Genomic DNA, 72,089 nt, shown 5'->3' with positions numbered 1-72,089 from the left:
GATAGAATCTAGACTCATCACCCCAAAGGTAGGGTAAGCTTCCAAAAATATCATTGAACATACCTTGGTCTAAAGGACCACCTTGGCCGAATCTTGCTTCCTCTTCTTCCTCTAGTTAGAACAATTGCAAAAGAAAGAAAATATGAACACTCCTTCTTCCCTCCTTATTAAGCATTCAAACTCCCTCATTTTTTATGCCACAACATCAAACACTCTCCCTAGGCACAAGCAATGGCCGAATTCCTTCCAAGTTCTTTTCTCCCCTTCTTTTTCTTGGTTTTTCGGCTAGGAGATGGCAAGTATGACACCCATTTTTTTTTGTTCCCTTTTCTATTATTATCCCCATCATTTGTTCACCAAAGAAACATATTAAATTAGAATGAGTGGAGCATTATCACTCCTTGGCCGGCCACCATGAATTTTTATGGGCAAATTGACATGCAAAGCCATGCTTCCTCAACCTATTATTAATTAATCCTTATAATTCATCTATCATCTTTCCTAACTTCGTCAACTAGGTCCTTTTTGAATGAATTCACAATCCTAATGCTAATATTAAGCATTTAATTTCTCATACATTCACTGTCACACAACAATTTATGCAATTAAAACACGAAAATAAATTTTTGGCTCGGTAATGTGGTCTCGAAACCACATTCCGACCAGGGTCTAATTTGGGTTGTCACACATACAGTCTGGAGTGGGTCACATGGGCTGACTATATGGTTGTATGACCTCTGTTTGGAGAATTTGTCATTTTTCACAAGGGTGTGTGCTTCAGTCATATGATCGTGTTTCTCAACCACATGAATGTGTGCCTTAGTCACACGATCGTGTCTTCCCTACTTTCTTAATAGGAATTTTTAGACACTCAAGCGTGTGTTTCGACCATACTGTTGTGTATCTCAGCCACACGAGCATGTGATTTAGCCACACGGTTGTGTTTACTCTGCTTCCTAAAGGTATTAATTTTTTTTATCACATAACACAGTGAGTTACACAGTCTGGTCACATGACCATGTAATTCAATCACACAGGCGTCTGTCTTAGTCACACGACCTTCTTCCTTTGTCACACGAGCATGTCACTCTTTCACATGGCTGTGTAGACCCCTCACATGGTATGGATCCTTCCACACAACATGGGCACAAGGTTGTGTGGCTCTATTTTTGTAGTTTTGATTTTTTGTTTGTTTTCTGACTCATTTTGATTCCTGTGGAATCCAATTCTCATTTAAGCCTCTATAAGCGTGTTTGGAATACTATTACTGATCGAGGGAGGTTTAATAAGAGAGTATTACTGTATGATTTTAGTTTTGTATGCAAGTTCGTTTGATTTAACTATGTCATATGCTTAAATGCTTAAATGTGTTGCTTGATATTTGGGTATGTACATTGTTGTGTTGTTATTATAAAACTATTTTCAAGCTGCTTGTCAATATGGATAATGACTAAGGAAATTAGAAAATGAGCTTATGTGTTTCTATAGTCTATTTGTGTCTATATTTAGGATTGGGTTATGTTTGAAGAGAAGGAAGTTCGAATTGACAGTTTAACTATAATATTTTGTTCCAACAGTTTTATCGCATTATTATATATGTCAGCTCAATTGCATATTTTTATTCGAGTGGCTTATTTCCACAATTCTTGTGTGTAAGGTGGATGGACCAACCATGGTCCTTTGTGGTATGTAAGGTGGATGGGCCTACCGTAGCCTTAATGTGGTGTGTAAGGTGAATGAAGTGGTGTTTGGTTGGGTGGGTGGGTTTATGTATGTTGCATTTCTCTATACGCCTAAGTACATATTATTTGTATGAACTTATGAAAAATGTATACGAATTTTAGATTACTTGTGAAATGAGTTGTATAAACTGAGGTGTTTGAGTAACGTGTGTGACTAGAATTTTGTTTCTATGTAAATTTTTCCATATGTTGACTGTATTTATTTATTTATTTAATTTTTATTTAGTTTATTTATCTTTTGTCTTTTGTTTTTGTTTCAGATTTACACTGAGCTCATGTAGCTCATTCCCATTAGTTTTCTTCCTCTCAGGCAATTTTTGAGTTTTGAAGTTGGACTCGACAGCCAGAGGTATCGAATTGATAAGTTTTGAATTGATTTAATAAAGTTTTTTCTCTATTTTTAATAAGTCAACTATTATTGGGCTGTGAATAATTTATATGAAATTTGGTATAATTTTTATTTTAGACTATCGTAAAGTTTTATTTGAATTGGAGTTTAGAAACTACAGATTTTATACTGAACCTAAATTTTGGAAGTTTACATGTGGTTTTTATGAAAATGGAAATAATATGAATTTTTGAGACCGTGATGTTTTAAACGTTCCAATTTTGAAATGTCAAATTTTTGAATTTTAAATCACAATCAAATGACAGATCTCTAGCTACAACGATGTTTTTTTGTATTAAAAATTGTGTTTCGTTTTGAGCCATTTTAGTGGTCAATGTGACCTCTGGGATTCGGTCGAAACTTCTAGGTTAGGTTTCGGGGTATTACATTATGGGAGTTTGTGATTAAGCATGTAGTGGTTATATATATAGTGATAAGGGTTGTTCTGCAATGGGGGATTTTCTCATTGCTTCGTTTTGTTCCATTTCATTTTCTTCTTTTCTTCGAATTTTTCGATTACACTAAAGAAGAGAAAGCTAAAGAAAGTCCTGCATGGAGTGATAGACATGGGATTTGAGTCAAGAAAATAGAGAATTCAGTGAACTGATAAGCCTCTTAATCTTCATGTGCTTGTGGATTTGACAAAAAGGAGAATATATAAATTTCTACAACTTCTGAAAGAATGTTGATAGTCTTGGTTTCTGGGTTTTTAAAGCATAAATGCTTCAATTTAATCTGTGTTTTTGGTTGTCATACATAGCTACTAGGATAAATGGGGTTTTGGCATTTGGAAAAGCCAACCTAGCAATGTAGAGAGAAGCATCAAGTGAGTTTCCATAATCCATCATTTGGTTTTGGTATGGATATAGTGTGATTGATGTGAATCTATGTTGAGTTCAGTAATTATATAGGATTCTTGTTTATTGGATATGTTATGCATGCGTTGGTAGTTTAATTACATGAAGGAGGAAACTATGTTTTCTAAGAAAATGTTATGTTTGTATCTGTGAAATGGGTATGACATACTGCATTTATATTTTGAACGTATTGTTGTGTGTTATGCGTGTGAAACTATGTTTTCTAAGAAAATGTTATGTTTGTATCTGTGAAATGGAAATGACATACTCCATCTTATATTTTGAACGTATAGTTGTGTGTTATGCGTGTTCATGAATTGTGGAGTACAGAGGAAAAGTATTAGAGAATTAGTTGGAGTAGGAATTAACGTCGTGGAGGAAAGGGATGAATGGATAGGGAAATAGAATTTTCGTTAGCTTTTTCATAAACTAAATTGGCATGTTTTGCAACCGAGATAGACGATAACTCGGTCTTGCAGGTGAACAATTTGGTGTTCGAATTAATAAAGAGGATTTAAAAAGGAATAGATGGGTGGCAACGGAAACGAGGTATAAGACCATAACATGGCCATAGCACTGATCAAAGGCTTTAAGCCTATAATGGAGTAGGACCATAGCTGGGCTATGATATCATAATAATGTAAGATCATTGTTGGGTTATGTCATCATATAGTGAAAGACCATATCTAGGCTATGGCAACAGGTCAAGTTTATCAGGACAGTAAACATTTCATAAATAGGAGAATCACAATATAATTCACGTGATTATGAAGTCCTCCAGGACACCATCAAGAAAATTTGACAGAGTAATTATGGTGAATATGGAAGCATTGGTGAATTTGTTGCAATTACGCTCCGCCAAGATATGAAGGCAAGAAAGATATATGAAAGTTCGGTGTACGCGGATATGTATGGAGGAGGCTTTTCCCTTACTGGGTATTTTATAACTAGGTATCTACCAGTCAGGATCTGCTAGAAAGGACTATCTTACATAGAAGATCTATTGGGGACTATCTTATTTGGTAAAGTCAGTAAGAGATTAGTCAAAAGACAAGGATCTCCATGAGGATTACCAAATGACTTGAAATTCTGTCAAAATCTATTTTAGGTGGGAATGACCAAAGGGACTATATAGTAGATTGAAATATTTGTAAGATTATCATATTAGGGAAGTTTTCCATTGACTATCTTGTGGGACATTCGTTGGGACTATTTATACTAGAGGTCTGTCAGGTATTATCAAAGTAAAGGGAAGTCTGCCATGGACTATCTCGTGGGACGTCCATAGGGACTATCTGTACTAGAAGTCTATTATGTATTATCAAAGTAATGGGAAGTCTACTAGGGTTATTTGGGAACTAAAATGTTGCGTGGATTATCTCATATGGCTAACTATAGAAGGGGTTTATTATCGATGGTCCACTAGATTTTAGGCTTAAACCGCCTACTGATAAGGTCAAGCATTCGTGGGATTTCTCAACTACATTAGTATTCACTGAAGCAGTGGTAAACAAGTGAAGGGATAACAACATTGTATACCTATGTCAAGATCTTTATGAGGGTGAAGACAATGAAAAAAATATGCCTTCACGATGTAATTATTTAGTGATTCATCAAGTCAGCCAAGTGGGTAAATATATAAACATCCATTTGAAAGATGAAATGCCCAATAGAATATCAAACAAGAAGAATGAAAAATCTGAGATGAAGCCTTGAGCTATGGTATGAGTCACCAGGGAGTATCCATTAAGAAGTTGTTTTGCTATAAAGTGTCTACCAAAATTCGTAGAGGAAAAAACACAAACATCAAACATGACAACAAATACTAAAGCCTAAATGGAAAATTAAAGAGTTTTAATTATATATATAAATTCTTTATACCAATTCTTTTATGTAGTGATGAGTATATGGAATCTCACTAAGTTCACATGAACTTATGAGTGGTTTGCCTTGGTTGTAAGACCAAAGACTATGTGGAAAGTTTGGAAGGGACCAAGTCGGACCTTATAGAGTCCAAGAGGATGTGCGGTTTGTGGTATCATGCATATAGAGGGGGCATCCTTAGAGGCTCTGTTTAGGGGGTTTAAAGTATTAATTGAACTTGAGTTGATATACATCATGTATAGTTTAATTATTATATAGTTAAGTTGAAGTAATTTCCTATAGTGAATAAGTAAGCAACAACTTATGTAGTGACTATTAGATTATTTTTAATAGATATTACATTGAAGTATTTGTAAATTTTACATTATTTGTTGTGTTCAAATAGTAAAAAGATTTATTTCATCTATTTAATAAAAATTGGCTACTTAAATTATTGTACTGCATGTTTGATTGGTTTAATTGGGACACCTAGTACCCAGACTCGATGAACGAGTCAAGTAAGGGGTGTTACAGAGAGTGCTCCTAATGATGTTGTAGCTTTGACTTCAATGTTTGAAGTCTCCTCTAAGAGTAAGGTTGTGGTTGTGGATCTTTCCCCTACTCTTCAACCAAAACATGTTTGGCTTATAGGATCTAGTAATAGATTTGAGGCCTTGAGTGTTGAGCTTGAGAATTCTAATTATATTTTTGATGGTGGTATCGATGCTGAGTAGATAGAAGGACTTAATGATTTTCTTGATGATGATATTGAAACTGAGCAGCTTGAGTTTTCTCCTAAGAAGCCTAAGTTGGCCTCGCTAAGACTAGGTCTTTTTGTGAAATCTTTGAAGGCTACAAAGTAATTGAACATTGAAAAAGGTAAGAAGAAGATGAATAATTCTCCTAGCAAGGGGCGAGGCAAATGAGGTGTTAAGGGAGGTACATGTTTTCCTTGTGTTTCATTGTAACAACCCATTTTTTAGTAGTGTCGAAAACAGTAGTTTTGAGGCCACAAATCCAACAAGTAAGTTCGTAAATATTATTATTTAATTACGAGTCAAATATAGTTTTAAAAAGATTCTTGATATGGTAATTTATGTTATATGAATGATTAATTAAATTCAAGTAGTAAAACCTTAAAGTTAAGTAGTTTTAGAAAATGAGGTATTTGGACCTCGTTTTTATAAACCGAACCATAAATATTTTTATAAATATTTACGGAGTGTTATTAAGATTGTATTAAAGTTTCGTTAATGAATTTTAATGTTTAGATAATTAATTAATTAGGAAGGATTAAATTGTAAAAAATGTAAAAGTTAAATTCTATTAATTAAAGGTGTTAAATAGCTAAGGAAAGGTAATTGCCATAAATTAGTGGGCGGTTGGTGACTAATTTTTGTTAATTTATATGATATATTTTAAGTTTAAAAAAAATAATGAGCAATAAATTAATAAACAGAAAAGCAAAAACTTATTTTGCTTATGTCTTTCTTCTTCAACCGTAAGAACTCCATTCTTGGAGCAAGAAGCATTCAACCAACCTTCAAATGTTGCATGTAGGTGATATTCTTATCCATTTCTAATAATTTTATGTTTTTTAGATTGTTGCAATTGGTCCAGCTAGCCTGTACCTTCATTTTTGAAACTGTTAAAGATTTTGAATGTTGCCATTGATCAATCTTTGTGATTTTAGATGTTAAATGATAAATTTGAAGTATTAGTTGCTATTTATAAGTATATTGTTAAGTGATTTTTGATGAATTTAACGATTAGGGATTAAATTATTGAAATAGTAAAAATGCAAGGACTTGATGTAAAATTTTTATAAATATGGGTTGTATTGGAAGCTATAAACATTCAATTGACATGGTTTTGCAATAAAAATGGCTAATTTGCATGTTCTAGGCTTAGGGACTAAATTGAATAAAAGTAAAATATTGTGGATAATTGTGTAAAAATGTAAAAAAAGACTACATTGCATAAAATAGATTAGTTTTACTATCTAAATTAATGAATTGAATGAAATTATTAATTTAGATCAAGAACATGTGGATAATCGAGGAGAAGAAAGAATTACCAAATAGTCCCTATTCTTAGTCATTTCTGCAATTTAGCCAGGTAAGTTCGTATGAACTACAATCACTTAAATGTTGATTAAATTGAATGTTTAATGTGTTGTTCTAATGTAAATGAATCAATATATATATGTTATATGTTATTATGCAATTTATCATGTAAAGAACGATGGAAATCCAATGACGTTTCAATGACTATCGAGCCTCGTTTGAACCTTAGGAATTCGTAGGATACAAATGACATGTCATTAGGGTTTTCATGTTTCGGGTGTTGGTCTTGAATGTCCTACCAATGGCTGAGGTCTTGCATTTGTTGTGGATACTCAATAGCTCATGTAAGCAGCATCGTGTAACTTACATTCCAACCCATAGCTCGTGTAAGCAGGTTCATTTCGCAGCTCGTGTGAGCAATGATGTAAAGGAAAGGAAATGTTACAGTTATATGTTTAGCACACTTCGTGTAAGCTATCCCGCATATCCGATGATATTCTAAACGGTTCGACGGGCATAAAAAGGAAATAAATAGTAAGAATTCAAATGAGTTATGTCATGAAAACTATGAAAAAGAATGAAAAGGAAATATTCAACGAAAGTATGTCTATGTTCATGAAAGTGATGATTTCAAGTGATGTAGTTCATGTTTAATGACTTGCCTTATGTTAATTCAAGTGAATTATGAATTGATGCACTAACAGGTGTTGTTGATGATGCTTAGGCTTGTGCCAACCTTATGATTAGATTATATCATGCTTAATCTAAATGATATACATTGAAATGGTAAATGCCCAAATGGAAAAATGCTTATTTTCATGAAAAGGTGGTATGAATCAAAAGATATATTTTCTTATGAAATGGCTTATCAAGTGATTGATTCTAAAAGAGTTATGTATAAATGCACTAACTTGTGTATTGATGACGATGTTAGGATTATTCCAAGCTTGTGGTTATGGTTGATGTTTATGTTTGTACTTTGTACTATGCAAATGAAATAGGTAAGAAAAGGGAATGAAACGGTAAGTCCATAGTTGGGACGCAGTATGATAATATGGTAATGTTAATGAATTAAAGGTTATATTCATAGATGGAAATTTTCATATATCATAGATGATCTCATATGTAACATGATGTTGTATGAAAAAAAAGAATTGATAAACTAATTGATGTACTTATATGTAAGAAATCTATTTATGTTATGGATGAATTTAACTATATCATGGTTAAATACATTAACTTGTGAATTGATAAGGTTGTTTAGGTTTATGCTAAACATTTAGAGTGGAATGGTAAATAAGAAAATAGAATGGTTCATAGTCTTATAAAAAAGGTTGATAGTTATGCAATACAACTTATAAAATCCTATTATGCTATGAATGAAAAGTATATGTGATGTTGAGAGACTTAACCATTTGTGAGTTGATGGTTATGTAGTTTTACAAATTTTATGGCATTGGTATAGCTTTATATTAGTCATATAAAGTTCATAATTGAAATGGAATATTATGTTTAAATTGTATACGAGCTTACTAAGCATACATTGCTTACGTAGTTATCTTTTTCTTTCTTACGTAGTTATCTTTTTCTTACTTTACAGACTATCGGAAACTCGATCAGTTTAGAAACTCGTCAGAGACCTATCACACTATCCAGCGATTATATCGGTAGTATTGATATGTTGGTTATGGTTATAATAGAACGTATAGGTGGACTTATAGTTGATGTTTAGTTGAATGTTAGTTGATGAGTTTGGCATATATATGTCATTTTGGATGATGTAACCCTGGTACTTTTGATGCCTTGTTGATGTGTGTTATTTTAACAATGTATTAATGCATGTTTGAATGGCCAAAGCCGTAGGTGATTAATTAACCTCAACATGATCAAGTTATAGTATGCTTGGAAAGGTTTTAAATAGATGTGAATGATTGAAATATTGTATGTATATATGTTGGTTGTTGGTACCATTTGGAAATGGTTGGTTTATATCACTTATGTGATTTTGATGCTTGAGAGAAATGGTTCAAATGGTAAGGTTAATTTGATATGGCATGAATCTAGTATGGTAAGGTTGAAATGTGTCCATTGTGATATGTTTTGGTATAGAAATAAGTTAGTTGTTGAATTGTTAAATAAGCATATGTTTAAGTATGTTTGATGTATGTGTTTGAGGTGCCTATATGACATATTGGTTGTATGGATTATTAGCCTATTGTATAGGTCTTTTTATACAGGTTTTGAGCAGGTTTTAAAGCATTGGTCATATGTGCAAGTGTACTTAGGTATATGCTTGAGATGGGTGAATGAAAGGGCTTGTTTTTGGCCTATTTATTGTCCACATGGCCAAAGACTCGAGCCTGTGTCTCAGCCATGCGTGACACATGGTCATGCAACATAGCCGTGTGTCCCCTGTAGATTTTAAAGGGTTGCAAGTTAGGTAGTTACATGGCCTAGCACATGGGCTGGCACACGGACGTATGGCTTCGTCGTGTGACCCTACTCAGAGAGTTACATGGGCACGGACATGGGCTAGGACACAATAGGGTGTCCTTATTTCAAATTTTACACAGCCTCTTTTGTAATATTAGGGGGTTTAGTAATCCTCTTAAGCAAAAAAATTGTTTTTGATAGGTTATTTAGATTAAGGATTGATGTTTGTTGTTTGTTGGAAACTAGAGTTAAGTGTAATAATGCTTTGGTTATTTTGGGGAAGTATTTTAAAGGGTGGAGATTAGTTTGCAATTATGATCATGCAGTTAATGGTTGAATTTTGCTTATTTGGAAGAGTGCTTGTATTGTGGATTTGTTGTATGTTTTTGGTCAATGTATTACATTTAGTGTAATGCCCTAAACCTGACTCGGTTCAACGAGCCCAAATCTTAAGTGTTACTATACTTATATAGACTTATACTTAATTCAATTATACAATTTCCAACTAGTACAAATTATTTAAAATAGTTTTCTAATCAAGACACAAGTAATTGTACAGTGGGCAATTGCAATTATTGAATAAGGAAATTCGATTATAAGGACTTCTAAACGAAACTCATAACTTGATTACATTATTTCAAAAATGTAATCCTTCAAGTAATGCCGTTGGCTACACAGGTTCTGCCAACTTGTTTTTCATGCATAATAGCCCGATACGCCACTCCTTTGGCATAGTCCTGGTGTTGTCCCTCCCGGCGTAGACCCAAGTCAGCTCACCTGTAACATAACACACCTAGGTAAGTTCATAATAACTTAGTGATGTAGACACCAATTACCTGGATCATATTTGCACAACCCAGCTGGTAAACCTAATGTTGGACTTGTTGTTCCTAACCTTTGTCTATCTCTAGCAAGTATTTTTTCTAATTTTTCCATATCTTCATACACCTTAGACATCATGCCTTACTCTAAGATTATTTCTTACCCATCATCATCTTCGTAGTATCCTTTACCTTCTTAAACTTGAACCCTCATAAATCCTTATCACTTTCCTTTCCATTCAATCGAAACACTATCATTCTAGCATACTTAACCCTAAGTCATCATTTTATCGAGACTCATAATGATTCCATAAAGAGATGGTTGATACCTTTTTCAAGTACATATATCCATGATTGCCCTTTTTTTTTATGCTAACCCATGACTTCTCTCTATCCTTTCAATTCATTATTCACTATTGATTCATAGTCTGATAACATACATTATCGTATCCCATTAAGATTCCGAGTCTTACGAATTTCACTAATTACACATACGAACCATACTAAGCGTACCATAATCATCCGATACAAAGTTTGCTGCAATGGATGTTCTTTACTATACACCATTGAGAGTTTCCTTATTACACGCTAAGAGTGTGTCCTTTCAGAGTTCATCGCAAGAATAACTTTGATAGAGTATGCCACAAGAGACATTCCCTTCAGAGATTTCCATGAATGTTGTTCTGATGGTCACTAAACAAACTATAAATACGACAAAGGCAAGCAACTATCAAACAATAGTATAGCTATGGTGAGTAGGGAATATCGTATCCACGAAGACTAAAATTACTAGTAATTACCATCTTCTTATTATTTAGTAGACAAATTAGAGTGATTTGTTTTAATCTAAAATTAACTAAAAAAATTTACTAAGAATGCAATAGAGAATGAAATAGGAAAATAATTGAAGATAACCAATGAGAGAGACAATACCCAAGAAAGAATCCACCTAGACTTCATCTATTATTATGAATTTGAATTAAACGATTTATTCACTTGTGTTTTGATTCGTAGAAATCCTTAAATTATTTTAATATCTCTTTCGAGAGTAAGAACAACTGACTCTAGGTTGATTAATTGAAATCTCTTTCTAATTAAAACCTCTGTCATCGCATTAACTCGATCTACGGATTCCCTTATTAGATTTGACTCTAACCTGGTAGATTTATGTTGTCCTATTTCAAGGATTAAATGCAACTCCACTCAGTTATGCTTGATTTACTTTTAAATAGGGTCTTTTGCTCCACTGAATTAAGCACATTAAACATGAATTAATATCCTAGAAATATTAAAACAAGAAATAAGCATATATAATTGAGATTAAGAGTCAAGTATTTATCGCATAAATTTGAAATCAAATAATAAGATTCATCATAGGTTTCACCTTCCCTAGGTATCTAGGGAACTTAGTTCACAAAGTTAGAATAACCACAAGATATAAAGAAACTCAATAAAACTTCAAAAGAAATTAAAAGAAGATCTTCGATCTTGATGGAGATTCGCTTCAGAGTTGATTTTGATGGGGTTCTTTAAGTGTTTTCTTCAATCTTCTCTGATGGCTCCCTTAGGTCTTCTTCTAATAGGTATTTATAGACTTTATAATGCTCAGAAAGCCTAAAAATTGGGTTTTTCCACGTATTTGGGAAGTAGAATGTGAAATCGACACGTGCGGAAATGCCTAGGTCGTGTAGATCCTGAAAATAGCTCTTTTTGTCTGATTTTGACTCGTTTTTTGCTCTTTTCACTCCCCTATACTCACCTTAGTATAGAAACATGAATTTAAAGGATTAAGAGCATCAAATTCACTAATTTACATAATTATTCATCCAAAAATGCATCAAGAATAAGATTAAAATATATTACTTTTATAGCTTATCAAATATCCCCACACTTAAGCGTTTGCTTTTCCTCAAGCAAAATCCTTAACTCACAATTAAAATTAATCTTTCTCAACTTATAATTCTCATCAATAATATTTTGAAATAATTCACAAATAATCATATATTAATAATTCAACTAAACGAGCACTAAAGATTCAAATAATCCAAGTTGAAAAATTTTAAAACACGAAAGCATAAGTATTTCCCCTTATCTAAGTAATTATGTTTAATTCAAAATCGACAAGAATTGACATCCTCACTGAAAATTCACTCAAATCACTCAAAGTGTTTAAGGTTCAAGAATAAGCACTCAATAGTTTATCAAATCAAAGGTGTAGTATTGACATGTATAATCGAAGCAGGTTCTAAAATAACAAATCAAATTGACATATTCATAACCAATAATGTAATGAGTAAGAAAAATGTATGCTCTAAAGGCTCAAAATCTCAGAAAAGAATATGGTTTTTGATGTCAAACTTGTAAATTTAAAACTTCAAGATAATATCTCAATTCAAGGAAACAACCTAAAATTTTTAATTTTGAAAATAAACTTACCATGCTTGATTCTCTCATGTCTTAAAGTTTAAATCAAGCAACGCACAAATATCTACAAATTAATCCAAAATACATCAACAAAAATCTCAAATTGATAAAAATTCATTCTAATAGAAGTATGAGAAGATTACTTAACACAAGTCATAATTCATGGATTTTCTAATAATTATATAAATAACCTCCCCACACTTAAGATGTACATTGTGTTCAATGTAAAAACAGTTATAATCATAGTATAAGTAGAATATCATAAGAGGGGAGAAAACTGAAACTACCCTAAATATTGGATAAAATCCCCAGAATAGTGAACAGCAGAATTGTAGTCAAATTTAAATGTAGCGTATGATTCTGAGCAAACTAATAAGAAAATAAACACAAATAATAAAGAAGATTAAGGGGTTATAACTCGATTAGAAACAACCATAAAAATGCAGTTCAAAAGATAATAATTAAAAGAAGTACAAGAAAATAAATATAAAACAAAACAACTAAAAATAGACATAAACATAAAAAATTAAAATTAAAATTAAAAAGAAAACAAATAAAATCAATGATCCTTATCATCAGAGGCATCAGTAGGGTGAGTCGTCGGTGCTGATGAGGAGATATAGAGGTGTCAACAGATCTGTTGTAAATTCGCGTCAATATTGTCGAACCTCTGAAAGCAGTGCTACTCAAAGCGAGTGAACCACTTGGAGAGGTCCTCTAATGTAGTAGCAGAAGAAGCAGGTTGGTGACTCGAAGGTGGATGATGAGGTGGATCCTTGTGATGGAAATGGACATCATCAGTGAAGTCCGCGGGTTCATTTTGAGGGTTAGAATGGAATAGTTGATACTGAGGAGGATCCGCTCCATGAAGTTGCTCGATCATCCACATATGTGTCATGCTCGATAATCCCTGCGGGGACATCTGGCCGATGAGTGTAAGTGAAGAAGACTTGGCATACAAGTCAAGTCACATAAGGGTCTAAACAGATAGGACCCTTCCTACTGCGCTCCGTCTGATGTCGAATGGCGAGGGCAATGAAGTAGGCTAAATCGAAAACATGCCCCGTCCTAATGCTTTATAGAAAGTATGCATCGGTGGTACCGATGACTCCAGTACTCTCCCTTCGACCGATCAATGTGTGGGTTAGGATGGCATGAATATATTGTAAAGCCAGAGGAAGAGAAGTTGCCTTCGAGCGACTTGTGTCATAAGGTCTCATACTTGCCGTAAGGTCGACCAAATAAAGAGATGGCTAGTAGTAAATGTGCCAATGTAATCGAGGGAAGTTGTTGGCACTAAGGAACTTCGCCGTGTGAGGTCCTAACGCTGCTCCAAACTCAGGGACACTCATATGTCGTGCTATAGCGCCAAGTTGAAAAGTGATGGTGCCCGACTCGTTGTGGGACGACATGACCTACTGAAGGGTAAATATGGAACAAAACTCTAAAGCAAACTCTATGTAAGTGGGCTCGATGATAGAAAAGAATCGGTTTCATGGTGCAGTAGAAATGAAGGCGCGGATGTGATCAGCTAATTTGACCAGTGTAACACCCCAAACTCGGCCCGAACGTTATGGCCAGATCCAGCGTGTCACATTGAAATGTTTTATCGAAAACCTTGTTTTCATTGAAAACCCTTCTTTAAAATAAAAACCTTAAGTAAAATCCCAACTTGTATTTGTTGCTTTCAAAGCGTTGTGTATTTAAAAAAACTATCCCTTCTTGTATGATTATAATTACTTTGTAAAATCTCTTTTCAGTTGCGAAAGCTTTATTTAAAACAGATGATTTATGAAAACTTGTCATTTAAAAATTAAGTTGCGGAAACGTAGTATTTTAAAAAAAATTATGGTTTAGGAGAAACCATGTTCTACTTCTAACAAATATAAAGCATAAAAATAGTAATAATCCTAATTTGAAATAATAACCAGAGGAAAGGCTTTATTACACCCCAAATAAAAAAATATTAAAATCAAAATATTAAAAATTACATAAAAGACTAAGACTAAACTTTTTGTTAGTTGGCCACCTCCGAGTCCCTCCATCCGTCGAACCGCCTACCGAGGATCACCTAAAAAATTTAAAAAGAGGGGGGTGAGTTTCGAAAACTCAGTGTGTACAACCCTCAATGAGTATAAAACAATCATCAGTTATTTTTTGCCTTAGCCAAATTCAATAACCGTGGTCTTTGGGCCTTAACCCATATTAGCCTTAGTTGGGCTGAAGCCCACATCGCAATAATATCATTATAATATCATACATGCAATGTTGTGCTATGACAGCCCGATTTAGGGCCTAGTCGTAATAGTGGCCTCGGGACCACAAATATGAAGTTGCAAAATTTTTTTTATTTTAATTTTGAGATTATAGCATGATTATATTAGTGTATGAAAAATTAGGTGGGTTAATTTTAATGTTTGTGAGCCCGATTGCAAAAAAGGCTAAATCGCATAAAAGGCAAAAGTTGCATTTTAGTACCCAAATGTATTAAATAGCTAGAGAATTAAAATTTGGGGTCTTTAAAGGGAAAATAGACCATATTGGAATTGCTTGGCCGGCCATAGGGAGACAATTGGAGAGAAGGTCAAAATTAGGTGAGGATTAGGTCACCAATTTTGGCTAGTTTTATATTAAACAAAACAAAGGCTATTTCTTCTTTATTTTCTTCTTCTCTACCGATTTTTACCAGCCATAGGAGAGGTTTGAAAGCTCAAAAATTTGCAGCAACTTAAGGCACTCATAAGTAAGTGATTTTAATGAGTTTTCTTCAAGATTTTCACATTTTTGAGACCCTTGAAGCATGAGCTTTTAAATGAGGGTGATATTTTACAAAAAAGGTCAAGAGTTTAGGATTTCACCATGGATGTATTTATGATATATGCTAAGTTTTTATGGAGGAATATGAGTCCTAGTTGTGTTATAAACAACTTTTGTGAAGGGTGTTAGCATGAAAACACCTAAAGGGACTATTTTGCATACCTTGCAAATTAAGTAATAAGTGTGTGAAATAGTGAGAATTTGAGATTGCTCTAGTAGTAAAAAGAGTTTAGCTAGGCTTGAAATACGAAGAAATTCGATAAAAATCAAATTTTGAGCATAGGGGTAAAATGGTCATTTGCTAAATTCTAAGGACAAAATGGTCATTTTACCAAAGATGTAAATTTTAGATAGCCTAATTGTGTTTAATGACTGAATGAGTATATTTTGTTATTATAGATCAAGATTTTCCAAAACCGAGCCTAGACCAGGGCAAAGTTAAGTAATCCGATTAAGCCGTCTAATCAAGTACTTTTGTAAACTAAGGTAAGTTGTATGTAAATAATACAACTATATTGTAAATGCATGTATTCAATTGTTATTGATTTGATATAAAATGAATTTCTAGAATTTGAACTGAGATTGCATATTTATGATTGAGGAAGTAGAAAGATCCAGTGAGAACCCCAGAAAACAAACCGGATATTCACGCCATAATATTGGGTTATGTGAGAGCCAGTGTAAGACCATGACTGGGACATGGCATCGGTGTAGAGATGAGTGCCAGTATAAGACATGTCTGGGACATGTATCGGCCTCGATGATGATAGCCAGTGTAAGACGTGCCTAGGACATGCATCGGCTAAGCGCAGTGCTGGTGTAAGACATGTCTGGGACATGCATCAGCACGTATACACAAGAGCTAGTGTTAGACCATGTCTGGGACATGGCATCAGCCCCGATGGTGATAGCTAGTGTAAGACCATGTCTAGGACATGGCATCGGCAACTTAACCCATGTTTGAGGCTTATAGAATATTCGGTAGTATTCCAAAAGGGTCAACTTTAAGAGTTAAGAAAATATTTTATAAGGAAAGTGTAATAATGTTGTAAGTGTTATAGGTACTTATTTGGTATACATGAGTAATGAGCTCGATTAGAAAATATGACTTGAGTTGATGGTAATGAGTAAGTTCAGTTTATGCTTACCTTTGAGTATAATTGATAATGGTGAAGTTGTCGTTGTATATTTATTTATATGCGACTTATTAAGCTTTGTCCTTACTCTCTTTCCCTTCCCTTTTTTTTCAATACTCCAAATTGCTCAAGGATCCCTTGAAGTCAGAGATATCGATCACACTATCAGCCGTAATACTCGGTATAGTTGGATTCATATTTTTTATTGTGGCATGTATAAGGCTAGATTAGAAAGTCGTATTATTGAGAAATTGTTCATGTATATTAGCTTAAGATAAAAGCCTTTCATTTTGTATTAAGCCTAGATGATGGCTATTATTCATTTTAGTAAATGTATGTGATGTTCTTTCTATGAATGAATTGATGTCTTTTGGGACGGAATTAGCATATTGAAATGATCTTGTGTAGGTTGTGCCAAATGGGTGACAAAATGGCTTGGAAGATAGCCTATTTTGTCCACACGGGGAAGTCACACGTGCGTGTCTAGACCGTGTGTGACACACGGTTCACCTCCATGGGTGTGTGTTATGGTCGTGCGTCCCCCGCACTTAAACTTTCAAGTCAGTACTGTCCACAGTTATTCCACACGGGCGTGTGCCATAGCCGTGTCTCTAAGTCAGTACTTTCCACGGGTTGGCCACACAGGCGTGCATTGCGGCCGTGTGTGCAAAGTAGTAACCTCACAAGATCACACAGTTAAGACACATGGGCGTGTCATATGGCTGTGGGCTCAAGTCAGTAGCTAGCTAAATATCACACGGCCATAGCACACGTGCGTGTACCTTAGCTGTGTCTTAAAGTCAGTGTTGCACACGGGCTAAGGGCATGGGCATGCCCAAGCCACACGGACGTGTGGAGCCTAAAGCATAAAGTTTTCCCAAATTTATCATCAGTCCTCGGTTTGGTCCCGAACCATCCTGAAAGTATGTTTTGGGCCTCGTAAGCCCACTTAAGGGACAGATTGCTTTTGAAACAAAAGGTTTTAGTTTGATCAAGATTTATGACCTGATTTCCTAAGACTGATTGAGTTTAAGTTAGGTAGCACCTCAAACCCTATTCCGGCGTCGGATACGGGCGAGGGGTGTTACATTTGCAACCCACCCTAATAATCCAACTACTACATACCAACTCTGTCCCCTGGTACACATCATGTCAGGATTAAATATCGACCCACCCATCCGATACACATCAATGGTAGCTCGGTTGCAGTACTACCTTCATTGCAGCAAGCTGCTAATCAAATATTGGACTTAATAGTCATCGGTGGATCCACGGTCGTCAAGCAACCATGCAATCCTCCTATACTTCCTCCGTTGCATAATTCCCAACCCATATGCAACCTAAACAGGATATCGTATAAATGCAGCAGGTATACATGTAACATCCATAAAACTTACATTCAACACATAGGGGTATTTTAGTCATTTTTTGCCCTTAGGGGTATTTCGGTAATTTCTCTTTATTATGGGTTTATTACCTATCTCGGCCCGTTAACAAGTCCCCGTTGGCTAAAGTGAACAGATGCTACGCGCCAGGTAGGATTCTAGAGAAGAGGAGGTGAGTCATTAAGACCGCTTAAGTACCAAGCTCTCCCTAGATCCAATCCTAGACATGCATATACCCATTGCCATACTTTAACCCTCTGACTTGTCCACAGTAACGATTAATTAATTATTTAATTTTTATGCCTGTTTAAGTAGTTATCAGATACTAGGCCCAAAACCCCTTACAAAGCCCAAACAAGTCTACATACCTACATATGGCCCACTAGGCCCAATCTCGTTCATATGGCCCAAATCACCTTCATATGTCCCATTTGGCCTGAATCAATTCCAAGCCATGTAACCAACATGACTAGTTCATCACTTATTATCAAATCAAAAAAATCGCTTATGCTAGGCCCACAACTCGTCGGGCCCATGTAGCCCATTACGACCCAGGTGGCCTAAGTACGACCCAGATCCATGAGATCGCTTATGGGGCCTCTGTCAATGTATCGATTTCCCCCTTACAAGTGTTCGCGCACTCGCAAGACTACCGTAACCAGACTTTCGACTTTTCAGCATTTCAGGATTTGCCGATCTAACGTGTATGCAGTGTATGTACACACCTTCGGCTTTATATCAAGCTATCATAGGGTAGAAGTACACACCTTATCACCTGGGGTACTGAGTATTCATAATCGTCTGAACCTATATTCAACATTATACTCCATTAGTCACATCCTATTAATTCAAAATAAATCCACTACTTACCGAAGAACAACCTATACTTGCCTTGACTAGATTGATTGGCTGCGATCTGCCTACGTAACTCGAAATATGATGTAGTCCACCTTCCGCATCTAGATGGAAAGTCCCTAACAGAGGACACCTTACGTCGCTTAAACTTGGGAGATTCTATCCCAACCTCTCTGCTAGAACCCCATTTTTCCATCAACTAATACCTAGCCAGCGATCACACTCTTGAATGAGAGGGAGAAAGAGAAATAAATGAAGAAGCCATAAGTTAACGAAAGTAATGGTATTGGAAAGGATAAAGAAAAATCAGCTTTTAAGAGTGTAGAAATGAAAGAACTTAGTAATATCTAACAAAAGCTGAAGAAGATCTAATTCACTTACCGATCGCGAGATCGCTTGCCAACAAGAAATCAACCCCCAAAGTGTATGAATCGGCTCTTAAATGAAAAAAAACAACCGGCTAAGTTAAAGAGGGAAGAGGTTGATTTGATTAAAATAGGGAAGAAAAGATCAGGAGTTTGGCTTAAAGAAAAGAGGACATGAAAGGTTTGAGATTACTTAGGTATTTGCAAAAAAAAAAACAAAACAAAACAAAAAAGTCAAGAGGTTGGAAGAAATTTCCCTTAAGAATATGCGACTGAAGCACACAAAAACAAGAAATGCCCTTACTTGCCCATACGACACACGTATATATACTAAAAAAAACAAACCTACACTCCCCAATCGACTTAAACTTGTCAAGTTAAATTCCCTTCAATTTCTCCAATTTTATCACCATCATATCCACACTTAATCCTTATCCTTATCTCCACCGTAACCTTGATTTTAGCCAACAATTGCATTCAAATTGCTTCCACCGAATGGCAATCCTTCCTTGCATTGCATAGCAAAAATTGAATTCCCTTTTGCCCATGAAACCACTCAAACTCCAGCCTTCCAACTTCCCAACATGCTGCTGGCCACTGCACCGCCACCTATCTTGCGCTACCATTCGATCACAATTAACTATAAGGCTTATCTGCCAAGTCTCAGTTTCCTTAAAGAATAAAAATTTAAAACTTTACCGGGCTTGGGATTCAAACCTGCAACCTCTCAGATCCATAGCATACTTCTCACCACTGCCCCCCAGGTGCTCTTGTGCCATATTTCCACCAAACATATTTATAAGGCCTAAACGCTAGCTTCCCTACTAATCATATGCACAATAAAAATTTTCGCCAAGGCCAAGACTTGAACCCTAGACTTCTTGCTTGCTACCAACGCCTTTTGCCGCTAGGCCAAGCATTTCCTTGTGTTATATTTTACTAGGCTTTATTAATAAGCCTTCTACCTAATGCTCAGGGTCTTTAAAAAAATGCAAAATTTTGCTAAAGCCTTGGATCAACCCAATACTTTTTCCACACTACCAACCCTTCCAAAATCACTTAACAATTAAACTAAACATGCAATTATAAAATATTTAAACACATTTAAGTTTTTTAAGCCGCCTTCTAACCGATCCCAAACTCAAGGCCTATTACTTCTAGGCCTAAAATTTAGGGTGTTACAATTCACCCATCCTAAAAAACATTCGTCCTCGAAATTTCTAAATAACAGGGTAGTCGTGTATCAACTATCCCACTACGCTACTGCCGCGCACTCTGATCCTAATAATTTTAATATATATCCAGAACATCCACCTATCGTAAACATTCTCAAACACACACAAAATAAGTATAGAATTCAGATTCAAGTGTTTTAATACAATCTGATATCTAAGGAAATCCTATTGAATATAAACAATTAATAGCTTAAGACATATTGCAGTATAACGGTACAGCCCTCAATGAGTATAAAACAATCATCAGTTATTTTGGGCCTAAGCCCAATTCAATAACGGTGGCCTTTGGCCTTAGCCCATATTAGCCTTAGTTGGGCCGAAGCCCACATCACAATAATATCACTATAATATCATACATGCAATGCTGTGCAACCCACCCCAATAATCCAACCGCTACACACCAACTCCGTCCCCTGGTACACATCATGTGGGGATATAAATACCGACCTACCCATTCGATACACATGAATGGTAGCTCGGTTGCGGTACTACCTTCATTGCAGCAAGCTGCTAATCAAATATTAGGCTTAATAGCCATCGGTGGATCCACGATCGTCAAGCAACCATGTGATCCTCCTATACTTCCTCCGTTCCATAATTCCCAACCCATATGCAACCTAAACAGAACATCGTATGAATGCAGTAGGTATACATGTAACGTTCATAAATCTTACATTCAACACATAAGAGTATTTTAGTCATTTTTCGCCCTTAGGGGCATTTCAGTAATTTCTCTTTATTATGGGTTCATTACCTATCTCGGCCCATTAACAAGTCCCTATTGGCTAAAGTGAATAGATACTACGCGCCAGGTAGGATTCCAGCAAAGAGGAGGTGAGCCATTAAAACCGCTTAAGTACCAAGCTCTCCCTAGATCCAATCTTAGACATGCATATACCCATTGCCACACTTTAACCCTATGACTTGTCCATAGACACGATTAATTAATTATTTAAGTTTTATGTCTGTTTAAGCAATTATCAGATACTAGGCCCAAAACCCCTTACAAAACTCAAACAAGTCTACATACCTGCATATGACCCACTAGGCCCAATCTCATTCATATGGCCCAAATCAACTTCATATGGCCCATCTGGCCTGAATCAGTTCCAAGCCATGTAACCAACATGACTAGTTCATCACTTATTATCAAATCAACAAATTCACTTATTTTAGGCCCACGGCCCGTCCGGCCCATGTATCCCATTCCGGCCTAAATGGCCTAAGTACGGCCCAGATCCATGAGATCGCTTATGGGGCCTTTGTCAACATATCGATTTCCCCCTTACGAGTGTTCGGACACTCGCAAGACTAACGTAGCCAGACTTTTAGATTTTTGGCATTTTGAGATTTGCTGATCTAACGTGTGTGCAGTGTATGTACACACCTTCGGCTTTATATCAAGCTATCATAGGGTAGAAGTACACACCTTATCATCTGGAGTACTAAGTATTCATAATCGCCTGAACCTATATTCAACATTATACTCCATTAGTCACATCTCATTAATTCAAAATAAATCCACTACTTACAGAAGAACAACCTACACTTGCCTTGACTAGATTGATTGGATGCGATTTGCCTATGTAACTCAAAATCCGACGTAGTCCCCCTTTCGCATCCAGGCGAAAAGTCCCTAGTGGCTGACACCTTACGTCACTTAAACTTGGGAGCCTCTATCCCAACCTCTCTGCTAGAACCCCCTTTTTCCATCAACTAATACTTATCCAGTGATCACATTCTTGAATGAGAGGGAGAAAAGAAATAAATGGAGAAACCATAGGTTAAAGAAAGTAATGGTATTGGAAAGGATAAAGAAAAATCGGCTTTTAAGAGTGTAGAAACGAAAGAACTTAGAAATATCTAACAAAATCTGAAGAAGATCTAATTCACTCACCGATCGCGAGATCGCCTGCCAACAAGAAATCAACCCCCAAAGTGTATAAATCGGCTCTTAAATGAAAAAAAACCGGCTAAGTTAAAGAGGGAAGAGGTTGATTTGATTAAAATGGGGAAGAAAAGATCAGGAGTTTGGCTTAAAGAAAAGAGGAGATGAAGGGTTTGAGATTACTCAGGTATTTAAAAAAAACAAAACAAAAGAGTCAAGAGGTTGGAAGAAATTTCCCCTAAGAATATGCGACTGAAGCACACAAAAACAACAAATGCCCTTACTTGCCCATACGACACATGTATATATACTAAAAAAATACAAACCTACACTCCCCAATCAACTTAAACTCGTCAAGTTAAATTCCCTTCAATTTCTTGAATTTTATCACCATCATATCCACATTTAATCCTTATCCTTATCTCCACCGTAACATTCAAATTGCTTCCACCGAATGACAATCCTTCCTTGCGTTGCACAACAAAAATTTAATTCCTTTTTGCGCATGAAACCACTCAAACTCCAGCCCTCCAACTTCCCAACACACTGCTGGTCACTGCACTGCCACCTATCTTCCACTACCATTCAATCACAAGTAACTATAAGGCTTATATGCCTAAGTCTCAGTTTCCTTAAAGAATAAAAATTTAAAACTTTGATAGGTTTGGGATTTGAACCTGCAACCTTTCAGATCCATAGCATGCTTCTCGCCACTGCCCCCAGACGCTCTTGTGCCATATTTCCACCAAACATATTTATAAGGCCTAAACACTAGCTTCCCTACTAATTATATGCGCAATAAAAATTTTTGCCAAGGCCAGGATTTGAACCTTTGGCTTCCTGCTTGCTACCAATGTCTTTTTCCACTAGGCCAAGCATTTCCTTTTGTCAGATTTTACCAGGCCTTATTAACAAGCCTTCTACCTAATGCTCAGGGTCTTTAAAAAAAATGTAAAATTTTGCTAAAGCCCTGGATCGAACCCAAGACTTTTTCCACGCTACCAACCCTTCCTAAATCACTTAACAATTAAACTAAACATGCAATTATAAAATATTTAAACACATTTAAGTTTTTTAAGCCACCTTCTAACCGATCCCAAACTCAAGGCCCATTACTTCTAGGCCCAAAATTTAGGTTGTTACAACCAGGTTCAAAGCGGCACAATCAATACATCTGCCCACACTGAGTGACCGAAGTCGAAGAATCTTATATAAGTCCTATTGGGCGTGGCTAAAAATCATAAAAATAGATGGCGAGCATCAACAAAAGCGCCAGAAAAAGAGGTCATGCTTGAAGTCCTCTACTTTTTCGAAGCAGGAATTGCGACCTTAGATTTACCTCGAGTGTTTCTCATGGTGTGCCTAAAATAAAATAATTCAACAATAAATAAAGCATCACCAAATACACAAACAAAGAGCCAACAAATAAAATCCAAACTATTAAAATAGAAATCTAGTACGAAAACAACATGTATGAATATTGAATCATGCAAAAACCAAATACTTAAATGATTATAAGTCAAACCAAAGATAATAACAACAATAAGAAATAATAAACTAACATAGAAACTTAAAGACACTTGAAGAAATAATTAGAAGAATAAAAGTAACAAATAGTAATAAGAAAAATAACTACTAACCTAAAAAGAAATAAAAGTAGTAATAAATAATATTATAATAAATAAAAACAAAAAGAGCAGTAAAAAACATAATCAAATAATAATATTATTATTAAATGGGGTTAATTACTAAATTAAATAAAAAGAAGCAAAGGAACATAAATTAAATTAAATTAATAAAGAAATAAAATAAATAGAAAATGGGGAAAAAGACCAATGGAGGGGTAGACGGTGGTTGAAGGTGCGCGACAAGGCTGAGTGAAGGCCAGGAGTGGTGCAGGGCAGTCGCGCGTGTGGGTTGTTCGATAGTGAAGGAAAGGGAGAACGGCTTGGTGGGGCTTGATGAGGAAGGACTTTGTCTCGGGGGTGGGTCAGTGTGAAGGGAAAGCTGCGAGGGAGTGCAATGCGAATAGGGTGAGGGTGTGCGAGGTTCAAAGGTGATGCGGGGAGGGGGAGGGGAAATCAGGTAGGAGAAATAGAACTTGTAGGGGCGAACGGAGTAGGGGTGACGATGGCCGGTCTTGTAAGGAAGAGGGACGATCGGGGGTGCTTGGAGTTGCAAGGGAAAAGTTGATGGCAGCTAGGGTTAAGGGAAAAAAATTTGGGAAAGATGAAAATAAAAAAAGTTAGGGTTTGAGGGTTAAATGGGTGACACAGTTGTGTAAGAGCCCGTGTTGGGCCACACGGCCGTGTCACACTCTCGTGTGGATTCTTTTCAGCCTGTGTGCGATAAAAATTTCAACCCGATTTTTACACAATCATGTACACGGCCATGTGCCAAGCCATGTGTGTGTTCCTTCACTTCTCCCACGCCCATATGAGACCCCAGACACTCGTGTAAACCATCTGTGTCTCACACACGATCGTTTCTCTTGCCCGTGTAACTCTCTGGCTTGTAATTAATTAAAAAAATTTACCTCTAGGACTCACAAGGTCTAAGACATGCCCGTATGCCCAGGCCGTATGTGCCACACGGTCATGTCATACAACCATGTCGTACGGTTGTGTCACATGGCCATGTAGACCATTTTAGGTTGTGTGTCTTTCGAATTTTTTAAAGAGTCTCAAGATCCACACGGCCAAGGGCAAGCCCGTGTGTCCAGGCTGTGTAGATGACATGGCCATGTTGCCAAGCCATGTAACTCACTGTCGAATGCTCCTTTATGCACATGGCCAATGACACGCTCTTGTTTCCAGGCTGTGTGGGTTAAACGGCCATGTTGCTAGGCCGTGTGACACATTATCGATTGCCCTATTTTACACACGGCCTAGGACATGCCCGTGTGCCCAAGCCATATGGGTCAAAAACACACATTTTTTTTATTTAAGATTTTAAATTAGCATGCAATAGATTTAAAGGAATTGGAAAAAGTTAAACATTCGGGTTGCCTCCCGAGAAGTGCTTATTTAAATTCTAAGCTCGACTTACCTTGTGCACGTGCGATCATGGTGGTTCGTGGAGCCAAAACTCCTTTTTCTCGTTATCAATCCTATAATCAAAATAAAGTTTAAGTCGAGTACTATTTACCTTAAATGTGCCAAATTCAGAATGCGTTACCTTGACTGTACCGTATGGAAAGACGTTCAGTACCGTAAAAGGGTTTGATCCATTTGCATCAAGCTCCAAAGTGGTAATCCGTGGATCCTTTTTATCTAGTAGTACCTTATCTCCAACCTTAAATTGGTTTGTTTCATCCACATACTCATCATGGCATCACTTTGGCTCTTCATCATACTTTTTTAGTTTCTCCTTAACATGTGTTCACCATTCATCTAGTTCATCGATTTGTAACATTTGTCCTTCATGAGTTGTCTTGTTTCTATCACATGGACTGAAACATAGATCCATTATGTTTTTCCGAGGGGCTTCCTACAGAGAAGGTTGAGCCATATGGTTACTCATATTAACAGAACTTGTAGAATCATCTAGATCACTAGATATCTTAACAAAATCACGAGCTTGGAGAGTAATTGTTTCGTCACCTACACAAAGTACTAATTCACCCGTACCAACATCAATAATAGTTCTAACAATTGCTAAAAAGGGTCATCCTAAAATTAAAGGTACGTCACTATCCTCATCCATGTCTAAAACAACAAAATCAATTGGGAATATGAATTTATCAATTTTTACAAGTACATTTTCAGTGATACCCCTAATGGTTTTATTCGCTAATTGAATATTCATCCTAGTTTGTTTGGGTTTTCCAAGACCTAATTGCTTAAACATTTTATAGGGCATGACATTAATACAAGCTCCTAAATTAGCCAAAACATTATCAATATTCAAACTACCAATTAAACAGGGAATAGAAAAACCCCCTGAATCTTTCAGTTTGTTGGGTAGTTTATTTTGCAAGATGGCTGAGTAAATTGTATTGAGCTCCACAGTCGATGAATCATCTAACTTCCTTTTCTTTTCCAAAAGCTCCTTTAAAAATTTAACGGAACCGGGCATCTGTGAAAGAGCTTCAACAATCAGTAAGTTAATATGTTTTTTCAGAAGTTTAAGAAATTTGCCAAATTGTTCATTCGTGTGGTCGTTTTTTTGTCGCGTTAGGATATGGTACTCGAGGTTTATATTCTATAACAACTGAATTTTGCTTATTCTAGCTTACCTCAACCTTACCGTTATTTACCACAAATTCTTTTCTCGATTCAGATTCAGATTCAACTAACCCTTCTTCATCTCGAATAGTAATTGCATGAAGTTGGTCCCTTGGGTTAGTTTCAGTATTGCTAGGTAAACTATATTGTGGTCTTTCTAAAATTAATTTAACAAGTTGACTGATTTGGTTCTCGAGTCCTTGAATCGAAGCTTGTTGATTTTTCAGTGTTGCCTCAGTGTTTTGAAAACAAGTTTCTGACACCAAGATAAACTTCGTCAACATCTCCTCAAGGTTTGGCTTCTGCTCTTGTTGGTAAGGTTGTTGTTGGAGGCTTGGAGGGACTTATGCTCTCTGATTTCCTTGACCACCCTAAGAGAAATTGGGATGGTTCCTCCAACCTGCATTATAGTAATTCTATAAGGGTTATTTTGAGGCCTAAAATTATTACTCATATAATTGATTTGTTTGTTCTCTGTGCTAGGAGCGAAGGGCAAACATTCTGTATTGTTCATTCCACCTCCATTTGTATCACATTACATCACCAGATTTACCTATGTAGAAACATATAAACCATTAATTTTCTTATTTAATTGTTCTACCTAATTTGATAACACGGTGACTACATCTAAGTTGAAAACACCTGTTGCTTTCATCAGTTTCATCCTCATGATTTGCCATTGATAATTATTCAGTGACATCTACTTAATAAATTCATTAACCGCTTTAAATGTTTTATTGTTAAATGTACCACCGGCTACTACATCGGTTAACTGCCTTGTTGAGAGATTCAAACCATTGTAGAAGGTTTGAACTTGTAGCTATAAAGGTAACTCATGGTGAGGGCACCTTCTCAATAAATCCTTATATCTCTCCTATGCATCATATAAGGTCTCTAAGTTGATCTGAACGAAGGAAGAGATATCATTCCTTAACTTGCTCTCTTAGCCAATGGGAAATACTTTAGTAGGAATTTCTCAGTCATTTGATCCCATATAGTGATCGACCTCATAGTAAAGAGTTCAACCATTATTTAGCTTTATTTTTCAACGAGAAAGGGAACAACCGTAAGCGAATGGCATCATTAGTAACTCCATTAATCTTGAAAGTATCACAGACTTCCAGAAAATTAGCAAAATGAGTATTTGGATATTCGTCTTGCAAACCATCGAACTGAACAAATAGTTGAATCATCTGAATAGTGTTCAACTTCTGCTCGAAATTGGTTGCAATTATGGCAAGTATCACAATACTCGATTCAGCCCCAGTCAGAGTGGGCTTGGCATAATCATACATAGTACGAGGAACAAAAGTAGGATCTATAAGATTCGCAGCAACTGCAGGAGGTAGTTGATTATTCTGATTATCACCCATCTCCTCAGTAATAATAGTGATGTCCTCTTGTTCGTCTACTAAATTTTTCTGACTTTGCCTTACTTTTCTGTGGTTTCTACAAGCTGTACTTTCAATTTCGCTATCATAAACTAAAAGAATGTGTTTGGTTGTTAATATTTAACAAAATTAAATATTGATGGTAAATTAATCGGCCCAAAGGAATGTTAATATTTAACAAAATTACATGTATAACTGCGGTAATAAACATATGACGGTTATTCAATTTTACATATGAACAATAAATCAGCCCAAATGAAACTTTATTGTTCAACATGTTTTTATTATCGGTCTTTGATTACTACAATAAGATATCACTTACAAGTTTTTTTTTTTATTGTTTAATATCTTGAAATGAGATTTGCCTTTATTCAAATTATTTTGATTCCCTTACATAAAAAGTAATTACAGCCCAAAGCATTTTGATAAACTTGTGTGGCAACTAACCGCCTTTTATAAGCTAACATAAGAGCTATTAAGAAGCATTTTGATTAACTTAAAACTCTTAATAAAAGACTTAATTCATTTTTTGAAATATCTTTAATAATTATTCATAATTTTCTTCGTTTCCAAGTAAACAAAGTAAAAACAAGTATTTAATACTCATGTGCTCTTTTAGATTATTAAAAAAAATCATAAAATAAAACGGGCAATTTACTAAAAAACCCTTTTATTTTGTTATTTACCGAAATGGTCTGACTTTTTCATTATTTATAGGAAAGGACCATTTTTCCCGAAAGCGCGTCCACATCAGCGCGAAGTTAGGGTACGAGTCAGCAAAATGCTTCCCTGGGGGAGTGTTTTGTCCACGTCAGACAAAGCGCTTCCTTGAGGGTGTGCTTTGCTGACGTGGACAAAACGCTCCCTTAGGGAAGCATTTTGACCTGAACGGTCATATGACCGTTTGAGCTCCAACGGTAAAAAAAAACTATAAAAGGCCCCTCCCCCCTTTCATTTTTTCACACAATAGTCCTCTCACAATCTCTCCAAATTCTTTCCAAATTTTCTCAAATTTCTCTCAATTTTTGTCAAAGTTGTCTCTAATTTTTGTAAAAAAGCTATGTTTAATTTTTTTGAATTAGTTTTATTTTTTAAATTACAAAAATATTCGATCGTGTTAGCAATGGCCGGAGAATTAATTCGTCTTGATACGAAACACATCTCCATCGACCAAATGACAATGGTAAGTGATAAGTTTAATTTATTTTTGAATAGTATTTAATTTTTTATTCATTTATGCAATTTTAATTAATATTTATTTTATAATTTTTTTATAACAGTCTGTTGATCGAGTGTACAATGCTATATCCGTAATATGTTTGGTCCTCCATCACCGTTGATAGAGAATTACCTGCAGGAAGTGGGTTTTTGGCACGTTGCCACGATAGGCCGAGGGTGCAAGTTGGACCCGAAACTAATCAGTGCATTGATAGAGAGGTGGAGACCCAAGACGCACACTTTCCATCTTCCATGCGGAGAGTGTGCTATCACTCTGGAAGACGTGCAATTGCAATTTGGATTGTCAGTCGATGGGTACTCAGTCACCGGGTCAGCTCAATCTACTGATAGGAGGGCCGTATGCTACGAGCTTTTGGGTGCTATTCCGGATAATATTAACGAAGGTCGAATCGAGATGGGCTGGTTACCAGACACATTTTCGGAGCTGGACAGTGATTCGACTGAACTAGAAAGAATACGATATGCTCGGGCATACATCCTTGAGATGATTGGAGGTTATCTGATGCCAGACTTGTCACGAAACCGCGTACATCTAAGATGGCTGCTGAAACTTGTTGATTTTAGAGCAACAGATGAATTAAGTTGAGGGTTTGCCGTGTTAGCAACATTGTACCGGGAGAAGTGCGGGGCGACACGACTGAATAAACCCAAAATCGGAGGATGCCTATCACTACTGCAATCATTGGCACTGTTTCACTTTCCATTTTTACGTCATCGAGTGAACCACCCATATACATTCCCACTAATAACGAGGTAAATCTTATATTAGATTTTATAATTATTACGTAGATTTAAAATATAATTGTATGCTAAAAAATTATTTAATTAGGTGGAACCATTCAGCGAGTTATGTTGGAATACCCATATCTATTGAAGATATACGACTTCTATTAAACCAACCGTCGGAAGCACAAGTAAGTATTAAATAAAATATATATACATAATAAAATAGTTGTTTCATAATTTAGTATTTATTATTTAGTAGTACCTATATAACTAATATTTTTATCATGTTCATATAGTTTCAATGGACACCATATGAGAATCCGGCAATTCGGGTAGTAATTCCGGATGATTTTTTTCAAAATCCGAACATTTGGCATGTGAAGGTCCCATTGGTAAACTATGCTATCGTGGAGATGCACCAGTCAGATAGGGTATTGCGGTAATTTGGATTCTGACAACCGATTCCCGTGGAACCTGAGGTACTAGATGATGAGCACAAAGTCAACTTACAGCTATTGAATATGGATTGGCCGAGACACTGGTTAGAATATATCGAAATATGGGAAAACCGGTATGACTATATACCTACTCGGGAACCAATCATCGTTCCTGAATTAGCATGCGTGCCAAAATACATGCCATGGTTTAGGATCCATGGCAAGCCATATTTACTGTCAGAAGAGGAAAGGCGATGACAAATTTGTGTGCAAAGGGAACGATGGGGCCTTTTAAATCCAAGAAGAAGAGATGACGACGCGGGCTTATTAGCAGCGTCCACACAATCACCTAGCCCATCAACAGCACCCACACAGCCACCTGTGCCAACACTTCAACCGATGGCACCCATATCACAGCCTTTTTCAGATTATGCGAGATATGTATCCTAGCCCTTATATGTATCCTAACCTTTTTATGTTTCCTTTTCCCAGTTCTATGGCAGGTTGGAATGCATGGCCCAGTTCATCTCCGTTCCCAATTACTCCGAGTCAACTACTGATCAATAGGCCACCGTCGCATGAGGCATCGCACGATGCTCCGTTGGGAAGCTCTTCTTTTTACCATTCTCCATCGCCTTATGGGATTCAAACACCTCCACCATGGGTGATTCAAACACCTCCGCATTCATTATTTTATCAAGGTGGGTCATCCTCCCAACACCCACAACCAGATATCCTGCCGGAGCAACCACAACCCTCGCGAAAAGTTGAACCAATGAGGAATCCAGCGCGTAACCATCGACGACCCCCATGTGGCACTGATTTCGACCGACACCAACATTGATTTTTTTTAATATATTTGTAGAAACTTTTTTTATATAGTTTCATATAATAAAATAAAAGTTGTTTTTAATATTTTAATTGTACTATATATTTTTTTAATTTTAATACAATAAATGTTCTTTTAAATTATCCAATAATTTTTATTAAAATAAATATTATTTTGACTACGGCAATATTTTTAATATTTTTTATTTTTAATAAAATATAAATAATGCAACATAATTTTATTACAACAACTATCAGTTATTTCAATTTGGACATGATCGAGTTATATGGCCTGGGTTCCTACACCATCCGCACAACCTCTGTTGGTTCGTTCTTTCTCGGATATCCATATTGTTACGTATTCTAGTCGAGCAAGGTCGACCGTTTGGTTTGTGACGCAATTCTCTATCCGGTAACAGCTTAAACGGAGCAAGCGATACAGACGGCCACTTACGTTCATCTGGGACCATTGGGAATACGTGTCTCCACACATTGTACATGTATTCTATTTTATACACTTGGTCGACATACGTCATGGGATCCAGACAGAGATTCTGATAAGCTACAATTACATGAGCACATGGATAACGTAGTGCGTCAAACACCTCACAGTCGCATGTCCTATTTCTCAAGTGTGCACGATATTGCCTGCCAATAATACCTTGGTTCGATCTGTCAAAATTCGTCACACGAAATCATAGGTTGTTACGATCGTGACACACTATGTGCATGGTGTTGGCTCGTGCCTTCGCCTTGTTAATCTCTTGCAATACCTTCGCGCACCATACATGGCCTCCCTGCATTTGGCCTTTATAACTCGCTGCTCACTTTGGAAATAGTGCCGCTAAATAAAAATATGTCTTTCGCACAACGGCTGTTATCGGTAAATGACGCATTCCTTTTAGAACAAAATTTATGCATTCAGCCAGGTTTGAGGTCATATAACCATATCGTAGGCTACCGTCATATGCTTGTGTCTACTATTCGAAAGGTATGCTACAAAGGTAGTCTACGCCTTCTTTGTTAACTGAACGCAAAACCACTAACATCTCATGAAAATGGTCTTTACTTATCTCATACCTGCCAATATAAGTTGATAACAAAAATTACATACCACTCTTCCATTTAGAATAAATTGAATATTACAAACAAAATCATATTAATAGAGATTAAATACCCATGTTGGTCACTTGTCGTCGTTCAGATCGATATTGCCTGTAGTAGTTGACGCAACGTACCTTAGGCAATACCGATAGTGTGTGCGATACCATTGGCTTCCTTGTCGCTCAATTGCGGGTAGTATTCCAGTACCCCGATCCGATATAACGCAAATATCAGGTTGGGGGCAGACATGCCCCCTTAACCTAGAAAAAAAGAAATCCCAGTCATCAGCTGACTCCCCCAGTGTTATTGCAAATGCAATTGGAATGATTCTCCCACTAACATCCTATGCCACAGCTAGCAATAGCCGATGGGTATATCTACCATACATAAACGTATCATCAATTTGTACCAATGGCTTGCAGTATATAAATGCATCTCGACATTGCTTAAAGCTCTAGAACAAACGCTTGAACACTTGGCATCCAAGGAGCAATCAGTCGTTGTAGTACGCAGGTGCCGTTTTAAGGTCTGTTATGTAACCTGGGACATATCTCTCTAGCACCTAACACCACTGCCACACTTCATTATATGAAGCATCCCACCTACCATGCATATTTTCCAACGCCTTCTTCTTAGCTATCCAAACCTTGCGGTAAGAGGGCGTGTACTTCAATTGGCTACGAATATTGACAATTAAGATTGGCACTGAAATCTTCAGATTTGCCTTCACCGTCGGTAGTATTAAGCTAGCTAACATATCTGAATCCATCTTGGGATGATCCTGTGAAACACCTGTCAACGAAGTATGTTAAATAATGCAACATCTCATAATAATAGTTTTATTCAAAAACCCTAAACACCTAGTGATACTTTACTGCCAACATATGTATGTGGACTTTTGTAATTTTTTTATCTCCCACAAGCCTGTCCTTTTCCTCAATTAGGCCATGATTTTCCATGAACATGTACTGTCTTGCACTACACACTTGGCCTCAAACATATTGGATTTGGATTTAACCACGTTTTAGTTAACCCCATTCATGATGCTATGTTGTTTCAATGCAACAAGAAAACTATCCTTATTGGAAAACTCCCTACCAACTTCAATTTCACCCGAATCCAATGACGAACTTGTACGGTCACGCCTTCTGTGTGGTAGATCTGAAAACTCCAACGCATCATCTTGAAATAGATCGACATTATGTATGTAGGCTGAAAGCGAGTACGCCCTAAATCGCGGATCTTCTTCTTCTTCATCTGAACCCCCTTCAACATCTTTAGGTATGGTTGGAATAGGCTCTGGTTCAGAAAATAATCCAATTTCTGCACCATCGGGGCCAGGCTCTCGAGGTGGATCCACATCAGACTCATCATTCGACCCACTATTATCTGCAATGAATGAGGTCCCCTCACCGATGGATGTCTTAGGGAGTATACCATCCCTTCTTCTGGATGTTTCATAACGTCTCCAATTCGACGTGGATTGCCAACCACTAGAATTGATGTCATTTCCAAGTACGTATTTCCAGTATCAAACATCGACCCATCGAGGTGCATGTCCCATCCACCAATGGAGTGTCATACAGGGGTTGTGTATTCCATACTGTTACCAAACATGGGCGCTTTCGTGTTTTGCCACCCACTAATGGAGTGTTGGGCAGGGGTCGTGTATTCCTCTCGAACAGCATTAGATGTCAAAGTCACAAATGCATCATTTGGTGATAAAAATTGTACATATAACTCAAGATCGGGTGATCCACTAGCAAGATGAGTCTGCAGCATTGCCTCCAAGCTACGAGGACCTTTGATGTCGAATGAGTCATACCTCATAGGATCAACCGAAGTACAAAATCAATACTTAATAGACAAAACTTTCATTGGCATCGTTCCGAAGATTTTATGCCTAATTCTTTTACAAAGTGCTGTCAAATCTATGTTTTGGTTAAAAACCAATCGCGTTGTGCTCTCAGATAAAAAACAACGCCGTTTTCGGTGTCACGGACCTCGCCATCATAGTAAATAGCAGCACTAACACGTTCACTCATTTTTAGTTTCTATTTTACTTTAGCCTCAATTTCCCTTGCTATAACTTATGCAACCTGAGAATGAAATTTGGCTCATTTATAGTCTAAGGCTTTTTCAAATACTACTGTAGCAAAAGAACGTCCACATGGGAGCTTTTTTCCGTAATTTTACTGACAGTGCATCCTTCTTGAAGCGTTTTTAACACTATTTGTTCAGAAACATCTTCTCAAAATTATTTTATGAAATACTTATGTAGCAAAAGAGCGTCCACGTGGGAGCTTTTTTCCGACAGTGCATCCTTCTTGATATGTTTTTGACACTATTTGTTCAGAAACATTTTCTCAAAATTATTTTATCATATACTACTGTAGCAAAAGAGCGTCCACGTGATAGTTTTTTTCTGTAATTTTGCTGACAGTGCATCCTTCTTGAAGCGTTTTTGACACTATTTGTTCAGAAACATCTTCTCAAAATTATTTTATCAGATCTACTGTAGCAAAAGAGCGTCCACGTGGGAGCTTTTTCTGTAATTTTGCTGATAGTGCATCCTTCTTGAAGCGTTTTTGACACTATTTGTTTAGAAACATCTTCTCAAAATTATTTTATCAGATATTACTATAGCAAAAGAGTGTCCACGTGGGAGCGTTTTTCCGTAATTTTGTTGATAGTGCATCCTTCTTGAAGTGTTTTTGACACTATTTGTTCAGAAACATCTTCTCAAATTTATTTTTTTAGATACTACTATAGCAAAAGATCGTCCACGTGAGAGCTTTTTCGGTAATTAATAGTTAATTTAATTAATGAACCCTGAAAAAACCCTAAACCCTAATTTAATTGATTTTTAAAATTTCATAGTTAATTTAATTAATTAACCCTCAACTCTAATTAAATTAATTTTTCCCTTAAAAACACTAAAACCCTAAGCCACTAAAACCCTAATCCTAAAACAATCAAAAACCCTAACCTTAAAAAACCCTAAACCCTAATTTAACTGATTTTTTTATTTTTATAGTTAATTTAATTAATTAACCCTCAACTCTAATTAAATTAATTTTTCCCTTAAAAAACCCTGAAATCCTAAACTACTAAAACCCTAATCCTAAAACAATCAAAAACCCTAGCCTTAAAAAACCCAAAACTATAATTTAATTGATTTTTTTATTTTCATAGTTAATTTAATTAATTAACCCTCAACTCTAATTAAATTAATTTTTCCCTTAAAAAATACTAAAACTCTAAATCACTAAAATCCTAAACCCTAAAATGATAAAAAAAACCCTAACTCTAAAAAACCCTAAACCCTAATTTAATTGATTTTTTTATTTTCATAGTTAATTTAATTAATTAATCCTCAACTCTAATTAAATTAATTTTACCTTTAAAAACACTAAAACCCTAAACCACTAAAACCCTAATCCTAAAATAATCAAAAACCCTAACCCTAAAATAATCAAAAACCCTAACCCTAAAAACTTTAAACCCTAAAAAATAAGGCAAAGTGTTTTGTTGACACGTACCTGACTTCGCGCTGACGTGAACACGCTTTTGGGGAAAATGATCATTTCCTGTAAATAATGAAAAAGTCAGACCATTTCAATAAACAACGAAATAAAAAGGTTTTTTTTAATAAATTGCCCAAATAAAACACTTTTGTGAATAAAAAAAATTACTTCTCTATTAGCAACTTCATATATATTTTCAAAAAAAAACATTAAAAATTGAATTAATACATAATACTATTAAAATTGATATAGAAATTTGGAACTAAAATATAAAACTACAATATTAAATTGATAATCTTTATGATCTTCTCTCTTTTATGTTTTCAATGTTTTTGTTGAAATATTTTTCTTACTAAAATTATTATGCGATATCATTTAAATAAAAATTTTAAGAAAATTAAATATTATAAAAATAAATATTTAAAATTATTAGTTTTGAGATTTTCAAAACTTTTACATAAGTTTTATTTTATTTTTGGTTTTTTTTTTACTTTTTAAAGGTTATGCGACAACATTCTCTTTATTTAAAATTTTTATTTTAAATTTAGCTACATTAGATTTAATGTGTCATTTAAGGGTTAAATTAATAGTTTTAATAATGAAGGATCTGATTGCGTAATATTGATAATTTGGTAATATAATTGGAATAATTTAAAGTTTAGGGACCAATTTAAAATGAGGTTCATAGTTTGAGGCTGTAGTATACAATTAACTCAATAAATAATAATATTGTATGGGGTCGGACACCACAAATTCAGTTGGAGAGAAATGAAAGAAAGTCGATGAATCGATCGTGGAAGAAAGCTTTTGTATGCAATCTATCTAAGCATAACAAAACCCACTCCTTGTGTTTCCAGTGAATGGGTAGATGGAGAGCAGCTGCTTCGCTTCTCTTCACCCACTTAACCAAAACCTCCTTCCCTTCTCTTCCTCCCAAACCTCTTTTCCTATCCCTTTCTTCAAGCCCTGCTTTCTGTTTTCTCCTTGCAAGACCATTCTCAGCTCTCCTATCTCAACTTCCCATTTATCCTAGCGATTCTGAAAATGGGTCTCCTTGTTTTTCCCAACAAAATCATGGGTTTGTTTCACAAGAAGAAGAAGAGGAAATTGGCAAGATTCCCATCAAAGCTTATTTCCTTTGTACCAGGTTTGCTTTATGATATTCCATGTTTCAAATTTGATTCAAAGATAGTATTTTAATTTTTGATATATTGTTTGCCTTTTTTCTTGTTACAATTTGGTTTTGGTTTTGGCAGTATCGATTTGAAGAGTATGCAAGCTGAGAATTTAAGCAACATCGTACCTCCTTCTTCTCGTTCATCAAACTATATTGCTCTCAGATATTGTGATTTCCCTCCAGGTGTTACTGTAAGATGTTTAACAAGTTAATTTAGTTCTTCAACTTCAATTTAACTTGTTCGTACCTAGTTAATTTTGCTGGGCACCATTTTCTTGATCTTTGAGGAAATTATTAGAAGGAACAGTTTGTAGCACTAGCAATGATTAAGTCGAATTTGATAAGGAAGTTCCTTTTCATTGTATAGGCTTATGACAGTATTTCTTTTCCTTGTTGAGATATAAGTTTGATTATGATTCTTATTTTAGCATCCTAAGTTCATTCCTCGGGCTACCGTTTATCTTTAGTGTCAAGCACATGTTAAGAATGTTTTGAGTTGAGTAACATGTTGAGTTGTACTATTTTTGTATTAAACTGCCAATTCTGCGAATGCCCTTTGTCTTTATTGTTCGATTGAACTTGTTTTCTCTAACACCTCTATGGTTTAGGCACTTGGAATGAATGACAAAGTCAGTAGCTGCCGTTACATGGTCATTTTTCAGTATGGTTCTGCTGTCTTGTTTAACATTGAGGACCGTGAAGTTGAGAGCTACCTCGAAATAGTTCAGAGACATGCTTCTGGATTGCGTCCAGAAATGAGGAGAGACGGTAAATTCCTTTTTGTGGGTGTGGGGTTACATTTTGTATCATATAAATTTTTATATGCCTCGAAATTTCTTTCCCTTGTATTTATATCATTAGCAATGGCTGCCCATGTCCATAAACAATCAAGGCTAGTGTTATCGAAAGAAAAGGTGGACTGTTGGGCGTATTTTTTAGTACTTTGGTTCAAGTTGCTCAAGTGACACCTAAACTATCTGCTATAGGATATTACTACTGTATGCTAATCTAGCTAACCACATGAAATTTTTGAGTAAAAACTGCGTTCGTATATAAGGGATTTGTCCTCTTTCTGCGCTATATAACTTTTCTCACAACTAGGGTTATGGATTTAGATTATCCTGTAGTTTGCACGCTGACCACAAACTAATATGATGTCTGTTTGATCTTTTGGATTAGATTACTGTGTAAAAGAGCAGCCACTCTTGGCTAAGGATATGCAGGGAGGACCAGACTACATTGTTGTCAAAACTTTGGACACTGATAGTATCCGCATTATTGGAAGTGTTCTTGGTCAAAGCATAGCATTGGATTATTTTGTTTCACAGGTATTTTAATTAATTTGCATGAAGCATTTATAGGCAGGAAAGAAGGTATTTATTTAAATTTTGACTACAATACTGCTTGTTCCAAATTCAAGGCTTTAAAAGCTGTGATACTGCAAGTTATTTTCTATGGGGACCTGAATATAGTCTCTCTACACGTACCTCAGGTTGATGGTATGGTTGAAGAGTTTGCCAATATAAATCGTGCAATGGAAAAGACGGGAACTTTCACAATGGATAGGACAAAGCTCATTAAACTTGTTGGAAAAGCTAATTCAAATTTGGCTGATGTAATTCTTAAAGTTGGTCTTTTTGAGAGGTAAGACCTCTGGCACCAGTACTTGTTTTACACAATGCTTTATGGTGTGACAAGATATTTTCTATACTTTACATTCCAAGTCGGGATTTTGCTCTCTGTTTCTTTTCTTTGTTATTTTATTTAATGTTTTAGATGAATCATTGCACTGAATTTGCTTTGCAGTCATTAAACGGTGATGTGAGAAATCTAGCTACTAAGTTGATTGTTTTATTAGGTGTCTATGTTTATGCGAACTATTTCCCAGTTTTTTCCCCTCTCCTTCCCTTTTCTTTTCTCCTTCAGAAAGGTGGTGGGAACACAAAGGAGATATTTGTGGATTGTTTATCCTTGATCATTCAACTGTTTTTACGAAGGATCTCGAATGTTGGTTATATATCTTTTTATTTATAAAAAAGTTTCTGAGAGAACCTTTATTGCATGATTTCAACAAGGTGAATACGCATGAATAATGAAATGAATACAGGCAACTTCCATTTCTTGTTAAACATTGAATGACTGAGCATTAGATGCATGAGTTAGATTTGTGAGCACCTGATATTCGATATTTTTGTGATTCTTCTCATTGTCCAGATCAGAAATTGCTTGGAGAGAAGCAAAGTATGCTCAAATATATGAGTACCTTCGGGAGGAGTATGAGGTGACACAACGCTTTGGGAATCTAGATTTCAAGCTAAAATTTGTAGAGGTAACCATGTGTTACGATAACACTCATAGTAATTCAGTTCCAGTTGAATTTCAAAGAGAATATTTTTCATACTAAGAAATGATGGGTTATAAGTTATAGGCATATAGATAAAGAAACTTGATTGTTCACCAGGAAACAAAATGTATCAGTATGACTGAGAAAACAACTGAATTTTCTTTGGATTCAAAGTTAGATAAACCGAAATATTTAAGGGTTTAGATGCTGAATTATAATATATTCTTAATAATAAAAAAAGTAAGGAATTATAATTTATTCAATAGGCTGAAGTGCTCAAAGGAACGGCTCCCTCACAACTATCAGTCTAGAGCTTTGTGTGACCTCGAAGCTTTTGTTTTCATAATAATTTTTCATATATTAAAGTTTTGGAACTGATTGCCACTGTGATTTAGCGGTTATTGCATTACATGTGATAGTCTTGTGTGGTGAAATGATGGTGCATTTTCTTCCCTATATGTAACAATCTTTAGGAGTCTAAACTGAAGCTTTTTATTTTGTTTATTGCAGCACAATATTCATTTCCTTCAGGAAGTTATCCAAAATAGACGGTCGGATCTCTTGGAATGGTGTATCATTTTCTTGTTGGCTATCGAGAATATAATAGCAATATACGAGATTGTCCTCGAATCAACCGGAGTTTCTTTTTGATTTTGTGAGGTATGGGCAAATTTATCATAGTAGCAAAAGATCAAACGTTGAATTCATATTTAACATGTATTCTTTCTCCGCTAATTTGGCACATCAATCATTTAAAATAAATTCATTTATCAGTAGGCAATAGGCAACCAAGTTTTTATGTATCAGAAATCAAAGCTTATAGCTATTGAATTATTGAAGCCATAGCAGCTTTTACTGGCAATGGGGACATCCGTGGTGAAAACCCTTTCCATGTATCCGTTTTAGGTCTTCAAATATGAGAAACAGAAAGGTCAAATTATGATTTTGGTCCCTATACTATGCTAAAATTTGAGATTAATGTCATTAAAATGCTTAAATGTGTTTTCTTTTTGGGATAAATTAACATTTTGGTTTCTGAATTTGGTAACTTTTTCTAACTTCGTCCTTAAATTTTGGTTCGCCTTAGATTCGGAATTTCATAGGTTTTTTTTAATTAGGTCTTTGAAGTTGGATTTTGTTGAGGTATAATGATGTGGCACTTTGAAATTTTTAAAAAAAATTATAGAAAATCTTATAATGAATTTTTAAATTTTTTTTTTAAATTTTGAGTGACATGTTATAATCTTAATAGTGTTATGTAATCATACTATAATGTAATTAAGTTCAAGGGCTAAATTGAAAAAAACTTGTCAAATTCTAAGATTGATGTGGACTAAAAAGAGTTCAAGGATTAAGGTATTAAAAAAAAAACAACCAAGTTTAGAGGCTAAATATTACTATATTTTTTTAAAGAAGAATCCATGTTAACTCAAATTATGTCAGATTAAAGAAACTAAATCATAGTAAAAGGACTATAACTATAATTTGAGCAGTTAGAAATAACAGCCAACTTGTTTGAGCAGGGACTAGATGAATGAAATTGGTTTCGTTTTAAGCAAAATGAAAAAGGAGTCCTTTGAAACATTACTGGTAAACCATCCAAAGCTATTTAAGCAGTAAACCCAAAATTATAAATATAATAGTTGTGCCTATACCCCCTCCAAATAAATAAGCAGTGATGAATAATATGTGCTCAAAATTCTTCAACTCTAACAGCATCCCTGGGTGTTTCATAAGCATCTTTTGGCCTTGACTTCTTAACTCCAGCAGTAAACCACACCTTGTCTGATTTATAGCCTTCAACTGCCACACTTGTCACTTTAACCCAAACTAGGACCTTTGTCTTCATTCCCTCGATGCCTGTCAGCTTTCCCCGAAGGAGAATCCCCTTCACACGCGTTGCGTATCTTATGACCGAGGAATCCTTGAAGCTGACCTCACACGGAGAGGACATGTAAACAATCAGCTTCGCCTTGGTTTCATCAAATTCGTAACAGATAACATTCTGGGGAAAGAGGCCTGGCGGTAAGTTGTACTCTCGAAGGAGATCCGGCAAGCTTTTCGTTGGCTTTCCTGTAGGAAAGAACTAGTTATTTCGTGCAATATATTCAGGAAAGCAAGCAGAACAAAGTCATGCATAATATTGTTCTTGAACGAAATATTCAATCAATAACACATCATGCAAAAGAAAGACCACTGATAGAAATTTCTTTTTCATATCGAAGAACAAGGAGCTGAAGCAAGCCAGAGGAGGATTTTAACCACAAACTGAACATCACAAGAGTGGAGATAATGCAACTATTTGATAGTTGACTATCACACTAGATTTGTTCATATTTCTCATATCAGTGTTCATGAAAGGGTTAGGAACTGAAAATTTCAAGATATGGTGATTTTCGACGGCAAACCCTTTCTTTTTTTTCCTTATAATAGCTGAACGGGAGGGAAGGACTCATGCTTGGAGTCTCCTTTAATGAAGCAAGGTAGGAGCCAGAAATATTAGGCATTGCAAAGCATTTGAAGACCACAAAAAAGTAAGTATCTGCCACTCTCCTTAACTGAAAAATACGCACTTACTCGCTACTCAGTCTATGCTTCGTCACGCTGACTGATACAATCAAAAAATGAGTACGCATATAAAATAATTCTTTACCTTTCAGTTTGTTGAAAACCCATTTTGCCTTCTCTTCAACGGTGTTTGAGAAAGTCTGCAGAAATTAACATTTCAGAGAAACTGAAAGGTAAAGGAGCATGAACTATAAATATACAAATGGACATTCGAAATCATGTTTCAATGTCTATTAGCATTAGTACTCTTCTTTAAAAGTTCAACTCAGTGATGGCTTTTCCCAACTATATACTGATAAGATAAAACTAATTTAAACATCAGGTCTAAGGTGGTCTTTTGGTACTAGATAACTACAGTAATGCTAATGCAATGAAAGGACGATACTTAAAAACATCCATTGTTGAACCAAACCTTTGTCCTAAAACTCTAGAATAAATTTGAAATGTTTCCACATGTCTAAGACAAACATATATGATAATTTGAAATCAGGGGGAATCCCACACAGAAGTACAAGAAATTGAGCAAAAATCAAATCACTTGCAATACTATCTTCCAAGACAAAATGCAATCTTTATCATCTGAAATGAAGAAATGAATGTCCTACACATAAATCTTATCACAAAAATACATTTTCATCTCAGCCAAACATTTTATTTTTTTACAAATATGTTTATGTTTTGTTCATAACCCCATCTCTGAAATCAGTACTTTTTTGCTTAAAAGTAAAACCCCACAGATCTTGCATTACCTAACAATTCCATTTACTATCAAAAGGTTATCCTTATATCAACCCACATTATAAAATCCATAAACCAAAATACTAATACAAAGAAGAAAAAAGCCAAAAAAAAAAACCCAAAAAAGAAGAGAACTTTACTTACAGTCAGATCTTCAGTGATGTTTGAGAACTCTTCCTTAGCTTTCTTTGAGATCCATAACCCACCAACTTTCAAGCTCCCAACTTTAGTTAATGCTTTCTCCATTTTCTCCTTGTCTCTGCCTCTCACCAAAAGAGCAAAGCTTTCCCTCTTTTGCTCAGTGAGTTAAAAGAAAGAAAAGCTAAAGATGAAGGAACAAATCCCAAAAGCAACAGACAAATATTCACATGCTAGCTGTACATTGAAGAAGATGAAACAAAAAAGCGGCTGTCTTGTGGGTTGGGATTCTCGACCATTTAAATTTTTGTCAAGGGTGTTTATGTCATTTGAAAAATGACGGTGACAGTGCTATTCTGTTGTCTTTTTCCAGATTTTCTGCTATTTGAAAATTTTTCTGTTAATTTGTACCAATTATCCCATTTTTTTTAAAAAGATATTTTTTCTATTTCTGGAGATAATCTATTGAAAATTACAGAACTGTCCTTAAATGAATTTATTTTGTGGAACACGAAGACTTCAAAGTCACTACTTCAGTCACTTCTCAGCAGCTAAGAAGGTTGAAAATTGGAAAGGAAAAAGGAAAGATGACATTGTGATTGACAGAAGATTATAAAAGTTTTCCAATTTTACTCTTTTTTATGTGCAAGAAGCTTAATAATTGTGCTCTAATATTATAATATAATTAAGCTATGATTAAAACATGAGAGCTGCACATGGTAGGATCAAGATTCATTCATTTTCCAGCTCAAAAGTTGACAATGACAACCATTGTTTTAGAAGAAAGTTTTAAACACTACGTAAATCAAACTAAAATGAGTTTACAAAAAAGAGAAGCTGCCCTTCCTGAACTCAAATGAATGTATTACTAACACAAGCTTGAAGCTCACATTGCTGTTAGATGATCACATAGGAGGGACGAGTTCTTTTTCCGTATTCGAACCCTTTGCCTTCTTGATGAAGAACATTACTGGGTATTTGGAAAGTTGTGCTATAAATTAGAAAACTGAAATTCTGTAGTTTAACATGTAAAAGGTAGTGATGTTCATACACCCTTTGGTTTCCCCTTCCCTTGGTCAGTTGTGAGGGAAACTTTACATTAGTCCAACCGTCGCAACAAGTATTCAACTTGAACTTCCTTTGTTAAGGGCATGATCCAATCTCCGTAGAGATCAGCTACTAAACTTGGCTCGATTTTGTACACAGGATCTGGAACTGCTGCAACACCATTCAGTTGAAAGTTTAGCTCTTGACCATATGTTTTCGTTTTCATATCTACTCTCTTTTTCACTGCTGTTTCCACTGTTTCGTATGTTAGCAACTCCATCAATCGAGACCGGTCCTGTTAGGTGATGTTCCGAAGGCAAAGAGGAAAGGAAGGAAATCTGTTAATTATGAATATGAAGCAGCCTAAACAAAAAGGATGAAGTAGGATAAATGTGAAAGGAACTTCACTTTTGCTCTAATGGCATCCTCATAAGTTTTAGGTGATTCTCGAAATTTCGCCTCTGCTACAAATTTTCCATAGTGAATTCTTTTTGAAAGTGCCTGTAAGGGGAAAAGTTGAAAAATAACCAAGGTTTCCAAAACAAAATTCCTTTAACATGTAAAGATAAATAGAAGCCTCCCTGGGAGGAAATAAAAGGGGCTAAAATTATAATAGGAACAAAGTAAACAAAGGAGACTTATGATGAAAACTAAAGGAAATTCTAAACTATTCCACCCTCCCTAAGAGGAAAGAGAAAGGAGGTTACAATAAAATATCCCATCTTCTCTACTGTTTGAATGTTATCGATGAACAATGATTCACGATTTAAATCCAGATAAGAGCAGCTAAGAATTGATGAAAGGAACAATAGCTTATAAGGCATACCTGCAAGCACATTGTATCGCATACAGCAGTAGACCCACAATTACCATCATCTCCAGCTTTTACCAATCTTGGTAGAAGCTCTGCAAAATACATATTCCAAACCTTATTGTTTATGTTAATTGAAGCAGCACAGTGATGCAAAACCTAGTATCAAACAAAAGAAATGCCCAATGGTTAACGGATATGTCCTGCAACACAACCTTGACAGTCAATAAGGTATCAAGATATTTAAAAGATCCAATGGCAGCTCAGTATGTTGAATCAGTTAAGATTTTTAATGTAGGACTAGTTTAATAGTGTAATTCAAGCTTAGGCAAAAGTTATGAATGGAAATACTCATCAAAGTGATGATATCAGTCGAGGATTTAGTGAGGCACGATATGCTGGCATTAGGTGATGAAACATTGAACTGAAACAAAAACATTACTTCTCATCAAGTTCTAAACTATGATGCACAATTAACAGTGTATACAGAGCAGAATTTCCTGTATAATTAGCATGCTCATGGGAAACATGTGTTGCTGATTTTGCTAGATAAAATGTTTGATGCACAATACTATATCGTTGGCCGTAGTTTACCAAATCCATAATGCTAACTTTTATGAAGCGTTTACTTCTTATGAACCAAATTGTGAATTCCAGTAACCCAGTCATGTTAAAATAAATTACAGCATATTGTAAATGCAAGGCTGGTTATGTAACGGCTTGCAAAACTTAGTAGGATCACAAGAGATGGGAAGTGCAAGGATGAAATATAAGTGTTAACCGGAACCTATCAAACTAAAGTTTTAGGTCATATGGTTGACTATCATGGAATATCAAACTTTGGCATTTGTTTATTGTTTTACATAACTTTAAGCATACCCACAGCTTAAGAGTAGATCATTGATGAAAAAGAAACAAGAGTCGCTTCCAATTAATTATATGTTAAATATTAGTGTTAACATGAACCTATCAAACTAAAGTTTCAAGTCATATGGTTGGCTATCATGGAAAATCAAACTTTGGCTTTTTTTCTTTTGTTGTTTTACATACTTTAAGCATGCCCACACCTTAAAAGTAGGACCATGAAGCCTAAATATTATAAAGTAGGATCATTACTGATTAAGAAATCATGAGTCACTTCCAATTATTCATATGTTAACATCTAAAAGTCTGACCTTTGGATATTGCAAAGGTGGAAGCATTGGCTCGGATAGATATGATGGGAAGAAAGGGTGTTCATCAGGGCTTTTATATCTGCCAACCTATTCACATAGAAAAATCATCAGAATGTTGTACACATGATTTAATCTGTTTACCTAACATCTTCTCCACATAGAGAACACTACCTGAGCATGGAGCCTTTCGGTTTCCCAAACCATGAACTCAACCAAAGACAAAGACCCATGAAATCCATCCATGGAGAATGCATCTTGGTTATATGTGTCTGGGTTATAACAGTACTGAGCTCTCTCCAAAAGGCTACATATTATGCTATCTTCTTGTCGAATTAAGGACTGTCTTATACTGTTGAGAGTAAGGTTCTCACTCTCATCCACCCTTGGCTTCTTTGAAAATCTGTATGAAAATAATACAAGCATATGCATTACAAGTAACCATAGTATCCCAAAGAAAATTTTACTATCTTCAGCTAAATTTACCTCGTCTTATCTCTAATTGATATACAAACAAACAAATAAAGTAATTCTAAACCATAAATTTTAGGATTTATTTTCAATATAACAAAAAAAAATTACTTTTAACTTAATCAAGCACTGAATGCAACAAAAAGGAATGAACAATCACAAAGCTCTCCCTTATGCAATATGTTCATATGGATTTCCCAAACTTCAAAGTACAAATTTCAACGGACAAAGGGCAGTCTTTGCTTGGTACAAAGGGGGAAAAGATGGAAAAATCTTTTGATCGAATAATAAGTTTCAAAAACCACCTTAAATTTCATTTTTCCATAACATTTGGAATAAGCAATTTTCATCTCCATCTTCCCTAAGCAAAATAATAATAATAATAATAATAAAGCTTAAATGGACTCCTTTTAAGATCTTTACCATTGCCTTCAACAATATCCACCCTCCACTTACCACTTCCTCATTAGCTAAACTTAATCAACAAATTCCATAACGAATGAACAAAATCATATACCCAAGAAAGAAAAACAAGTGCCCAGATTTCAAAAGAAAAAAAAAACACGTATAGATTTGATGTTCTGACCTTATGTTTGAAGAAGAAGAATGGGAAATTCCAAGAGAGCGATAAACATTTGCACCGAAACTCGATCCCATAACTTTGAAAGCATTTCTAGGTGTAAAATGAGAAATGGGTGTGGAAGATTTTGCAGCATTTTGGTTGAAAATGGAAGAAAATGGTAGCTCAAGTAGCTTGGACTCCATCGATACAAACGAGAAAAAAGAGGCTGACAATCTGGTTTTCACGGTTCCAATTTTTTGTAACGAAAGTGTCAACTCCCCGTTTCACGTTCGGGCAATTAAAGCCTAGAAACCTGCTATTTTATTTATATTTTATTTATGTATGGCCAAATTCTGGTTTTAGTCCTTTTATTATGCTAAAATTTTATATTTAGTCATTGTATTTTTAATTTACTTAATTTAATCTTTATATTTTTATATTGTTAAAAATTAGTTAAATTGTTAATACCGTTAATTATTTTCAATACAATGCTAATGTGAAATTTTTTAACAACAATTTACATGAATCGAATGCTTAAATGTGTTTTAAAATATTCTAGCAAAACAACTTAAATCAATAAAAGAATTTACATGTAAACTTAATGGCCCGAAATTTTATATTAATTAATGGCATTATAAAAATAAAAAGATTAAATTATGTTAATTTAACGTATAAAGATTAAATTTTAATTTTAGTAGGAATCAAAATGATAATTTGACATATATATTTTACTTTCGGTCCTATTTTTGGTGTAATTCGATTTGATGTTAAATTAATTAAATTAAATTATATCAAATTAAAATTTAGGAATTAACTTCAAGTTTAAGGATCAAAATTATAATTTAACACTATATATATAATTTTACGTCCACGTTTTTGGTGTCATTTGATTTGGATAAATTTACAAATGATATTATTATTCAGGAAAAATAACATTTAACCCTTAAACTTAGTAATTTTTCTTGGTCCATTTACAATTAGTATTGTTTTTTTGGGATAAATCAACTAATATTGTTTTTGGGATAAATCAACTAATATTTGTTTTGGGGATAAATTAACATTTAGTCCCTAAGCTTAGTAACATTTCTATAGTAGTCCTTGAACTTTTTTTTGTTCACATTAGTCCAAGAACTTGGTAGTTTTTCCTTCACTTTAGTCACTGAACTTGAATTTTGTTAATGTTTGATACGGCATTCTGAAATTGTGTCACATCATCACCTAGTTTTTTTTTTAATTCTTTATGTTTTATTTTATTTTTTTAGTTCTTGACATTTATATAATTTTTTTAAAAAAAATAGGTATTGTTGTGACAAAATCTCATAAAGCCATGTCAAACCATCTTAACAAAATCTAAGTTTTGTGATCAAGTACGGCGAAGCTAGAAATTTTTTGGGGCCAAAGTTAAATTATAAGCTTTATGAGAACTAAAATATAATTATTTTCATTGTCTTAGTTTATAATTTTATTGTTTTTTTATAAAGGACTATATCATAATTTTATTATTCTTAAGAGTCAAAGTATAATTTACCATATATGAACTTAAATTTTAAAAATTTTTGAGGGATTAAAGAGAAATTTTCCCATTTCTAAGGAGGCAACGCCCTTGCTTACCTGTCGCCTTTGGGACAAATGAACAAATTGCCAAGTTATGGGACTCATGTAAAAAAAAAAAATCAAGTTGAGAGATTAAATATCGCTTCTGCTTCTGCTTCTGCTTCTGCTTCTGCTTCTGCTTCTTCTTCTTCATAACATTCAAATCTATTAATTAAATTTCACTTACTTTTGAATTAGTGAAGTTTTATTATTAATAGGATGGTTCTTGACCCACACTTTGTGATGGATTAATTATTTTTGGGTTAAATTATATAGTTAAAATTTAAAGGTTAAAAGCATGTTTAAAGTTTTTATATTCTTTGTATATTTGGAATTTAGTCCTCATGTTTTTATTTTCAAGAATTTTTTCTCTTTACTTTTTTAAATTTAAAACTCCAGGTCTAGTTGTTAACACCTTATAATTTTTCTATTAAATTTGCTCGTTTGACTTTCTATTTTTTAAAAAAGAATTCTCAGTTGGTAGCCATGTGGCAAAAAATGACATTGTAACGAACTTAAATCTAATAGAGAATTTTAACGGTATTAACAATTCTTAAAATTCATATAATCATTTTAATTAAAATAAAGTATTCAGATTAACTAAAGGCAGTACAAGCGTTGTTATAATAAAAAATTGAAATATAAATAGCAAATCTAAAATTTGAGCATAATATATGATTTGAAATTGAAATTTGACTATTTTTATATTAAAAAAAGTGGTCACTTGTTATATAAAAGAAGGCTTATATATAGTTATAATAAAATATTTAGACTAACTAATTATATTATAAATATTGAAATGTTAAAAATTAAAGTATACAAGTTAAATCTCATAATTGAGCATATTATAATAATTAATCTAATAAAATAAAGCCACCGCCATTGAAATTTAATATTTTGTTAATAATTAAAAAGAAGAAGCCCTTAATAAATACTTTCCCTTTTTTTTTTTTAAAGTAAATGTTTTCCTTTTATACACAGCAGTTCAATTATTTTAGTTTCTCTTAGGTTAACTTTTACACTTCTAGATTTTTTTACTAATTTTCTTTTTATTAGAATTAAAATTTTAAAATATATTGAATTAACATATTTTTTTTGAAAAAAAAAATTAGATAACCTTCAAATTATTTCAAAAAATAATAATTAAACTCTCGTAATTTTTTACACTTTTAAAAAAAGTAAATTTCATTTTAAAAACCCCTTTAATCATCTTTTACTGTTTTCTTACTGACGTGGCTGTAAATAATACTGGCATGGACTGTTGATGATGTGATAGCATCATAACAATTGCCATGGCAAAAATAAAAATTGGAATCAACTTGAATAGTGTCTAGGTTCAAACTTAGTTTTTTCTTTTAAATTATAAAAGAATTATTTTTTTAAAGAATTATAAAGTTTTAAAACATTATTAAAATTTATAAAAATATTTACTAAAATTAAAAAAATTCAAAACAATTAATAATTAACAAAAATAATTTTAAAGTTAAATTTAGAATGAATTTGAATATATAATTAGATGAATTTGAACAACTATATATTTAAATTCCTTCAATACAATACAATATTTTAATTAAACTTTATATAATTTAGAAAATTTGTGGGTTGATAATGAGGTTAAAAAGAACTAAATTCAACTATTCAGCAAAGAGATTAAAAGAATAAAATTGAATTATTAAAATTAAAAAGGGACTAATTTTATAATTATACATTTTAACCAAAAAAATAAAAACCCATCCTTGCTCGTATCAATAATTCAATAATAATACATAGGGTAAACAACTCAAATTTTGATTGGTATTATAATAGTTTTAGCCCTCAACAATTTACACAATATGTCAATTTGGTCCTATTCTAAAAAGTTCAACAAATTTCTCCTTCAATGTTTATATTTTTTGTCAATTTGGTTCTAATCTTAAAAATTCAAAAAATAATTTATAATTATAAAAATTTCAAAAAAAAAAGTACGTAAAATTTCAAAATAAAAATGGAAGCATATACCAGCTGTCGTTAATGAACGCAAAATTAACACAAATTGAGATGAAAATACAAACTTTGCTTATAAACACAAATGGTGTTTTCCTATAATATATTGGATCTCTATGATAAAAGAATGAACTATCTTTCCTTATGCATAAACTTCTTTGCCATTAAATAAGCACTCTTCAAGCTTTTTCTAAACCTTACCAAATCAAGCTTCACATTTTGTTGCTTCAAATAAATGTCCATTATCTCAGTTGGCCACCCTTTCTTTTGAACTGCTGATGGATCTTTTAACAACACATTATCTTTCCCATACTTTTCCATTAAGCTACTTTCTTCGACCCTTATTTTATATTCTAAGTAATTCACATTTAACCCTTTAGCTATTCTCCCGTAAAACGCATCTGTTGCCCATTCAGTCCCGATCGGTACCACTTGCATGAACACTGACCTTGGCCGAAGGAACAATGCATGCGTGAGGGCCGCGCCGTGCACTCCAACCATCACGTGACTTGAATTCAACATTGCATATGCCTCGCTAAGGGATGTGTAACGGTTTGGTTGGAACACGATAACGTCGAACCCTATTTCTTTCATTACTTGAATCACTTCATCTTGATTTAGTATCCTTCGTGATGACACATCGTTGCCTCGACATGTTAAAACGAGGCGTGGCCGGCGTTCGGGTTTTGGATCAAGGGGAGGAGAGGGTAGAATAGGATTTTGGGTATAGGCTTTTTCTATGAGATCCCGGAAATGCATCAGTGTTTTTGAGGTTGGGATTAACGTTGGGTCTATAGTCATGAAACCATGTGCTATGAGCCCTAGAGTGGCTGAAGGAAAACAGTGAGTGGCATTATCCTTTTCGAGGGCAACAATCGGGTGTTTGCTAAGAACCTTAAGTATTTCTGCATACTTACTTTGCCACCAATCATGGAACTCCGAGACCACGATGATGAAATCACCGTCAGGGTAGAAGGAACTAGCGGTGATGAAGAGGGGGATCAATCCATCATTGAAAGCATGGAATAAGTTTCCAGTGTGCCCTCCCGCACTGAATACAATGGCCGGAGCCTCGTGCCGGATCGTGCATTGTGGGCTTGATGGGCCCGATACTAGATTAAGCTCTTTGATTTGGCCCATAATATAGTCTTCGTATTTTCTTGGGTAAGGCCTGATTTTCTCCACGTGGACGGGGCTCGTGGGGTCCATGGTAAAGAATGTAGAGGTTGTGGGGTCCAAGACAGTTGAGCCGTCTATTGTGCAGAGATCATAGCGAAGACAGGTACGGTTGCAGCTGATTTGGTTACTCATTGGAAGCTCGCCACGTGTAAGAAGTCGGTTGTTCTGCTGACTTGCCACAGTTGGTATTTGAACGCGTGTCTCTGTTGCAAAGGAATAAAGAGTTGATGAATAATACAAATAAAAAAATAATTTGTATTAGTAAAATGCAAAAATGTTGGCCAATGATATTTTATTAGTAACAGAAAATATTCTTTAACAACTACATGCCAACTACATATTTTTTTATTGAAATTTTAGACCAAATCAAATATAATATCTTAACAAAGAGTTGGAAAATTAATTAAATTACAAATTTACCCAAGGTTGAAACTTTTTGTTCTTGTAAATTTGAAAACTTCCGGGCTCAAATTATTCTAGTAAAATTCATACTAGGGTTAATCATGAGATGGGTTAAATCATATTATAGATTGATTTTAAAAAATTTTAAGTTTGGATTAGTTCCAATCCACCCAAATAAAAGTGTTATGGGTTGAGCCTATGCACGATATTAACATACTTTATATTTACTCAAGTTTGGTCCATTCTGAAATATTAACTTATAAATTTGCTAAACTCACCCATATTTGTAAATAATTAATCCAAATCTATTTTAAGTCTGTCCATATTATTTTTAAAAATTTTAAAATATATATTTATATTATTTTTAATTTGATATTTAATAATTTTTTATTAAAATTTTATATATAGTCACCTTAACAATTTTTAATGTTTACATCATACTAATATTATATACTACTCTAGATTTAATTTTTGTGTTATAAATTACATAATATATAAAAATAACATAACATAAAACGTTATTAACTTAAAAACGGACCAGGCTCGGGCCTTGAATGTTTGAGCCCGATTCTAACCCATATTTTAAGCGATGCCTATTTTTTTTTTTGCTTAAAATCTATTTTTCGAACCTAATATTTTTGTGTAAATCAACTCAAATTTTTAGTGGACTTTTGGACTTGAGTAACTAATCTAACCCATGAACATGCCTATGGTTGAATAATGCATTTTACTGTTTAAAAAAGTAATAAAATATAACATTATATTTTATTTATATATTTTTATTAAATAAAAATACATTTTAAATGTTAATTTATTAAATAATAAGTGCATGAATTTAATTTGTTATAAATACTTGATGAATGAGTGTAATATAAATGTATGTTTCCACATTGATGTGGGCAGTTGTTAGTGATATAGAACCAAACTAATTAAGTATCCCAACAAACAGGGCATATATTAATGCAATGCAAAGAGGTGATGAGGTCAAAGGATATGGTTGGTAGAACTAGAAATGGCAATCCAGCCAGGCATTGAATAGTGATAAACTCGGTTAAATTTCATTATCTAACCTTCAACTTGGTTTAAACCAAATTTGAACTCCTACACTTCAGCTTTGGTTATATCATCTATTACTCGCGCTTCTTTCCATATGTATTTTTAAAAGGTTAAGTAATAATTTCTTATTAATATATATTTTCTTCCTGCAACTTTTAAACTTCTCCATCCCTAAATTCAAACACAATCAAATTCTTTCTACAAGTGTAAAATAGTAATTTAATATAAAAACAATATCATTCTTCAACTATTTACAATCCCAATATCTAAAGTGAAAAATATTATATGCTTTAACTGCACATATTCAAAAATATTGCAATAGCATAATGGAGACTCAGTTGGCAGTTACATTTTTTTTTTTATGAATTGAGTATTAAAATATTCGAATTTAGCTTGCTCGATTCAAGACTAACCAAATTGAATTTAAATTATTTTTTGAATCAAACTTGAATGTCTCGGATATCTCATTTCCATTCCTAAACAAGACAGACAAAAAGGATTATGAAGTTCTAATTTTATGGTACCTTGATCATTGTTGAAGGTGTAGGTGGAGGAGGACCAGGACAACGACGTGGCTGCAATTATGTTGTTTATCCTGGAAATCGACGACATGCTGAGGCTCATCGTATGAAACCACAACAACAGTAAACAAAAAAGGGTGGTCGCAATGGCGGCTCTCGAGCTCCCAAGTATCTTCTTCATCGCCCTAACCAAAAAGGGGCAAATTCCTTTCAATGCAATGCCATAAAAATATATAACCTATATATATATATACATACACACACATAAGTCGTGAAGAAAACTGTACCTATGTTAGTGTTTGAAAATAAATGAAAGAATGGAAGAAATGATTTGGGTTTAGTGAAGAGGAGATTGATGTTGAAACTTCATTTAAGAAGTAATCAATGTTTTGTATTTGGGAACTTGTTTTATGATGAAGGGAGGGAATCTTAAATAAGCCAATCGATTTTGGACTTAGTTACCTACCTTTTTTTTTTTTTTTTAATTATTTGATTGGTTTGAATTTATATATTATTTATTATGCCATGCCACACACTCATTCAATTATGAGTATATATAGTATATACATATATATATTTCCTCTATTATGATTGGACAATAAAGAAATTAATATTTAATAAATATTAATGGATTTTGATGAATGATATTTTAATTCAGTTTGAAATTTTGTTAGTGATTAGTATGTCTCTGGTAATGGGCTTTCCCATTTATTTTCCCATGCATCCCTTGTCTTGTGAAGTTTATTTATAAAGAATAATATTAAAATTAATTAAATTTAGGGACTGTATTAAAAAACAAGATTGGATGTTTTAATTAGGTAAGATGTAAGTATGCATTTATAAACAACCCAACATTTTCAATTGACCTTCTTACAAGCCCATATACTTATCAATTGGGCAATATCCATTCAACTGCATTTTTCATTTTTTTTTATACAACTATGGGCTATTTGACAGTATCTCAAAAGCAATCATCTATGAAGAACCTAAGATAAAGACTTTTGTGGCAAAACTACTAGATAGAAAATGAAGCCAAATATGAATGTCCACTATTGGTTGATTGCCTCCAATTTTCAATGTGTTGAAAATGACCAAGACACCAAGTTGGCCAGTCGAAAACCCAATTTTTTCACCTTTTGTCTAACATAGAATAACTATAATTTATTACATTTCTTTTATAGTAAGGTCACATCATAATGGGATGCTTTCAATTTTCATGGCCTAACTTAGTCATGTAATGTTACGTATTAAATTTTTTCATATATTTTAATTATTATTTAGCTACAATCTAATTATAAATTGTAATTTTTAATCATTTACAAAGAGAGAAAATTTTCCCCTTATTTTGAACTGATTTTACTTTTTGTGATTGTTTTTACTTATCATTTTAATTACATATTTAACTTTTATAATAATTATTCTTTATTTATTTTATGTCAGAACGTAAATGTTAAATGAATTTTTTTCTTATATTATTACATTAATAATCTAGTTAAAAGTAAAAATACAACACTTAAATTAAAATCAATGTAACACACTTACTTTAGAATAGTTATTAAACTTAGGGGTGAGCATTTCATCGAATCGAATGAAAAAATTGTGAGTTAATTGAGTTAACGAATCCTATTTTATCATCTTAACTCGATTTGAAATTTTCTCGAATCAAGTCCAGTGAGATGAAATTCGAATCGAATCGAATATATTTATTCGAGTTAAATTAAAAAAAAAATTTTGATCCTTGTAATTACTGTCACATACCGTAATCAAATTTGTTATTAACTTTCATCCCCTCATAATTTATTTATTAATATTTTATATACTAATTAGTTTCTTTGCTTACTTAATTGTTTCAATATCTTCTTATTCTTGTTACTATGCAATTTGAAATTAAAACATATATTAAATGTAAAAATTGTGATTTTTTAATAAAAGTTATCTTAAAGATAAAATGTCAAATTAATACCAACATAAAAATTTAACACGAATATTTTATGGCATCATCAATAATTCAATTTTAACAAAAATTTATAAATGTTCAATATGATTAAACAATTCAATAATATAAATAGTACAAAATGTGAAATTTAATTTAATAATATAAATAGTAGATATAAATAAAATTATTATTGTTTAGGGTTAGAGATTTTGTTAGATGATTTTAATTTTTGATTTGAGGGTAAAGGGTGAGAAGTAAAAGTTTAGGGAAAAAATAAAAAAAGTTTTGGGGGTTGAAAGAGTAAAATTTTGGGGGAAAGTAAATGAGAGAGTAAAATTGGGAGGGGGGAATATTCAAAAAAATTTGGGGGAGGGGGGATGGGTTTGCGGTAGAAGGGGATGGGATGAGAGGAGAGTAAAAATTTTGGGGGAAAAGTGGGAAGGAGTAAAAGTTTTGGATGAAAAGTAAAGAGGTTTGAGAGTTTTGGGTAAAAATATAAAATATTATAGTTTGATATTCAGTTTATTCAAATTATTCGAGTTCAAAAATCAAACTTGATACGAACTCGAAATTCGAAAAAAATTCAAGTTGGCTGAAACAACTCGATTCATTTAACTTGAAATTTAATTTTTTTGAGTCAAATCGAATTTTATTCGCCCCTAATTAAACCTTTAGTTAGAGACTTAAAATATTGTGATTTTTTTTATTGTGATAATATTATAAAAAAAGAAAAGGGGTATTTTTCATTTTCTTGGGTTTTATGTGAATTGAAGTAACACGTTATTCTTTGTATAGCATCGTATGGAATAAATCTCTAATTTTCAATTGAAATGATTTGGACAGTCCATTCAATTCAATTTTACATCATTAAAATTATTCTTTTATTGTGACAAAAAAAATTTAAGTTTGTAAATAATTATAATATTTTATATTATTATACTTAACCTTATTCTTACTTAATAATGGATGTCTAATAATTTTAAGTTGTGGTTCATTAGTATGCTTGTTTTTTTCGGGGATAGTTTGAATTTGAATCATTGTTTTACCAACAAATTTAATGAATATTTAAATTTGCTTGAAATCCGTAGCTTTTAAAAGTTTAGAACAATGTTGGGATATAAACAACAAGATAATAAAAATGAAGAGGAATGAACACGAATATTTTACGTGGAAAGCTTTCAAAGAGGGAAAAACCACGATAAAAGGAGGTATTGTCTTTTCACTAAATAAGAATATAATATGAAAAAAATAAACTTAAATGTACTAAACGTAATACCCAAATCTTGAAAATAAAATCCTAACTTAGGTAACACCAAAACACCATATGTGACTACATCTTATTGCCCTCAAAGAAAAGCCCTAGTTGATTGGTGTCACAAAATATAGATATAATGACCCTTTTAAATAGGTTTAGATTAGAGTTCTAATCATATTAAAATATCTCTGAAATAATCAGAGTTCAACTTGGGAGAAAAAGTCATGCTTGGAGTCTAAAATGTGGCTACATTAGGTGAGATATCGTCGCGACATCATGACTCTCCTCATCATGACATCGCCCCTGCTCCTGCCTCAAGAGATCTTTGCCTCCTCTCGAGTCCCAGCGGCCCTTGTTGTGACATCACCCCTTGCTCGTTGCATTATCACAACATCACATATCTCTTCGTCGTAATGCCATGTGTTTGTCTTTGATAAGTGCCTGCAAAACGTTCGATAAATGCAAGGCACATCCCACAAATAATATTAATGTCGATAAGTGTTATAAGATTTAAATCAGTAATCGAAATTGTCAAATTATCGATTCTCATTTAATCTGATTCAATCATGAAAATTTTTAAAAATAAAAAATTATAATAGGAACGTAAACATTTATTTTAGAAACTATAATAACAAAATTAAATATTTTAATTGATTTTTTTTAACGATTCAATTTATCTTTTACTAACTCAACTCTTCTTCAATTTTATGATACCGAATGAATTACTAATTCAACTTATCGATTCAATAAAATTCTAACAATAAAAAAATTAACTGAATTAATACAAAATCGAAAATAACAGTCGAAAGAATTTTTTCAGGGTAGGACACATTGGGGATGATATATATAAAATTCCATTTCCTCTTGTTATAAACCTCTTAACATGGCTACACCTTTTTCAGACATGGAATTTTGAGAAGGGGTTTATCTTGATGCCTCTATTTACCAATGATAAATCACATCATTCATGGTTGTGACTTTTTCTTTTATTAGGGGGCTGAGATCTCAACAATTGGACAAATTTTGTGTGATTAAACCCATGTTCATGTTATCAAAGCATAATAAAAATATCACCACATCTTTAATAAGAAACAATAAATTTGCCTATTAATGACAATTTGTGCAAACAAAAGATATGGCCACATCAATTTGGGGACCATATTCCCCATATTATTGAGTCTAAATAAATTAAAAATTGAAAGTTTCACTACATTCAAATCCAACTCTTTACCTTTATGTAAAAAGAAAAAGAAAAACCCAAACTCTCTTATATTATCTTTTTTTTTTAAAAGAAAGTTTGTATTTAAGAATTTAAAAATAAATCTAATGAAGCATTATATTTCAGGTATAAGAGTTTATCAATCTCATTTCTCCCTCTCAATTAAAAAAATATATATAACAAATATTATAATTAATTTTTTATTGATAAATAAAATTATAAATTGCCATAAAAATAGAACTTTAAATTGATTGAATGTCATTTTATTAAAAAAATTGAATGGATCAACTAAATTGAATCTCAATAATATGCATATCTATATCATTGTTAAAAAAGCGAGTTAATTTGACGTGACAAATTAACTCAACACACACTGTAATTAAAAAAATATTGAGAAAAAATATTTTGAAAGTCACATGAGATAACCACCTTTAGTTTTTTTAAAAAAAATTATTCACAACAAATAAGTTTTTTATTAAAAAATATTAAAATAATATTGTTAAATTTTTTATTTATAAATATTTTTAATTGAAATATGCTCTGAGCATATATATATTTTATACAATTTAAATTTAGTCTCTTTATTTTTATTTTAAAGAATTTAGTTCTTATACTTTTTAGATTTTAAAATTCAAGTTCAATTGTTAATATTGTTAAAATTATTTTGTTAATTTATTAGTGCGTCATTTTGAAATAAATAAAAAAACTCATTTGATAGCCATGTAATAAAAAATGACCTTTTTGCAATGAACTTGAATTTAACAAAGAAATTTTAATAGTATTGAAAAATAAACTTACATTTTTAAATTTGAAAAAAGTAGAGGGGCTAAATTTCTTAAAATAAAAGTAGGGGCCTAGATTATTATTAGGCTAAAAAATACAAAAATAGGTTGAATTGAAATTTTGAAAACTTCTACAAACTTTTCTAAATTAAAAACAAATGGAAGAAACGCATACATGAATCGATTTGTAGTGGTTTGATCTCAATTGTCTACCTCCACTATATTAGTATACCTTAATAAAATATTTTACCAATTCAATTTTATTGAATTGATACCTTTCATGGGTAAGATATAACCTTTACAATCTCTATTTTTATCACAATGCTTAGATAAAACATTAGCCTTAATTTTTATAGCTCAACTAAAACCTTATAGCTCTTATAAAGGCTCAAAGAGAAACCTCTCAATTATCTCAAGGTTTTCTACCCAAAAACCTTAAACACACTCTTTAATTACAAAGAGAAAATGAGCAAATCAATGATCAACCTCTAATAGTTGAGTGTTTGCAAGGTTAAGCTCACTAGTACAATGAAATAAGAATAACCAAAAATATTTCAATAAGTTCCAAGAGATATGTACAAGAGAAAATGAAGAATTAAAAATTTGGAGGCTTTTCTCCTAACCTTTTAGCTTGTATTAGCTTTTTTGTGTCTTCTTGTGTTTTTTACTTGTATTTATATCAATGAAATGAAATTTAGTCGTTATGAATGAATTAGAGCTGTTGCAAGCATTAATTTCATGCTGGAAAAGTGGCCCTATAAACCAAATATTGATACCCACAAAGAGGTTATCAACACTTACTATGAAATGCAACTATTACTAATCGATATGACACCTAGGTTATCAATACATGCTTGCATGTATCGATGCATTTAGACTGAGTATCAATATCTACAAGGTATGTACTGATACATTGCCTCTCAATTTGATTTTGAAGCTACTGACATGCAATGTATGTAATGTATCAATATGTGGACCCTAGTATCGATATTTAGCTACAAGAATACCTTAAAAATATTTTAAACATATTGAAGCACTTTCGTATTAACTCAAAAACATTTGATACAAATTGAAACACATTTAGAACATGTTTTTAAATATTTTGAAAGTCTTTGAAAATATTTAGACTCTAACAACATTTTTGGTTGGACGAAATAAAAGTCATTCTATCACTATTAAATGCGCTACAGTAATTCACTTATTTGGTTCACCGCTTGAGTGCTTTTGCAGAATTCTAATTCACCTCTATTCCCTCAAGTCTAGTAATAGTGATTCAGTGGTTAAGTGACAAGAATAGGGTAATCTCTTAAATTTTATTGATAGACCTCAAGGGTATATATATCTGTACAGTAGTAGTTACGTAGGAATCAAATTCCTAAAAGATAATATCCCATTAGGAATCAAATTGCTAAGAGATAATATCATATAATATCCCATTAGGAATCAAACTACTAAACGATAATATACAATAATAATATCCTAACAGCCCCTCAAGTTGGAGCATGCAGATATCATAAATACCCAACTTGCTTAGAAGATATTCAAATTGTGATTTACCAAGCGCCTTTATAAAAATGTCAGCCAATTGAATGGAGGGCGGAACATAAGTAAATTAACCCATCCTAGATTGCATACCTAGCAAAGTGACAATTCTCTTCAATATGTTTAGTACGCTCGTGAAATACGAGATTTTATGCAATATGCAACACAACTTAACTATCACAAAATAAAAGAATTGTTTTAGGATGATGAATACCTAAGCTCAATAGCAAAACCTTCAACCACTTGAGCTCACAAGTGAGGGAATCCATAGACTTATACTCATCCTCAGCAGATGGGAAATAATATATTGTTTCTTAATTTTCCAGAAAATAGGAGATTGTCCGAGAAAAACAAGCTAGCTAGTAAGCAAACATCGAGTTAGTGGACAAGTAGCCCAATCTAAACCACAACACCATTTCAAGGACAAATAACTATTAGCTTTCAAAAGAATTCCTTAGCTAGGAGAGCCTTTCAAGTACCAGACAACATGTAGAGTCGCTCCCCAATGCTCCTAGCTTGGCTCATGCATAAATTGGGATAAGATATGAACCGAGTATGCCACATCAGGTCTGGTCACTGCCAAATAAACCAAATGACCTATTAACTGCCTGTACGAATCAGGATTAGACAAAATTGCCCCTGTAGCATGCTCTAATTTATAATTTTGCTCTATTAGTGATCCTAAGGGGGCTTTGCTCCTAAAAGACCCACCTCTAGTATAATATCGAGTGCATATTTATTTTGACAAAGAAATAAACCTAAAGAGTTACGAGATACCTCTATCCCCAAAAATTATTTCAAAATGCCAAGATCCTTCATATGGAAGCAAGAACTGAAATACCCTTTAAAAATTTTCAAACCAGCAGAGTCGTTCCAGAAATAAGAAAATCATCAACATAAACTAACACATTAATGTTTATAGATCCCTTAGTATATGTAAAGAAAAAATGATCATAATATAATTGAAGAAATCCATACCCTCTTAGTGCAGTAACAAGCTTCACAAACTAACACCGAGAAGCATGTTTCAATCTATACAAAGACTTGCGTAAATAAAAAACCATTTCAGACTTATCAGGAGTAAAACCTAGAGGAAGATTTATGTAAGCTTTTTCACTAAGATCACCATGCAAGAAGGCATTATGGACATACACATGATTAACTCCCAAATTTTTGAACCTGCAATAGCTAAGAAAACACGAAAAGTCACCATTTTCACCACATGTGCAAAAGTTTCATTATATTCAATATTTTTTACCTGGTGATTACGAAAACAACAAGATGAGCTTTAAGTTTCTCAATACTTCCATCAGGATTATATTTAATCTTGTACACCCACTTACTTCCCAATGTTTTCTTTCTAGGAAGAAGTGTTTCCATAGACCACTGGTCATTATCCTCCAAAGCACAAAGCTCATTTTGCATAAAATTATGCCATCCTGCATCATTCACAGCCTCTTTAAAAGATTATGGCTTGACCCCTACAGTAATAGCTGCAAGGAAATTTTTGTGTTTCACAGTAAATTTGTCACAATTAACATAATATGCTATAGGAAATGGAATACCTAAGGAAGGCTCTGAAGTAGGTAAGATGAGAGATAGACTTTTCTTTATGATGGTATGAGTAAAAAAATCTCTAAGCATAGACTTTTCTTTATGATGGTATGAGTAAAAAAATCTCTAAGCTTTACAAAGGGCAATTTCTCTCTATGCCCTCGTCCCAATTTAGGCGCATCATTAACCAAAGCCCCCTGTACCACCGTGTCATTAGAGGAAGAAGAAGATACCACAGGTGTCGGAGTACTCATAAGTGGCAAACTCACAGGCTGCAGAGTAGCAAGTGGAAGAACTTCCACAAGTTGCAACACCTCTTGCTCACCAAAATATATATCAAAAATTGTGTCTACACTCCCATAAAGGAAGGCAACATTGTCAGGCTCTAATAGTTACTGCATTCTCATCCAAATAAGGAAAAATATTGTCAAAAAATTTCACATCACGAGACACAAGAAACATATTAAAATCTAGATCATATAAATATCAACCCTTTTTGCCAAAAAGATACAAAAAAAAACACTTTCAACTTCGACTAACAAACTTTTCACTTTTAAAACGTGGATTATGAGCAAAACATAAGAAACCAAGCAACGAAGATCATCTATAACAACCCAATTTTCATTGGTGTCGGAAATAGTGGTTTGAGACCACTAAATCTGATGAGTGAGTTCAAAAATTTTATTATTTATTATTTAAGAGTCAAATATGATTTTAGAACGAATTTTGAATTGGTGATTTGTGTTCAAAAAGGATTTATTAAGTAAAGTGGTTTTGAAAACGAGGTATCGAGACCTCAATTTCATAAATCGAGCCGTAAATATTTTTATAAATATTTATAGAGTGTAATTGAGTTAGTATTAAATTTTTGTTAGAAAATTTTAACGTTTGGATAGTTAATTAAATAAAAAGGACTAAATTGAAAAAGGTGAAAAACTTGCTAATTAAAGAAATAGTGATTAAATAGTTTAAGTGGTAAATAAGGAAGGACCAAAAAGGCAATTAAACATTTATTAGAAGGCTGAAATATGTGCATAGAAAAATCTTGAAATTTGATGACTTAGGGGCAAAATGGTCATTTGGGAATTAAGATAAAAATTAAAATAAAGAGTAAATTGAAAATCTAGACATTTCTTCATCAATCTTCAGCAAAAAACAACCATAAGAGAGCTTCTAAAGCTGATTTTTCATATTTTTACATCATGTGAGTTCAAAAATATTCTAAGATACTACACCATCGTCTCGCATCATGTTCATCTCAAATCGTAACTTATTGCGCATACATCTTTCTTTTTTATTTATTTAACATAGCATTCATATGAATTGTAATTCATGAATTTGGTTTTTATCAATAAAATATGTCAAACATTCATTAAATAAACATAAAATAAGTACTAAACTTGTATTAGGACCACTTAGCAAAATATCTCAAAAATGTTACATAGGTATCAATACTGAAAAGGTGGTATCAGTAATTCTCTTAAGTCGTATTGATACCGCTTGGAAAATCGATACCAAACTAGCTTACTATTTCACATTGAAAAAACCCAAAAATCAAAAAATACTGGTATTACAGAAGAGGTATCGATAATTTCACCCCGAGTATCGATACTCATGATAAAATATCGATACCATCTAGCAAAACTGACTTCTTGTGTAACAACCCATACTCGTGCCCTATGTCGGGACAGAATACGAGGCATTACTAAACTCAAACGCATGCATTTCACGTTTTGATGTCATTAAAACTCAGTCACATTAAAAACTTTTTCCAACTTTGTCTAAAACTTCTTATCAATGGCCTATAAGGTCCAAAACACCTCTTGGAAACCACTAGGGACCAAATCGGATCCTTTAGCCAACACTAGGAAAATGACCTTTAAAATAGGACATACGCCCGTGTGGTCCTTAGAACATGGCCGTGCTGATGGCCCGTGTGATACACACGGCCTAAGTCTCTAGGGACATGCCCGTGTCCCACGCCTGTGCGAATTAAATTCTAATTTCCAACCTACAGAGGTTTTCACACGGCCTGACACACGCTTGTGTCTATGGCCCGTGTCTCTCACACAGCTATGACATGCCCGTGTCCTAGCCCGTGTCTAAAAACCTTGACTTCTGTTTCTGATGTCAGCAATCCTTAAGGGTCACACGGCCAAGGCACATGCCCGTGTGCTAGGCCGTGCCCTTCACATGGCTGAGACACACAATCGTGTCTCTACCTGTGTGTTTACTACCATGCATATTGACTTGAAATTTTTACGTGTAGGGGACACACGGCCGGACAATACGCCCATGGGGCTGGTCGTCTGTCACACACGGCCTAGACACACGCCCGCGTGTCTACCTGTGTAGACAATATAAGGCTATCTACCAAGATTTTTGCCACCCTGAAACATGATTTAATGACAACCAAGATATCAAAGTCTGACTTAATATGATTTCTCAACCAACCAACCACAGCTAAGGCCTTCAGACATTTCATTTATATTAAGCAACCAATAAATTACTCATTTATGAAAGAACTTCTTGTATTCATATAACAACTTTCAACTTTAGGCATTTCCGTGGCCTCATACAAAATAAGTCAAAATGCTAAAATAAGCCAACATTTGGCCAATTAACAATGACACAAAACTCAAAAGTTAGGGTCCTATACATGCCATAATCAAAATAAAAGATCTAACTATACCAAGTGCTCTGGATGATAGTATGGCTAGCTTCTCCGACGTAGGCAATGATCCTCGAGCTACTCTGGCGGTACTATAAAAAAATGGAAAGGGAAATAGGGTAAGCATAGAGTTTAGTAAGTTGCATGAAAATAAACATCAACTACTTATCATAAAGCAATATGCTCATAACCTTTCATAGATTATTCATTAATACCATAATTAAACGCAAGTACAACTTACTCATCACCATCCAGTACAACTCATATTGCATACATTGAGCCCATGTCTTATACATTTCAATTAGGTACCTGTACCACTCATCACATGATCATGACTGTTCTCATTTTGATATAAATCATAAACCTTTAGTTGAACCATTTGGAATACTACCGGATACTCAATAGCCTTAGCATGGGTTAAGATGCTGACGCCATGTCCTAGACATGGTCTTACACTGGCTCTCATCTATCGGTGTCGATGCCATGTCCCAGGCAGGTCTTACACTAGGTTGTATATCGTGAGGCTGATGCATGTCCCAGACATGTCTTATACTAGCTTTTTTCTCTATACCGATGCATGTCCCAGACATGTCTTACACTGGCTTAAATATCTCGAGGCCAATGTATGTCTCAGACATGTCTTACACTGGCTCTCATGCTGTGGCTGATGCATGTCCCAGACATGTCTTACATTAGTACACATAACACCCACATCGGATACACGAATCTCCAACTCACCAATAATGACTCATAGAGTCGTACATGTCCCATAAGTGAAGCGTAAAGCTAACACTCTCCAACACACCAAACACACATGTCCCGGTGAATGGAGTTTAGCTCACATCTCCTTATCTCTCGAAAAACTGTCCCTGGGCATGAACGCTCCATAAACACATCACAAATGTGAGTACTTACAATCCTATGACATGCCAACTATATCCAACAATCTCATAATAACACAAGGCCAAAATATCCATATTTTATCACATATTTACTTATCGATTTTCCGTATTAGTAGCACAATATAATCTCTATCACATGGCATGAATAACATACCCACATATTTACTGCCACATGAGATGAACAACACACCCTCATTTACACTTTCATATTAGTCATCATAAGCTTATAGCATATGTCATAGCATCTCATATATGTTCATAATTTCACAAACATACACATATCATATTTAGTCATAGATGTGAGAACACTAACTCTGAGAATTTAGAGTAGCAGTTTAGGCTACCTCTAAATTCCCAATTACACAATGAATCATCTACGAGCAGTGATTCCAAAATACTCACCAGAATTATGCTTTCACCGAAAAGCCAAAAGCTTAGACAAGCTTTTCTTTACCTTTTTCTCTACTCATTGAGGGTCCTATTGACTCCGAAAATTCAACAAGACAAACCACACAAACACACAATCAACAATCAGTCACCGACTCATTTTAAAACAATAAAAAACAATAACTTAAGCTCGTTCACTATTAACCGAAACCTTAAACATGGAAAACTTTAAATTCAAATATATCAACCTACACTTAATCTTTTCACACGAAACAAATTTTATTTATCTACATGTTCATCTATGACTAATTCTCAACCTTTAAACTACACAAAACTACATGTTTCAAGATATTGACATTTTTCAACAAGTTTTGGCCATTATGACAAAAATTCATTAAAACTCGAGAAATTTTTAATGAAACTTTGTAGTGGCTTTAGAAACCTTTTAATCATGTTAAAATAAGTTGAAAAACACTTTGAAACCATATTTTAATCCACAATATCAAAATTCACCATTAAAAACTAAATTTTTGGGTTTTATTTAAAACATATCTTTTAATGGCTAATAATTCAATTTAAAGAACTAAATAACATTTAAAAATATTATAAATATAAATGGTTACCTTGAATGCAAGAAAAATAAGCTTTGATGCAAATCCTAGAAAACTCACTCTTGAAGAAGAAGATGAAATTAAATAGATTTTTTAGTGTTATCTTGGTTTCAATGGAGATTTATAGTTCAAAGGATGTTAGAAATTTAGAGAAATTAGGATTTGGAAGTGGAATTGATTGGGAGAGTTGAGAGAATGAAATTGTGACAGCCCTAAATTGACCCTAGTCGGAAAGTGGTCTCGGGACCACTAAACCAAGTCACCGAAGTATTTGAATATGATATTTATTGTCTAAAATATGTGAATATGAATGTGTGAAAGCGTTAAGCTTTGATTTAGTCGATTGCATGTGAATTTAGTTAATAGGACTTATGTGTGACACTTTTGAAATGTGATAGGTTAATCTATAAGGAACTATTAATGCATGTTATAAAAATGATGGGTTTTCATGTCAAATTAACCAAAAATCAAGATGGTGGCCGGCCATGCTATGGGTTAAAGCATATTATAAACATTTTGTGTTAATGTTTTATGTTAGAAATAATAAAATAAAAGGTTAGTAATAAAGTAATGAAAAGGGAGGGGTGATGAAAACAAAGTTGTCTCATCCATGCTCCCCCATTGCCGTGACTTGAGGAAGGAAGAAGAAGAGGATTCTTTTGCTTCATGTTCGGTTGGTTGATGTTTAGGAAGAGGTATGTTTGATGTTATTCCATGAAATTCATGCATATTTTTAGATGTTGGTTTAAATTCTTTTGCTATTTGATGGAGATGATACTCGGCCATGGGTGTTGTCTTCTTGGTTGGTGTTTGATGTTGGGGTGATGAGGCATGAAGATAATTGAGTTTGAGTGCTTAATAAAAAGGATGGGTCTTAACAACTTCATGAAGTATTCGGCCATGGTGCTAAAATGTTGTATTGTGTTTAAACTTAGAATTTTTAGTTATATGGATGTGTTAAGTTGCTTGAAATGTTAGATTAATTTGAACTCATCACCAAGTTCTTTAGGCAACCCATGTTAAAAATTTCGGTATTGAGATACCTAGAACTTTCGGCCATAGTAGCTATGGAGAAATAAGGTTTTTGTTTCTTGTTAAATTGGATGTATCTTGTTGTATGAGTGCTTGAACAAACTATGATTAAATAGATGCATAGACTCAAGGTGGGAAGAATTGGCTATTATGCTTGATACTAATGCCGAATATGAGAATGTTGTACTTGAAAAATGTAGGTGAACATGACAAGTGTATTAGGCTTAGGGCATAAAGGATATGAAAATTTGGTATTTATTTTTGATTGTGTGTGTATGACCATGTATAATTTGCTACACAAATATTATAAATACATAATGTATGTTAAATTTATTAAGCTACAAAACATTATAGATGTTCGGTTAAGGTAAATTATTTGAGTAAAGTATATCTTGATGGTACATTTCGGCTAGTATAAAATGTATATGGATGTCGTATGACTATGTTTAATTTGGGAAGTAAATTGTTTGACTTAGCTTAAGAGCCTAGAGGATCAAAGTTGGATAAGGGAAAGGAAAAAGTGATCGAATAGCCGTCGAAATCGTTCGACAACATCCGAGGTAAGTCTTCGAGTAATGAAACTTAGTTTATGATTTGATTAAGTCATGACATATAAGCATAACAAATAAACGGTGATATAATGATTCTACTTGAATTATATATTGAGGTGATTAGTTTATACCTATGACGGGTAGCCGAATGTGTATAGAGATCATGTTATAAAGTCAATCAAAATCATGATCTTTGTATGTGGCTATTGAGCCGAAATTGGTAAGGTTTGATAAGTGTCTTGTGTTTGAGCTTTAGTAATGAAAATGAAATATGGATGTGTCATGATTTATTGATATTTGTGCATGATTGTTCGAATGATATCCGGGCTAAGTCCCGAAGGCATTTGTGCTAGTGACTATATCCGGGCTAAGTCCCGAAGGCATTTGTGCTAGTGACTATATCCGGGCTAAGACCCGAAGGCATTTGTGCGAGTTGCTATATCCGGCTAAATCCCGAAGGTACTTGGGTTTGGTAGTGAGCGACCTTGCTGTAATAATTTCAATTAATACGCTCATAAAATCCAAACGATAAGGTATGTTTCGTATATGCTTCGGAAAAGTCGATTCCAATTAAATAGTATTCGCTCAATTGATTAACGAACTTTCAACCTTTAGTTAGGTTTGATACCTTGTGTGTGAATATATTGATTGAAGCATGGAGTAAGTATGATTTTGAGAATATGCATATATGAAATTATTCATTTAGCCATATGAACGTTATACTTTAGTCGTAATTAATTTAATTACTCAAAACTTACTAAGCATTAAATGCTTATTCTGTTTATTTGATTCTCTGTTTTATAGATTTTGTTCGTCAGCTATCGGACTCGGGATTGTCAAAGTCGAAGTCGTCCATACTATCTAAGCCCTTTTGGTACTTTTTTAGTTAAACTTTGATAACGGCATGTATAGGATTGACCTTCGTTGTTAATTAAGTACCTTTTTGGTATTGTATATATTCGGTTGGCCATGCGAAAATGGCTTATATATTTTGAGCATAGCGTTATAATCATTTGTATATATATATGGTTATTGAGAAGTGTGGAAATGCTTGGCAATGATTAGCCATTCGAATGGTTAATCACGATCATATTTGGTGCTATGTATGTTAAATGGCTAGTTGAATCATGGAAACTATGAAATAGGTAAAATCTGCCTTAAAAATAGATGCTGACAGCAGCAGTGATGTGAGTTTGAAAAATCACTAAAAATAGTAGAAATTTAATTAAATAATGAATAAATTATGTAACCGAATATTGATGAGTCTATTTTCATATGGAAGAAGCGAAACGACCATATGAGCCCTATTTTATGAGATGTTTAAGTTTTCGTGAAACAGGGCCAGAGCGATTACTGGATCCCCTATTCTGACTTTGAAAATTTACCATAAATTAAACAGAGACAATTAGAAGTCATGCTTTATATGTATAGATTCCTTTTTTAGTCTAGTTTCATTAGAAACAAACGGCATAAGTATTGAAGCTCTGTACAGGGAGATATCTAAGTCGTAATGCATGAAGGTCAGAGTAGTCGAACCCTGAAATAGGGGAGACTTTAACTAATAAAATGTACTAATTGGATTGACCAAAAATTCTAGAAAAAATTTTTTTAGATGGACATATGAGTCTAGTTTCAGGAAAAATTTACGGAATCGATTTTCGAGTTTTGGAACTCGAGATATGATTTTTAAGGTGACAGTGATGCAGTTAGTCAGCTTATCTGGAAATTTTAAAATGAACTGTGTAAATGAATGAATTAAGTCCGTTAACACCTCGTGTTCGACTCCGGCAACGGTCTCGAGTACGGGGCGTTACAGAAATGGACAAAACAAGCAATAAGAGGGGGCTAGCTTTAGTGAAAACAAACTGTAGAAGAGGGTTTAGGTTGATTTTAAAATTCTGGGTAAATAGCTTCATAAAAGCTCTCAGTTTTAACTCTTTTACAAATCAGTCCTATTTTCAAAATTAAAGGTATTTAAAACTCATTTTCAAAAATTGACTTAATTTCCTAATAGCTATTGTCGAAAACATTATTAATTACCAATCTTGCAAAATTTTGAGCACTTATAAACTAAAAATCCTAAAATTCTCTCAAAACCTCTAAAGCACAATTTTGGGGTGTTACAGAGTCGATCTTAATGACCCAAGAAAAATAGAGAGTTAGGTTCAATTTTGGTAATGGTGGTGGAGGAGGACAAGTCTCATCCCAAGTCATTTAGAATGATAAAAAAGAAAAAAAATTGTGTTAAAAACATTGTTCATATGCCATGACAAAAATAGGATAATCTCTTGAATTTTATTTATAGACCTTAAGAGTATATATATAAAGTAGTAGTTATGTAGGAATCAAATTGCTAAATGATAATATCCCATAATAATATCCTAACACGAAGGCTCAGAATAGCTATTCAAACCCTCATTGTACAAAAAAAATGTCATGCCCTAAAATATAGAGGTGAATTGAAATAATTAACCAAGAAATGACTTAGACTTGATGGTTAAGTAGTTAATGCACTTCCTAGAGGTCTTAGGTTCAAGTCACCAATTCCCTTTTATTTTCGGCAACAAGGGTAAAATACTATACAACCCCCTAAAGTTTGAAAACCTTAGGTATTTAGCTCTATTACTAATTACATTAGAATTTTTGCTTTCTTTTTCAGATCTAAACAGAATTTTCCTCCCTTTTTCCTATTTCTTCCCCCTTTTCTTTTTCATCTTTTTTGCATCATATTTTCTCTTCAATTGCTAAAATTATTGTTATCTCTCAAATCAAAATCAATTTTCGTGTAAATCATTTTTCTATTGATTGTCGATTTTTCCATTGAAAACATCTATTTCTTTTCATCCAAGATCGGTAAGGACCCCTCGTTTCAATGATCAAACCTTGTAAATTGCTTAGTAGTAATGAACAACGTAAATATTTGTTCAATCAAATAATCTTTAGTAGATTCTTACCTAAATCTTGAGTAAATCTTGTCAATCTTGAAATCAATAGTTTACCGGTGTATAAATGTATTTTGAAGGACCTGTTTTAGGTGCATCAAATCAGATTTGACCGTGAGAGACGTCGTTTAGGATTCTGGTGAAAGGTGTGTACTGTTACAAGCGAACCGGGGTAAACTATGGGTAGGATTAGGGCCACATGGTTTGCCACATGGGCATGTACCTCTGAAACCCTATTATAGTTTGAATCTCACACAGCCCAGAACCTTTCACACGGTCGTGTCTCCTCTGTAACTTAATTTTGCAATTTTCACATGGCCACAATCTATTACATGGCCTAAACACATGACCATGTAACCCTTCCACATGGCCTATAACACCTCACACGACCTGGTTACACGGTCGTGTCCCTTTTTTTTATAGTTTTGCCCTGAAATTTATGTTATGTGCAGTTTAGTCCTTAGTTATTCCCAAAACCATTTTTAGTGTTTTAGTTTATTCAATACAGTCCCTGATAATATGAACCATGTTAAAATCCATTATCTGATTGACTGTATTATATTATATATACATGATATGTGAGTAAAAGATATGTCTGTTGCATTTGTATTTCTAATTATACGTTCACACATGTTGTATGATATTGTTAAAAAAAATCCATGAAAATCACATGTTTTGCTATTGTATTGATTAATTAAAAGCATACGTATTGTTGTTATACTGATATGTTATAATTACTTTATTTGCTACCCTTTTGATTTGTTAAAAGCATGTCATATTACATTGAATGGGGTGGGACGCTTTGAAATGAGGAAGTTCTGGCAAATTAATAATCTACAAAACTCTGGTTGTTCATCCACAGATTATCTAGCAGCTTTTATCTACAACTATGTTGTACATTCACAACCATCTAGCAGTATATTAACCTGCGACACTGGTGGTTCATCTACCTATTTTCTGGTAGCTTTTATCTGCAATTAGGCTGTGCATTATCAACCATCTGGTAGTGTATTAACCTGCAACAGTGGTGTTTCGTCCACCTATATTCTAGCAGTTCTCATATGCAAAAATGTTGTTCATTTACAACCATCTAGTGACATATTAACATGTAACTTTCTGGTTTATCCACAACCCAGTGTGTAGGGATGGACTAGTTCTGGGGAACTCTTGCTATGGTGTGTAGTAGCGGT

At 33.8% G+C, this 72,089-nt stretch overlaps 4 protein-coding genes and 1 non-coding gene across 6 annotated transcripts; 2 read left to right on the top strand and 3 right to left on the bottom strand.

Annotated features, from left to right (window-relative positions):
* Positions 1-27,331: 27,331 nt before the first annotated feature.
* On the top strand, positions 27,332-27,438 carry LOC121213044 (small nucleolar RNA R71). The gene has a single exon (XR_005908414.1). It is a non-coding gene; the product is annotated as a small nucleolar RNA R71 (small nucleolar RNA).
* A 9,016-nt stretch (positions 27,439-36,454) lies between these two features.
* Positions 36,455-40,136, top strand: LOC107893864 (protein RETARDED ROOT GROWTH, mitochondrial). The gene is made up of 7 exons (XM_016819004.2): positions 36,455-36,900; positions 37,010-37,121; positions 37,539-37,698; positions 38,110-38,258; positions 38,423-38,574; positions 39,145-39,259; positions 39,785-40,136. The coding sequence occupies exons 1-7, from the start codon at positions 36,614-36,616 to the stop codon at positions 39,923-39,925; spliced, it is 1,116 nt and encodes a 371-aa protein (XP_016674493.1). The 5' UTR covers positions 36,455-36,613; the 3' UTR covers positions 39,926-40,136.
* A 669-nt stretch (positions 40,137-40,805) lies between these two features.
* Positions 40,806-43,360, bottom strand: LOC107893866 (uncharacterized protein At5g01610). The gene is made up of 3 exons (XM_016819007.2): positions 42,725-43,360; positions 41,928-41,982; positions 40,806-41,347 (listed from the first exon to the last, which is right to left on the bottom strand). The coding sequence occupies exons 1-3, from the start codon at positions 42,824-42,826 to the stop codon at positions 40,968-40,970; spliced, it is 537 nt and encodes a 178-aa protein (XP_016674496.1). The 5' UTR covers positions 42,827-43,360; the 3' UTR covers positions 40,806-40,967.
* Positions 43,361-43,438: 78 nt separating this feature from the next.
* On the bottom strand, positions 43,439-47,077 carry LOC107893865 (chorismate mutase 3, chloroplastic). 2 transcript variants are annotated; one of them, XM_016819005.2, is made up of 7 exons: positions 46,806-47,077; positions 45,923-46,151; positions 45,752-45,838; positions 44,928-45,000; positions 44,592-44,671; positions 44,174-44,266; positions 43,439-44,060 (listed from the first exon to the last, which is right to left on the bottom strand). In XM_016819005.2, exons 1-7 carry the CDS (start codon positions 46,982-46,984, stop codon positions 43,818-43,820), a joined length of 984 nt encoding a protein of 327 aa, XP_016674494.1. In that variant the 5' UTR covers positions 46,985-47,077; the 3' UTR covers positions 43,439-43,817. The 2 variants fall into 2 exon arrangements, with proteins under 2 accessions (XP_016674494.1, XP_016674495.1); XM_016819006.2 differs by lacking the exon at positions 44,928-45,000 and having other exon boundaries at positions 44,592-44,735.
* Positions 47,078-50,321: 3,244 nt separating this feature from the next.
* LOC107893863 (xylan glycosyltransferase MUCI21) lies at positions 50,322-53,923 on the bottom strand. Its single transcript, XM_016819003.2, has 3 exons — positions 53,803-53,923; positions 53,519-53,700; positions 50,322-51,739 (listed from the first exon to the last, which is right to left on the bottom strand). The coding sequence occupies exons 2-3, from the start codon at positions 53,694-53,696 to the stop codon at positions 50,490-50,492; spliced, it is 1,428 nt and encodes a 475-aa protein (XP_016674492.1). The 5' UTR covers positions 53,697-53,700; positions 53,803-53,923; the 3' UTR covers positions 50,322-50,489.
* Between the last annotated feature and the right edge of the window lie 18,166 nt (positions 53,924-72,089).

The sequence above is a fragment of the Gossypium hirsutum genome, chromosome A13, assembly GCF_007990345.1.
Source record: "Gossypium hirsutum isolate 1008001.06 chromosome A13, Gossypium_hirsutum_v2.1, whole genome shotgun sequence".
Lineage (NCBI taxonomy): Eukaryota > Viridiplantae > Streptophyta > Magnoliopsida > Malvales > Malvaceae > Gossypium > Gossypium hirsutum.
The sequence above is the reverse complement of the archived record's forward strand: the minus strand, read 5'-3'. Positions and strand labels throughout refer to the sequence as shown.

Excerpts from the sequence above, each read along its gene's own strand:
- LOC107893864 (XM_016819004.2), top strand. The coding sequence starts at position 36,614 with ATGGGTAGATGGAGAGCAGCTGCTTCGCTTCTCTTCACCCACTTAACC. Across the intron at positions 37,699-38,109 it reads TCCAGAAATGAGGAGAGACG|ATTACTGTGTAAAAGAGCAG; the intron begins GTAAATTCCTTT and ends CTTTTGGATTAG. Across the intron at positions 38,259-38,422 it reads TGGATTATTTTGTTTCACAG|GTTGATGGTATGGTTGAAGA; the intron begins GTATTTTAATTA and ends CACGTACCTCAG.
- LOC107893866 (XM_016819007.2), bottom strand. The coding sequence starts at position 42,826 with ATGGAGAAAGCATTAACTAAAGTTGGGAGCTTGAAAGTTGGTGGGTTA. Across the intron at positions 41,983-42,724 it reads ACATCACTGAAGATCTGACT|ACTTTCTCAAACACCGTTGA; the intron begins GTAAGTAAAGTT and ends TAATTTCTGCAG. Across the intron at positions 41,348-41,927 it reads GGTTTTCAACAAACTGAAAG|GAAAGCCAACGAAAAGCTTG; the intron begins GTAAAGAATTAT and ends TCTTTCCTACAG.
- LOC107893865 (XM_016819005.2), bottom strand. The coding sequence starts at position 46,984 with ATGGAGTCCAAGCTACTTGAGCTACCATTTTCTTCCATTTTCAACCAA. Across the intron at positions 45,001-45,751 it reads CACCTTTGCAATATCCAAAG|TTCAATGTTTCATCACCTAA; the intron begins GTCAGACTTTTA and ends TTTTTGTTTCAG. Across the intron at positions 44,267-44,591 it reads GCGATACAATGTGCTTGCAG|GCACTTTCAAAAAGAATTCA; the intron begins GTATGCCTTATA and ends TTCCCCTTACAG.
- LOC107893863 (XM_016819003.2), bottom strand. The coding sequence starts at position 53,696 with ATGAAGAAGATACTTGGGAGCTCGAGAGCCGCCATTGCGACCACCCTT. Across the intron at positions 51,740-53,518 it reads CACCTTCAACAATGATCAAG|AGACACGCGTTCAAATACCA; the intron begins GTACCATAAAAT and ends CCTTTGCAACAG.